The 72089-nt window shown below is 41.7% G+C and overlaps 1 protein-coding gene across 1 annotated transcript; it reads left to right on the top strand.

Moving 5' to 3' along the window:
- Nucleotides 1–37543: 37543 nt before the first annotated feature.
- Nucleotides 37544–62854, top strand: LOC142202530 (leucine zipper putative tumor suppressor 1-like). Its single transcript, XM_075272686.1, has 4 exons — nucleotides 37544–37655; nucleotides 58605–59080; nucleotides 59246–59869; nucleotides 60683–62854. The coding sequence occupies exons 2-4, from the start codon at nucleotides 58715–58717 to the stop codon at nucleotides 61187–61189; spliced, it is 1497 nt and encodes a 498-aa protein (XP_075128787.1). The 5' UTR covers nucleotides 37544–37655; nucleotides 58605–58714; the 3' UTR covers nucleotides 61190–62854.
- The last annotated feature ends 9235 nt before the right edge of the window (nucleotides 62855–72089 follow it).

Below are 72089 nucleotides of genomic sequence, written 5' to 3'. Positions count from 1 at the left end.
TTGTGTGTGAGAAAGAAGGGGGAATGGGGGTGCAGGCTGTGGGTGAGCAAGAGTGTGGTGGAATGGGGGTTCCCCCCTCCAGATCACCCTCTTGCTCGCACACAGCTTGCACCCCCATTTCCCCTCTTGCTTATACACACCCTGCACCCCACGGTACCCTCTTATTCACAAACAGCCTGCACGCCCATGTATCCCTCTTGGAGGGGGCCCCATGTTAAAAGTTCACCACTGGGCCCCGCCATTCCTAGTTACGCCACTGATGTTGAGGATTTCCATGTCAATGCCACTGTTATAAAGAACATCACAGATTTGAGATGTTTTGGTGGTCTCTTTTGATGTTTTTATGTATTTCAATGGATTTTTTACCATAATTCTATGTCTTTTTTTATCCCTATCAATAATGGGTGGAATGAATCAGCGGCACCAGGTTAGACATCAGGGCTCGGTGATTCATCCTTCATCTGGTGCATTGTGGAAATGTCAGCGGTAAAGTTACTGGATTATTATGTGGAGGGCTTTTTGACTTTAATATTTACTGGTATAATGCTACCCATATGAGTCATTATAGAAATATAAAGAGCGCAATACAAAGCTTATAGTATGTCAAGAACAATGGGAACGGCAGAACAGACATTACCGGGTAGGACAAACTAAATGCAAGTCTGGGTCACTAAGGAAGCTCATGTCAGAATCCCAGGTGGTCTAGGGCAGCGAGAGGGTTAGGGCTAGTTCACACGGAGTTTTGCGTGAACACATTCCATCGCGGCTGCTGCAATGGGATGTGACTTTTCGCTCTAGATTAGGCCCAAATGAATGGGCCTAGTCCGGAGGGTGATGTCGCGAGGCAGACGCCGTACCTGAATCAGCCACAGAATCCGCCTGAAGAAAGGGCAGCTTGCTTGTTTTTTTCGCTAGCGGGAAAAAACTGCTAGCAGAAAAAAAGAACACTAGCAGTTTACATAGACCTCTATGTGAGGGGGGGGGGGGGCGGATTTTGAGGTGGATTCCGCGTCAAAATCCGCCCCCTCTTGCCCTGTGTGAACTAGCCCTTAATGTAATGATTATTGGAGGTCTATGCCGCTGAAGGAGTTAATGTCAGAATCCCTGGTGGTCTAGGGCAGCAAGAGGGTTAATATAATGATTATTGGTGCTCTATACCGCTGAAGGGGTTAATGTCAGAATCCCTGGTGGTCTAGGGCAGCGAGAGGGTTAATGTAATGATTATTGGTGGTCTATGGTGCTGAAAGGGTTAATGTCAGAATCCCTGGTGGTCTAGGGCAGCAAGAGGGTTAATGTAATGATTATTGGTGGTCTATGGTGCTGAAGGGGTTAATGTCAGAATCCCTGGTGGTCTAGCGGTTAATGTATTGATTATTGGCGGTCTTTGGCACTGAATCCCTGGTGGTCTAGGGCAGTGAAAGGTTTATAATCAGAACCTGTAGTTTTGTAGGGGACAACCTTGTGATCACAACCTAGTGATTGTGTGACACCGTAGGGGTTAATGTCAGAATCCCTGGTGGTCTAGGCTGGTGAATGGATTTATATTAGGCACTTTTTTTTTTCAGGGTGTATGTAGCTTTTATTACTAGCATTATGGAGTACATACAACTTCTTGATATTATATTTAGTGGGAAGAGAGGTAGACCAGTCTATATGGGACACTAAACCTCCAATCCGTCTACATCAAAATAGAGTACATGAAGAATAGAGTAATGTAAATCCCATCAATATTTGTTGTGACCTTTGCCCTTTGCCTTCCACCAGTCCTTCTCGGTACCTACAGACAGTTTTGAAGGAACTCGGCAAGGAGGTCGTTCCCGCCATCTTGGAGAAGCAGAGACGATCTGTGGACATCGGCTCCTCCACTCCAGACAGACTGGATCAAGGCTCTATAGGGGTCATATTATCACTTCCAGGACTCCGCCTCCAAAGGGCAAAGGTCACACTATAATATTGATGGGATTTAGATTTCATTTTTTTTCCCATTCCCTTCATTTTTTCTATTGACAAAAATAATCTATTAACCCTTCTCTATCTGAAAGCGTTCTTAGGCTAGGTTCACATCTGCGTTGGAGACTCCTACAATAAAGAAACAAGTCCTGCATGGATAAAACCGGCGGAAATTCACCGGACCCCATTATAGTCTAAGCATTGTGTGCATTATATATCCGGGCACTATGTGGGAGTATTTATCTAGGGATAGTATGGCGCTATGTAAGTATATTCCTGTATAAACATAGGCCCTATTAAGGTGGAATAAAAACCGTTATACGACTCCGCACAGATGCCATAAAGTAGTTAACAGTAGATCAAGTAGGCAATGGTTGCCAGACCCTCAGAATGTGGTTAGTGTAACCGTAATAAAATATACTGTACGGGTTGTAATGACTCCTAATCGTCTTCATTTTCCTTTAACATTGTAACATTCGCTATGGCCGCAGGCCAGGATGTCATTATGATTCGGCTAGCCGCAAAGAAAAGAAAGGAAATAAGATTGAGATCTACCACGAGGATATCTGGGGATACTTATGAAGGACTACCTCCCACCGGGACTCGCCTCGCTGCTGGAATAAACTAGGCACTATGTGAATTTCCAAAGCTGACTCGTTTTTGGCTAGGACAACCACACCAGGCAACGGGCCTATAGCCCCTGGCCCTGGAAATGCTATCTGATCACTTGCTCATTCCTGTCCATAGCACTTACAATACCGGAATTGGGCTTAGAAGTGATCTGAGAAAAAAAAAAATTGCACAAAAATATCCTGTCAATTCCACCCTCATTTCTTTCTTTGTCTCCCGGGAGACCAGACATGTTCCCCTCCTGATCGCCAGTAACCTGTGCCCTATAAAACAATTTGGCTGCAGCAGGAGCCTCTCCCCCTCCCCATTGCTCTGTCTGCAGTAAATACATCTCCTTCATTAGCTCCTCAGCCAAAAATGGAAGAGATCAGTGGGAATTTAACCCTGTGTTCTTCCACGTTCTCCTGATTACTGGAGGACCCTGTGGTCAGACCCCCAAGTGACACTTATCACTTATCCTGTATTCTTAAAGGTGTTGTCCAGGAAATAAATTTTTTCGCAAGGAGGTCAGGGAAGATAACAAATAAAAGTAAACTATACTTACCAGTCCCTGGTGCTCTGGTGTCCTCCACCATTGTCCAGTCCATTGGTGCCCCAATGTTTCTTCCGGCAGAAGTATTAAGGCATAAGGAAAGGGATCTGTGACGTCCCGTGTCCTTTCTGAGGCCCCTGGCAGCGAGGATCAGCAGGATCGGACCACGCTGGGAGACACCAGAGGACAGGTAAGTATGAGGAGGTTTTTATTACATTTTTTTTTCATCTTCATCTTCCTTGCAAAAAACTGTATATCATGGACAACACCTTTGATGGCAAAGCCCCTTTAAGAATGTCTAATAACTTATATGACAACCCTAGATGCACTCAGTGGTGCATATTTAGAAAGAATGGGGTATTGAACGCCAGTCTTCATAACCCTGGCGGCGACAAAAAATCCAATGAAAAGGGGGGGCGGAGCTTGACTGCCGAGCGTAGCGGACGCATGAGCCTGTAGCTCCGCTACATTTAGGTGCTTTGCCGGTTCCCACTTCGCTGAACCACGGCCGAAATGGTGAAGATCGGGAGAGACAGAGGGGGTGACCCGCCCAGTACCCCCAAACTGGCCCGCCAGCAAACAGACCTTCAGAAATTCCTCCGAAAACGGAGTCCACATAGCCGCGGCCTGCTTTCCAAGATGGCGCCGGGAGGCGCGAACAAGACGATTCCCGCTCCAGACGCTGATGGGGGAGGTGAGAGTGGAGGGGAGGAGGAGGATAGCGGAGGTGCAGGAGTGTCGGCCACGGTGTCTGAACGATTATTGAGGAATGTCATCATGCAGGCCCTGGAACCGGTAAGGGCTGACTTAGCTGATATTAAGGCCAAGCTGACGTCCCTGGGCCAGAGAGTGGAGGTGGTAGAAGACACTTGTGTCGCATTAACTGATCATGCCACCATTGTGGCGGCCACGCTGGCGTCTCAGAAAGCCCAGATAGATAGAGCACTGATTCTCCTGGAGGACCAGGAGAACCGGTCCAGACGCAAAAACATAAGGATTAAGGGGATTAGTGAAGACTGTGCCCCGGGAGACCTGAAAGACAGAGCCTCTGCCATATTTGCTTCACTGCTGGGCCCTGATAGGGCTGCGTCTGTTGTGATTGAACGTGTGCACAGGGCCCTGAGGCCTAAACCTAGAGAGGGAGATCCACCTCGTGATGTCATTTGCGGCTTACTATCCTTCCTAGACACGCAAGATATTTTGTCGGCTGCTCGGGCTAAGAAGGACCTTACTTATGAATCTGACACCTTGTCCTTATACCAGGACCTCGCCCCTTCCACTCTTTTTAAACGGCGACAACTCAAACCTCTGCTAGAGACGCTTAGAGAACTAAATGTGGCCTACTCCTGGCTTTATCCATTTGGCCTCTCCATACAGCATAAAGGAAAACGTATTATTGTTCAGACCCCTGCTGATTTGCCTAACGTCTGGAACCAGCTTAACATTACTCCTCTGGACATACCTTCATGGCTACCAACACCGGATTTGGCATCTCTACCTGATTTATCCTCCTGCCCGGCAGGGTCCAGAATACACCGTGCTAAATCTCCTAAAGCCCGGCGTTCACTTCAACAATCTCGTTTGCTGACACCATGATTTTATGTTTCTAATGGTGGTATTGGGACTTTCTAGACCCCCTCCATTCTTGGGTCTCTCAATGTGCTTAACCCGCCAATTACTGGTTCATGTGATTATCGCCGGGGAGCGGATACAACTATCTGCAGTATATTTCTTCCATGTTTTCCTTGTAGGCTTACAACTGCTGGAGGGTTATTGTCATATGGGGGCTTACATTACATTACGTTATGTTATGTTGATTTCCTGTACCCAGCCTGCGGCATTCTCGCTTGTTCTGTGCTCTCATACTGGAAATCTTTAGCTTTCCTCCACTCTTCTCCCCCATTCCTGTTATATATGTATCAATGACTGTTTTTGACCGTTGGCACTTGGTTCTTTATTGCTGTTCATACTTATTCTACTGTGGGCCGGCAGGGTGCCGTTTGCACCAAGCTCTACATACTCCCTATACAGACTTTCCCGGAAGTCAGTGGCCTCCCGGAACGTCTGCACCTCCATAGAGTTGGGGGTAATTTCCTCATAACTGTGCTCTTCAGGCTAGAGCACCCTTAGCGATTAGCTGCTCATTATAAAAGAGTTTTTTCAGCTCACTTTTATAGTTTTCTTGTCTTATTGTCTGTGTTTGTCCACTGTCTACCCCTCTCCTCTTTATCTTTGTCTCTCCTTTTGGCTCTTCCTTTTGTTTTCCTCCTCTAGCCCACCCTTCCACCCCTTTCCTTTCCCTTAGTAGTGGTATTCCGGTGCTCCTTTTGATTGTCTTCCTACCAGGTCATGGCTCAGGTGACAGTCACGTCACTTAATGCGCATGGGTTGAATTCTCCGGCTAAGAGGCACGGGGTCCTGCTCCTTCTGCGGAAGTTGCAGACTAAGATTCTTTTCCTGCAGGAAACTCACTTCAGGAGGGGTAGGATACCTAAGCTTCCGATTAATTATTTTTCCCAATGGTTTCATAATGGTAACGACTCCGGGGCTTCGAGAGGGGTGTCTATAGCCGTGCATCACTCTGTTCCCTTCACGTGTCTTAAGCAATATACTGACCTAGATGGTAGAGCCCTCTTTGTGAAGGGGAAAATCGCATCGGACACCTACACACTGGTGAACCTATACGTCCCGACATCGGGTCAGGTAGATTGGCTGGTCAAAACGTTTGAAACACTCCACTTGTTTGCTGAAGGCGAGATTGTCTTGGGGGCTGATCTTAACTTGACGCTAAATCCTCTGTTAGATTCGTCCTCTGGTAGATCTCAGCTGTCGCAAAGGGCTTTGAGCAGGGTCTGTAAACTCTTCCAGGATTTGTCTTTGGTAGATATCTGGCGAACTCATCATCCCACCACCAAAGACTTCACCTTTTACTCTAATCCCCGCTCCTCCTATCAAAGGTTAGATTACCTATTACTTTCTAAGAATCTCTTGCACTGTTCCAGGAAGTCGCGTATTGGCCAGATCTCCATCTCAGATCACGCCCCGATTACCTGTGACATTAAACTGGTCCCTATCCCTAAACCAGAACTCACGTGGAAACTTAATGAGAGCCTGCTTGACTCCCCAGATACGGTGGAGCACGTTTCCAAGCACATTAAAGAGTTCTTTGAAATTAATACTACTCCTGACACGAGTCCCACTATTGTTTGGGAAACTCATAAGCATTATATCCGTGGGATATTGATCTCCCAGGGCGCTAGGTGGAAGAAGCTGCAACAACAGCAAATAGACTCCCTGCTTACCCGTATTTCCGCTCTGGAGAGAGCACATAAACTCTCACAGTCCATTTTGGATCTGGACAAGCTAAGTGCGCTCAGAACTGAGCTCAGAGATCTACTTTCTGCTAAAGCTACCAAGCATTTCCTCAATTACAAACAAAATTTGTATGCACACGGAAACAAAGGTGGTCGGATGATGAGTTCGTTGATTAAGAAGGCTCAGTCTAGGACCTACATCACCTCTATCAAACCTGACTTAGGCCCTCTTCTTACATCCACCCCTGATATAGCTGAAGCTTTTAGATGCTACTATTTAGATCTGTACAACTTGGAGACCCCTGACTCGCCCCCGGAGACTGACAGGACAGATGCGATCTCTGCTTTCTTCGCACCCCTCAATCTCCCTAGACTAAGTGAAGAACAGGCAGAGACTTTGCTGGATCCTATTTCTGAAGACGAGGTCCGCACAGTGGTAAATTCCTTCCCTGCCCATAAGAGTCCGGGCCCAGACGGATATTCTCTGATTTATTACAAAACTTTCCTGAATTTGTTGTTATCTCCTCTTACCAAGTCCCTAAATGCAGCTTTGTCTGGGACACGTTTACCCAGCCAGGCATTGGAGGCACATATTACACTAATTGCGAAGGAGGGCAGAGATCCGCAGTTGTGCTCTAATTATCGCCCCATATCTTTGCTAAATTTAGATCTCAAATTTTGGGCGAAACTATTGGCCTTGCGGCTTCGGCCGCTTCTCACACATTTACTTAGTGATGAGCAGGTTGGCTTCATTAAGAACCGGGAGGGGAGACTTAACACTCTCCGCCTTCTTCATGTCCTGAACCTGTCTAAGTCTTATCCAGATCCCCTTGTCCTTCTCGGTCTAGATGCCGAGAAGGCTTTCGATAGGGTCAGTTGGCTATTTATGCGTCTCTCCCTAGAGAAATTTGGCATTCCCCTGCCCTTCATTACAGCAGTTATGTCTCTATACAATGGTCCATCGGCTAGGCTAAAGGTGAATAGCACACTGTCCAAGTCGTTTCCTATAAGTAACGGGACGAGACAGGGGTGTCCATTATCCCCCTCCCTGTTTATTTTATCCCTGGAACCTTTCTTGCAGAAGGTTAGGGAGCACCCGGGTATTGGAGGGGTGAACTTTAATGGGGGCTCTCTCCAATCCTTGGCCTTTGCAGATGACGTCCTCTTTTTGGTGTCGAACCCCGACACTGGCTTACAGGCGCTTCTGGACACCATTGAGGAGTTTGGCAGGTTTTCAAACTATAAAATAAACTTAGATAAATGTGACGTCTTGAATATTTCACTACCCTCTTCTAGACAGGCGCTTTTGGCTAGATCTCTTCCCCTCCGGTGGGCGAGCTCCTCGATTAAATATTTAGGAGTGAGGATCCCCCGCTCTGTATCTGAGTTGTATAGCTTAAATTTTGCTACACTGTTACAGGATATCCAGTCCCAACTGAAGTGATATCCCTCTCATATCCTGGCTGGGTAGACGTAACTTGTTGCAAACATACATTACTCCTAAAATTTCATATGTTCTCAGAATGCTGCCTATTTCACTGCCCTCGTCCTTTTTTGCGACTTTACGCTCTTTGTTTACGAAATTCCTATGGAAAGGTAAAAGACCCCGGTTATCTTATTCTGCTCTATGTAGGCGCAAACAGGAAGGCGGCTTAAATGTCCCAGATTTACAACACACCTACGAAGCCATTCAATTGCACTTCTGGACTGAACTTGCTACAACCCCGCCTGAGTCCTCTCTGGGTAGACTCTTGACGACTATGTATGGTCCCTATTTTCTGGCAGACTTGTGGTCTTCGACTTCATCTAAGCGGAAAAGTAGAAATATTTCTGTGCGTGATGCTGTTTTGGGAGGTGCCCTACAGACGTGGGAAAAGTTTAGACAAAGGATTGCTCCAGCTCCTTCCCTTTGTCTCCCGGCAGCACTGATACCTGAATGCCTTCCGGAGATTGCTCGACCCTTGGAGGATTTTTGGATGCAGCTTCTTAAGGTTCCTCTGGCGTCCTTTTGTGAGCAGGGAGGCTTGCCTCCTCCGGAAGAACTCCCACAAGCGCCTGCTTTTGCTGACAGACGGAAAGTCCTCACCTTTCTTCATGTCTCCCATTACGCCACCTGCAAACGTCTCTTTGATTCAATTCCGGACTGGAAGAGAGGCCCCACGCCTTATGAGCAGATGTACTTTTTAGCGAGCACTAAGAAATTTAAGGTCGCTACCTTTTTCCACAAAATAATTAGGCCTCCGACTACTACTAAACCCTTCTTTATCAATAGCTGGGAATTGGACTTAGGTGTTACGCTTACTGATGACTTGGTGAAATTGGTTCTTGCCAGGTCTCACGGGATTTCCACATGTGTTAGGCTCCAAGAAAACCACTATAAATTGCTATCACGGTGGTATCGTTCTCCCTCCTGGTTGCACTCCCATGGCCTAGTAGACTCGGATCTCTGTTGGCGGTGTGGCGGGGCTAGTGGAACTTTGTTACATATCTGGTGGACTTGCCCATCCATTCGGCAGTATTGGTCTGCTGTGGAGTCGAAGATCAAGTCGCTTGGATTCGACAACTTTGAACTTACTCCTTCCATGCTTATTTTGTTTACGCCAGTGCCACGACTCCAGCCACACGCACAGACTCTGGTATACCACCTACTTTCAGCCGCAAAACTGCAAATCCCCTTACTATGGAAATCTTCACAAGTGCCCGTTTTTGCCCACTGGCTTGCAAAAGCCAATCAAATTGCGAGATTTGAGGAAATGATGAGTAGGACCAAGAGAAATCATAAGGTCTTTGTGAAGGTTTGGTCTCCCTGGTTAGAAAATCGTTAATACATCACAAGCAATAGAAGTAGCGGTCCTTCCTGTTTGTGCCTATTACAATCTGGGGTATTATATTATGGTCTGGTATAATGTAAAATGTGAAATTTTGGTTTATCGCTACGATTTCCATTCCCCCCCTCCCCTCCCTTCCCTCCCCTCTTCCTTTTGTCTCTCCCTCTTGTCTCTTTTCTCCCTCCTTTTCTCTTCTTTTCTTTCTTCTTGTCGATATGTGTCTGTTGTTGTTCAAAATTTTTTTTATAAATGTTTATTGAACTCCAGATTCCTTTGCTACTTGCTGCTCGGGATGTTGGTGTGAGCTGCGCCTCCACCTCTCCCCCAGTTTGACTTCAATATTATCTGTTGTTATCTTTGCTCTTGTTCAATAAACTTTGAATTAAAAAAAAAAAAAAAAATCCAATGAAAAGGCTCAGACCTCATCATAAATGTGGCAGCTCCTGCACTAGGCCTTGCACCTATGCTGGAATCTATGCCTGCTTATAGCTGGTGTCGGTGTCCATGATCATATGCACTGGTAAACTGGCGTTTATATCACTATAGACAGCCATATATCAGCTACTTTTGCTATTTGCACTGGGTGTTGCAAGTCAGAGTACTGACTTAGCAGGGTTATTTTGGAAGCTGTTTGAATAATAGTCCTTATCCTGTTTTATTCATGGGTGGAGCCTCTCTGCCTTGTTATATTCGTGGGTGGATTCTATCTGTCCTTTTTATTCATGGGTGGAGCCTCTCTGCCTTGTTATATTCGCGGGTGGAGTCTATCTGTGCTTTTTATTCATGGGTGGAGCCTCTCCGTCTTGTTACAATCGTGGGTGGAGTCTATCTGTCCTTTTTATTCATGGGTGGAACCTCCCAGCCTTGCTCTCTCTCATGTGAATTATTGTGCGTGACCACAATAATGAGGATCGAGGAGACTACGCTCTGTGGGCATTGAGACATCTTTTATAGGAATATGAAGTATCACATAGGAAAATGCCAACATTCATTTTACTTGGCAGGTTGTGGCTTTATATACGGTAGGTCACCTGGTGTTATGTTCAAAATCACTACTATATTTGCACCATACCAAAATAATGAATATGCAAATGAGTTGGTCAGTACACCCAGACAAGGTCACATCTGCCAGAACACCAGATTTTGCCCGTGGCTGTCACTCAGCGCCGGCAACTAGATTGACATATCCCAAGGACAGTTGACCACATGTAAAACCTTGTGTCAACAGCAGGTGTGAACATATTCTGGGTGCACCGAACTGCTGGTTTACATACAGATCAAAAGTTGATTTTTGTAGCATTGCACTTTGACACATATAAGGTAAGTTCACTATATCACTAACTGCCCTACAACAGCATATAAGAGGTTTAGAAGCGAATCTGGAGATGATAGGTTCCCTTTTAGGTTCTGCCAGACAGTATGCCCAGAGGCGAGGATTACAATCCTACTGAATTCTTTTTTAATCCTACTAATATTATAAATGTGAAAGTTTGTGTGTTTGGATGTTTGGATGTTTGTGAGTTTGGATGTTTGTTCCTCAATCACGCTAAAACACCTGGACGGATTTGCGTGCAATTTTCCACAAACATAGTTTTCCCTCAGGATTGAGCACAGGCTACTTTTGGTGCCACTAAACAACATGGCTTCCTAGCAGGAGACTCACAAAAGCAGGACTCCTAGCCCCAGCTATAGACTCACACACACTGCCTGGCATTTCCTGCCTCAACCTGCCTGCACACTCCTTACTGTCTCCTCAGGAGTAGCCCTCACTCTACTCACTTACATTTACATATAGATTTCCACTATACATACACAATACAACACATCACATTGTAATTACATGTATCTCCTATCACTGCTATATACAGTACCTGATACATATATACTCCTGTACACAGGCTGTATATACTATATAATTACATGTGTCTCCTATCACTGCTATATACAGTACCTGATACATATATACTCCTGTACACAGGCTGTATATACTATATAATTACATGTATCGCCTATCACTGTTATATACAGTACCTGATACATATATACTCCTGTACACAGGCTGTATATACTATATATTACATGTATTACCTATCACTGCTATATACAGTGCCTGATACATATATACTCCTGTACACAGACTGTATATACTATATATTACATGTATCTCCTATCACTGCTATATACAGTACCTGATACATATATACTCCTGTACACAGGCTGTATATACTATATAATTACATGTATCTCCTATCACTGCTATATACAGTACCTGATACATATATACTCCTGTACACAGACTGTATATACTATATAATTACATGTATCTTCTATCACTGCTATATACAGTGCCTGATACATATATACTCCTGTACACAGGCTGTATATACTATACTAGCTGGTACCCGCGACTTCGTCTGCGGTGATTGTAGCAGTGGGTATATACAGGCGCGGGTAAGGTTTTCGTAGTGTGTATAAGGTATGGGATATGAAATGTAACTTTGTATCTTGTTTTTGCTATAATTCAGAGAATACGTGAGACTTTTGTGTTGAAGTTACTTTGTATTTGAGCTGCTATATATACGGTGTTGTGAGAAACGTTACATAGTGACTTTGGGACAGAGGTATTTGAAGTTAACCCTTTCCCGTCGATGGCATTTTTTGATTTTGGTTTTTCATTTTTGACTCCCCTCCTAAAATCCATAACTTTTTTATTTCTCCGCTCCCAGAGTCATATGAGGTCTTAATTTTTCTTGGGACAAATTTTTCTTCATGATGCCACCATTAATTATTCTATATAATGTACTGGGAAGCAGGGAAAAAATTCTGAATGGGGTGGATTTGACAAAAAAATGCATTTCTGCGACTTTCTTAGGGGCTTTGGTTTTACGGCGTTCACTGTGCAACCAAAATGACATGTCCCCTGTATTCTGTGTTTCGTTACGATTCTGGAGATATCAAATTTCTATGGTTTTATTTACATTTTGACCCCTTAAAAACAAATCCAAAACTGTGTTAAAACATTTTTTTTTGAAAAGTCGTCATATTTCGACAGCTGTAACTTTTTTATACGTGCGTGTACGGGGCGTCTTTTTTTTGCGGGGTCAGGTGTACTTTTTAGTTCTACCATTTTCGGGAAATGTTATTGCTTTGATCACTTTTTATTCAAATTTTTATCAGAATCAAAAGAGTGAAAAAACGGCGGTTTGGCACTTTTGACCATTTTTCCCGCTACGGCGTTTACCAAACAGGAAAAATATTTGTATAGCTTTGAAGAGCGGGCGATTTTGGACGCGGGGATACCTAACATGTATGTGTTTCACAGTTTTTAACTACTTTTATATGTGTTCTAGGGAAAGGGGGGTGATTTGAATTTTTAATCCTTTTTATTTGTTTTTATATATTTTTTACTTTTTTTTAAACTTTTTTTTTGCATTTATTAGACTTCCTAGGGGTATTGACATGGGTGGGCGGTGTCGCGGATTGTCAGAGCGGTGGGGGTCGGCAAACATGGCTGCTCCGGAGCGTTAAAGAGCGCCTCCTAGAGAATCGTTAAGGGGAGGGGCAAAGTGGTAAAGTATATGTATATGAGATTGTGTGGGGTTAGGGGCGAGGCTGCAGAGGGCAATATGAATTTTGTGGCTTGCTATGGTCCAAAGTGTGTGAGATTGCAGAGATAGTGATGTGAGTTTGGGTTTTGTGGGGGTCCTGGCACAAACGTATGTGCGCTGTTGTGACGAAAAGTAGCCTATTGCGCAATCGAGTGTAGTGACTATGTTTGTGGAAAATTTCAGCCAAATCGGTCGAGCGGGTTTTGCGTGATTGAGGAACAAACATCCAAACATCCAAACACACAAACCCACAAACATCCAAACTCACAAACTTTCACATTTATAATATTAATAGGATATTACATGTATTACCTATCACTGCTATATACAGTGCCTGATACATATATACTCCTGTACACAGGCTGTATATACTATATAATTACATGTATCTCCTATCACTGCTATATACAGTACCTGATACATATATACTCCTGTACACAGGCTGTATATACTATATAATTACATGTATCTCCTATCACTGCTATATACAGTACCTGATACATATATACTCCTGTACACAGGCTGTATATACTATATATTACATGTATCTCCTATCACTGCTATATACAGTACCTGATACATATATACTCCTGTACACAGGCTGTATATACTATATATTACATGTATCTCCTATCACTGCTATATACAGTACCTGATACATATATACTCCTGTACACAGGCTGTATAACACATCACATTGTCTGTATCACAACATACACAATATAACACATCAAATCACATTTGCTAGCCCACCAAACTTTTTAAAGCACTTTTACAGTTTCACACGTCTGTGTCCGCCCAATACTCAACTCATCGCAGACGAAGTCGCGGGTAAAAGCTAGTCTGTTATATTTTTGAAAAGATGAAGGACTTATTCCTTGCTTGTCCAGTCGCCCCCTGCAGGTGGCAGCATACTACAAATAGAAGTTGTAGTGTATAAAGTAAGTGCACCTCTGCTGAGCAGAAAACAAGTCAGGTTCGTGTAAGGAATATCGCCTGTGGCGAAGAGCTAAAACGGGAATTCACAAGGCCAGAGGGCTCCCTCCTGGTTGAGGAACAGATAACGCTCATACATTTCGCTTCCAAACCTAAGCACAAACTTAAAAAAAAACTTAAGACTGAACTTTACCAAGTTGAGGAGCGCTGGAGGTGATGGAGAGCGGCCCACTCATACCTCAAGCGATCTGTACAAGTCCCTCAACATCCGCAACCCAATGGCGGGTAGTTATAAAGGATGACACCCTGTCAGCTAGGCCACGTCTACCCTTTGTACTTAGGCCTGCATCACATCTGCGTTCGGAATTCTGTTTGGGGACAAGCGGGGAGCAATGAAACCACACGGACCCCATAGACTATAATGCGGTCCGTGTGTGTTTTCCACACACCGCACAGAAAACACATGGACCCCACTATAGTCTATGGGGTCCGTGTGCTTTCATTGCTCACCGCTTATCATTGCGTTCAATATTCCGTTTCCCAAATGGAAACCTGAACGCAGATGTGAAGTGGGCCTTAGAGAAAACAAGGGACAAATGTAAGGGAGTATGAGTGAAATACTGTATCAGACTACAAAAGACTGAGTTGTAGTCTGTAACCATGGAAACATAATAGTCTACATAGGAGCTGCAGACACATAACGGTAGATTTTTCTATTTCTAGAATTGCTTTTACCTTAAACACATGACATCGATAAAATATGTACAACCCGGTCAGTTTAGCACCATCTAATCGATAGGTGTAATAGATGGGGCCAATTTAACCCTTAAAACACCTTCCTTTATTAGCACTTATTAAGAATTTCTGAATTTTAAACGTGTAAACATTGTTCTATCTGTGATCCTTAGCTTCCCAGTTGGTAAAGTTTACCGTCCTACTGTTTTGTGTCTACATGCGGGCCTATGTGTCTCCTTAAATACAGACCAGACTACACGCAAACCCGAATCAGGTTATGTCATCATTAGAGATGAGCGAGTAGTATTCAATCAAATACCTCGCCGCCATAGGAATGCGTGTAAGCGGCCGTACACTGAGGGGTTAAACGCATCGAATATTCGATACGCTTAACTGCTTAGTGTTCGGCCGCTTACATGCATTTCGATGGAAACCAGAAAGATAGAGTGAACGTAGTGATAGGCTATATTCACATGACGGTGAAAACTGGCATGGTGTCTGTTTTTTAACATCAGTGAATGGGGGCTATTCTCATGAATGTTATTTTGACAGTCCTTGGTCATGGGCTGTCAAAATATAGGTCATGTCCTATTTTCATCCTTTTTTTACGGATCCCTCCATACATTGAAATGTATAGGGGTTTCGTGAAATTGGGTGCCCCATGGGTACAAGACAACTGTAAAAAATGGATGTTCTTCATGGATGTTTGGCATCTCGGTCATGTACATCGAGCCTTAGGGTATATACAGTCCTATGAAAAAGTTTGGGCACCCCTATTAATCTTAATCATTTTTAGTTCTAAATATTTTGGTATTTGCAACAGCCATTTCAGTTTGATATATCTAATAACTGATGGACACAGTAATATTTCAGGATTGAAATGAGGTTTATTGTACTAACAGAAAATGTGCAATATGCATTAAAACAAAATTTGACTGGTGCAAAAGTATGGGCACCTCAACAGAAAAGTGACATTAATATTTAGTAGATCCTCCTTTTGCAAAGATAACAGCCTCTAGTCGCTTCCTGTAGCTTTTAATCAGTTCCTGGATCCTGGATAAAGGTATTTTGGACAAACAATTCAAGTTCAGTTAAGTTAGATGGTCGCCGAGCATGGACAGCCCGCTTCAAATCATACCACAGATGTTCAATGATATTCAGGTCTGGGGACTGGGATGGCCATTCCAGAACATTGTAATTGTTCCTCTGCATGAATACCTGAGGATTTGGAGCGGTGTTTTGGATCATTGTCTTGCTGAAATATCCATCCCCGGCATAACTTCAACTTCGTCACTGATTCTTGAACATTATTCTCAAGAATCTGCTGATACTGAGTGGAATCCATGCGACTCTCAACTTTAACAAGATTCCCGATGCCGGCATTGGCCACACAGCCCCAAAGCATGATGGAACCTCCACCAAATTTTACAGTGGGTAGCATGTGTTTTTCTTGGAATGCTGTTTCTTTTTGGACGCCATGCATAACGCCTTTTTTTATAACCAAACAACTCAATTTTTGTTTCCAAAATGAAGCTGCCTTGTCCAAATGTGCTTTTTCATACCTCAGGCAACTCTATTTGTGGCGTACGTGCAGAAACGGCTTCTTTCTCATCACTCTCCCATACAGCTTCTATATGTGCAAAGTGGGCTGTATAGTTGACCGATGCACAGTGACACCATCTGCAGCAAGATGATGCTGCAGCTCTTTGGAGGTGGTCTGTGGATTGTCCTTGACTGTTCTCACCATTCTTCTTCTCTGCCTTTCTGATATTTTTCTTGGCCTGCCACTTCTGGGCTTAACAAGAACTGTCCCTGTGGTCTTCCATTTCCTTACTATGTTCCTCACAGTGGAAACTGACAGGTTAAATCTCTGAGACAACGTTTTGTATCCTTCCCCTGAACAACTATGTTGAACAATCTTTGTTTTCAGATCATTTGAGAGCGGGCTGTCCATGTTCGGCGACCATCAAACTTAACTGAACTTGAATTGTTTTGTAGAAAGAAATGGTCCAAAATACCTTCATCCAGGATCCAGGAACTGATTAAAAGCTACAGGAAGCGACTAGAGGCTGTTATCTTTGCAAAAGGGGATGTACTAAATATTAATGTCACTTTTCTGTTGACGTGCCCATATTTTTGCACCGGTCAAATTTTGGTTTAATGCATATTGCGCATTTTCTGTTAGTACAATAAACCTCATTTCAATCCTGAAATATTACTGTGTCCATCAGTTATTAGATATATCAAACTGAAATGGCTGTTACAAACACCAAAATATTTAGAACTAAAAATGATTAAGATTAATAGGGGTGCCCAAACTTTTTAATAGGACTGTATATAGTTGTATACCCTAAGGATGGGTTCACCTAGGGTGGTGGAACCGCCTCAGAATCCGGTCCAAAAAAACGGCTAACCACGACTGGATGTTGGTGCAGTGTATCAGGATCCAGTCACAGCATTCTGCTCCAGATTAGGCCAAAATGAATGGGCCTAGTCGGGAGGGAGGTGTCGCACCGGAATCCGCAGCAAGATAGTGCAGGTTACTTCTTTACAAAACCACCAGCGGAAAAAAGAAATGAACGGCTCCCATTGAAGTCAACGGGAGGCGGGTTTTTTTGACCGGATTCTGAGGCGGATTCCGTGTCAAAATCCGGCCCAAAAAACCCCATGTGAACCCAGTCTAAGTAGTTCATCACCAGCTGAAGCACAGCTTGGATCAATGTAACCCTTAAAGGTGTTATCCACCATTGTAATATTGATGGCTATAGGTACAGTATAATTGATAACCCCTTTAAACCCCTTCCTTTAACACAGGAATATTTATTGAGCCTTATGTTTTAAGGGTTAAACTTTGAGATCTCCGGTGATCCTTGGCGTTGAAGTTGGCAGGGTTCATAGTCTGACATAGACCACCAAAGGCCTAAATAAAGCCCCCAGGCCTGACCGGTGATATCTCCTGCAGCTTTATCATGTCTAATGGTTTCTATATATCTGGAGATTGGCGTCAGGTTCAGGGATAAGCACATCCAGCTATATTTGTGTCCCTACAACATAGTCTGACATGATATATCCCCGCTGAGAGGCAACACAACCATATACAAGGTGACTCTTGTCGAATCCTCTGCGTGGATCACAACATTTTCCTGTTCTTAATTTCTTCGAGCGCCTTCGGCTCACGCCTACCACATACATTCAGGCAGGTATAATATGGCCTCCGCCACTGTATATAAGGTGGCTTGGTGCACGCTGAGTCACGCTTCACCTCGTGTTTGTTTTGTACTATACATCATGTATTCTATATTCGTAGGAATAACATAATGGCTCGTGTACTCGTAGCCTGTGAGATCTGAGCTGAGGAGCATTAGCAACCTTGTAAGCCATTTAATTGCAAAATAACCAATCACTGAACCTTGTTGGAAACCTCTAGTCGTCGCACAGCGGTGATCCTCTATACTCCGATACTATGGCAGCTGAAAGCAAGCAGCGCAGATCTTTCACACAGCGGAACAGTTATGCAACGCAGTCTAATGCACCATTGTCCCTGCCACAATGCCGAGGTTTTCACACAAGTTACCCACCTGCCGATCTGGTGTTTCAAAAGCGACGTCCCTAGAAATCTAAGGGCTTTGATATGTGAAGGTGGCGGCATTATTTATATGTACCGGTGGCGATTTTATTTGAAACTGAAGCTGGTCAATGCCTCATAAACGGTAGACCCGTGTGCGTATTTTTTTAACTGTAGTACTTCAAGCTATTGGTACGGAGGCAGAGGTGAAACTTGAAATCCAAAATTTGTAATTGGTGTTCTGTGTAATAACCATGTGCAATTTATAATATAGGGTCTTAGGTAGCTATGGGGCCTTTGGGTCCCCATAAACAACAACAGGGTCTACTCTCAACCCCTATACCTATACTAGCAGCAGTAAGAAATGGGGCCCCATACTTTAGGTTCAACATCACTCTATTACATGACAAAACCACATATTATATACATAGGATCTGTACATTGTAGTGTAACCACATATGCAGTACTTAGGATCTATGCAATGTAGCTTAACCACATACAGTGTTGGCCAAAAGTATTGCCCCCCCCCCCCCCTGCAATTCTGTCAGATAATACTCAGTTTCTTCCAGATAATGATTACAAGCACAAACTCTTTGGTAATATCTTCATTTATTTTGCTTGCAATGAAAAAAACACAAGAGAATGAAAAAAAAGTCAAATCATTTTACACAAAAATCCAACAATGGGCCGGACAGAAGTATTGGCCCCCTCAGCCTAATACTTGGTCGCACAACCTTTAGACACAATAACTGCGCACAACCGCTTCCGGTAACCAGCAATAAGTTTCTTACAAGGCTCTGCTGGAATCTTAGACCATTCTTCTTTGGCAAACTGCTCGCGGTCCCCCCTGAGATGTGAAGGGGGCCTTCTCCAAACTGCCATCAGGAGATCTCTCCCCCTCCCCCACAGGTGTTCTATGGGATTCAGGGCTGGACTCATTGCTGCCACTTTACAAGTCTCCAGGGCTTTCTCTCACCACCATTTTCTAGTGCTGACCTGAAGTGTGTTTTGGGTCATTGTCCTGCTGGGAGACCCCTGACCTCTGAGGGAGACCCAGCTTTCTCACACTGGGCCCTACATTATACTGCACAATGTGTTGGTCGTCTTCAGACTTCATGATGCCATGCACACGGTCAAGCAGTCCAGTGCCAGAGGCAGCAAAGCAACCCCAAAACATCAGGGAACCTCCGCCATGTCTGACTGTAGGGACCGTGTTCTTTTCTTTGAAGGCCTCTTTTTTTCCTGTAAACTCTATGTTGATGCCTTTTCCTACTTTTGTCTCATCTGACCAGAGAACATTCTTCCAAAACGTTTTTGGCTTTCTCAGGTAAGTTTTGGCAAACTCCAGCCTGGCTTTGTTATGTCTCTGGGTAAGAAGTGGGGTCTTCCTGGGTCTCCTACCATACAGTCCCTTTTCATTCAGACGCTGACGGATAGTACGGGGTGACACTGTTGTACCCTCGGACTGCAGGGCAGCTTGAACTTGTTTGGATGTTATTCGCGGTTCTTTATCCACCATCCGCACAATCTTGCGTTGAAATCTCTCGGCAATTTTTCTTTTCCATCCACATCTAGGGAGGTTAGCCACAGTGCCATGGGCTTTACACTTCTTGATGACACTGCGCACGGTAGACACAGGAACATTCAGGTCTTTGGAGATGGACTTGTAGCCTTGAGATTGCTCATGCTTCCTCACAATTTTGCTTCACAAGTCCTCAGACAGTTCTTTGGTCTTCTTTCTTTTCTCCATGCTCAATGTGGTACACACAAGGACACAGGACAGAGGTTGAGTCAACTTTAATCCATTTCAACTGGCTGCAAGTGTGATTTAGTTATTGCCACCACCTGTTGGGTGCCTCAGATAAGTAACAGGTGCTGTTAATTACACAAATTAGAGAAGCATCACATGATTTTTCAAACAGTGCCAATACTTTTGTCCACCCCCTTTTTTATGTTTCGTGTGGAATTATATCCAATTTGGCTTTTTGACAATTCTTTTTGTGGTTTTCCATTGAAGACAAAATAAATGAAGATATTAATACCAAAGAGTTTGTGCTTGCAATCATTTCTGGAAGAAAATGAGTATTATCTGACAGAATTGCAGGGGTGCCAATACTTTTGGCCAACACTGTATACTGCACATAGGATCTATGCAATGTAGTGTAATCACATGTGGCATATATAGGAACTATGCATTGTAGTGTAGCCACATATGGATTACATAGGATCTATCCAATGTAGTGTAACCACATATACTATACAGTACATAGCGTCTCTGCATTGTAATGTAACCACATGTGGCAGGTATAGGATCTATGCATTGTAGTATAGCCACATATGGCATACATAAATAGATGGCAAAATAGAAATAACTTGTCATGTTCCCCTGTGAATACTCCCGGCCGCATCAGCTTTCTCTGGCATGGAGCAGCACACATGATATAGTGATGCCACTACATCTTATCTGACTGCATCCAAGTTGAAGGCAGCAGTTCATGGGAGGTGAATGGCAGAGCAGGAAGCTGACATCTCCCTGCTTCACCATTTTATGCAACTCTACTCTGTTTCGGCCAGTGGGACAGCACCCAAAATCTAGTATTCTCCTGCTAAATCTGGGGAGGGGTGGGAGGTATGCATATAATGTGGGTACATATGGAGTATACAGATCTTATATGTCATAAAGTGTCCACGTATGGAGTATACAGATGTCGTACATTGCAAAGTGATCACATTTGGAGTCCCTACAATCCAAAAACACACACAATAGTGTGTAGAAATTTGCATGTGAGCCCATCTGAGTACATGGACTGATGGGCATGAGTATAATCTCTGTACAGCGCTGCAGAATACGCTGGCGATATATAAGTAACAGAAATAAATAAGCACAGATCCTATAATGATCTCAGTATAGGCCATCACTATATCAGTCCTGAAAACCCCTGTAAACCCCTTTTTCAGAGCTTCCAGCCATGCCTCTGGGCGACAGGAACGTCACCAACCCTGCAGATTATTATAGGGCCATCCATTATTTATGTGACCCTCTACAATATACTGCGGAGGGTCCCCAGAGGTAGAGCTGCTGTACAAGTAGTGTAAGTCACTGTCCTATGGAGAGCAATATGCAATTATAAAACTGTGGTTACACGTTGGTCAGACCTCACAATGTGGTGACAGGGCGTAGTAATGTAAGAGCAGACGTTGCGATACACGTGTAGCAGTCGTGTGCTGATAATGTCCTGCCATCTGGGGTACTGTGTTGTATTAAAGGAGTTTTCCCATTAAAATAAACATATTAAATTTGTACATTTTGTCAAATATAAATCAATTTTTTTCAGGTTTTTAGACTTTTTTTTCTAATCATTTTAGGAGTCATAGTCTGTTGTCTTGATTGGCTGCCATGATATACGACTACAAATGATGGAACTTTCTATGGCCAGAAACTCCTCAGCGTTGATCTCATTACTGTGGCCGGGTTGCCTTAACTTGCAGGAAGACACAGGCAGGGACAACGCATCATGGCGGGGCTGACAAGTGGATATATGGGTTACACAGCCGAGGCCTGGAACTAGCCTCTAGAGTCAGAAGATGCTCCTACTTCTGCGAATTAACCCCTGTGATCACATCTAAAGGGTCTAGGGACAAGATCGCTCCCTCCTGCCACTCCTTGGAACCCCCTGCAATCTTATCAAGGAGCAATGGCCTCCTAACCTAATTTTGCCTCAAAATCCTCCTCATTACAATAGTGGTCTATGTAGACCACTATTTATTTTTTTCTGCTAGCAGTTTTTCGCCTCTAGCAGAAAAAAGAAGCGACATGACCTGTCTTCAGATGTTTTCTGCCTGAAGAAAGCAATAGAAGTGAATGGGAGGCGAAAAAAACGTGACGCGTTTTTTGTGGCCCATTCACTTTACGGGAGTTTTTCACTTTGCGGCGTTTTTTGAAGCTGTAAAATCCGCTCCAAAAAAAGCTCCAATTAGCGCGGCAAGGTCCAAAAAACCGCTTCCTAATTAGGAAGCGTTTTTTTCAGGACCAAAATAAGCCACACGTAATTTACTGTGGTTAATACAACTACTTCTCTGTTATGCTATTATACTTCTCTATAATATTATATGTATCAGACTGTCTCTAGGGATATTGTCATGTTAATAAAGTTGTGTTAAAAAACCCCCACAAACCTCCCCACTCTCTGGGGGACAGGCTGTAGTCAGACAGACGTGTGTGCAGGGAGTGATGCAGGGCCCGGCTGCCATGTTGTCCTTATGTCTCCTTACTACTAGGAGTTCTGTTCCCTTCCCTGTTACAGGCCTGCTGTCCAGATATACAAAGAAGACAAAGAAAAAAACACAAGTTTCCCTAGATCACATATAAAAGTGAACACAAGCACATTCGGTCTCCCGGCGCTCCAAAATGCCCGAACTATTAAAATATGAAAATATTTATTCCATACGGTGAATGGCGTAGAGATGAAATGAATCAAAACAGCCAAATGGCGATATTTTCAACACTTTGCCTACTATGAAAAATGGAATCAAAAGTGATCAAACCATCAGATCTTTCCCTCAAACGGTATCAATAAAATCACCATCTTGTCCCGCATAAAAAGACACGGCACCCAGCTCCATACACGTCAATATGAAAAACTCACAGGAGTCACAATATGGCGACACAAATTATTTTTCTAGTTTGCAAAGTTTTTCATTTTTTAAAAGGTATCAAAACATTACAAATACTTTCTAAATTTGGTATCACCTTGTGCCGGGTGCCCGCATGCCGGGTGTTTAACTATGGCGGCCGCCCGGGAGTCGGGTGGCCGCTATAGCCGCCGGATGTCTACTGTTGTCTACTGGTTGTCTACTTACACAGTAGACAACCAGCGCTAATGTCTCCGGTCGGTTCCCGCACCGATCAAAGGCATTAACCCCTCCGGCTCCTCAGTCAAAGCTGACCGAGGTGCCATTTTCCCGGTGATCGCCGGCGCCTGGAGCATGATCCAGTGCCAATGTCACGTTGGCATGACAGCCGGGAGCCTTGTAAAGGCTCCTAGGCTTGTCTGCAGTGATATTCATTTGCAGGCTGCTCTATGGAGCCTGCAAAAGAAATGACGATTTTTTGCAATGTATTGCAATGCATTAACATTGTAATGCACTGCATTAGTGATCAGACCCCCTGGGGTTCAAGACCTCTAGGGGGTCTAATAAATGAAAAAAAGAAAATACAAAAAAAGTAAAAATAAATAAATAATTTTTTTTTTTAAAGTTTTAAAAATTCAAATAACTCCCTTTCCCTAAACTGAACGTCACTTGTGTGGCCCGTAATAAGATCCATGTGACGTAGAGATAAGTAACTATACAGGTATAGAAATATTCTGAACTAAGAGTCTGAGTCTCATCATAGCAACCTCAGTCTATATGTCCTATTATAATATATGGACATCACTGAGACGATTCTCCCTGCTTGAGACTGCATGTCCAGGAGAACACTAACCCTTTATCAAGGGGAACCCGGACGAGACAAGCCTCCAATAAACACAATACAACTCTTTACTTGGATAATATGGGGGTAGGCCACAGTTTTATTAACTCTTAACATGTAATAATATTAAATCCTTGACAGCTTAGAGTCGACCACTTTGCTCCTCGTTGTTACCCCGACTGCCGAACGCTTCGAGGCATCGTGCACGTGAGACCTTCTTGTTGAGCACCAGCATGGAACACCGCCAACTGCTGTGACATCTGAAGAAGAAAGAAAACAGAGGCCGAAACACTCCTCAAAGCGAAACACCATTAACAAATATAACCACTGAAGGGCAGGTTGGGCGGGACATTCCTCTAACCGTGCTTCCCCAATGGTAGAAGGTGAACCCCCCCCTACTCCGCCCGTCAACAAACATTATTAACCATGACCAAATTTCCCCCCATTCAAATGATGCCAACTGAAAATCAAGCCTGGTCCTGTCTCTAAGGGCTTCAGGGCCAGTCCAGACGTCTTCCATGAGCCAGAGTGGTGAGCTGCTTTTTGGATGAGTGGCAGATCCTAGCCATACGTATATTACATGGACAGCTATTCATGGACAAATATTCCTAAATATGGAGAGAAATAATAGTGAATACACAATCATGATAATAGGATTTTATTTTACATTATTGCATCAGATGGAAAATATAATCTATTACATGACGTTCAGTGATCACTAGTAGATCAGTGTCTGCGGCCTCCAGAGGATTTTCTGAGAATTGATCTTCTGGAGCTGTCACTACAGTCTACATCTCCTGGTGGAATAGTTCCTGGGTACATTGGGCAGATGTCTGGTCCTGTCATGGTGCTGTATACTTCATGATCACTTCATGAAGTACAGGCTTCTCCTCTCTCCATTATCGGACTGCACCACTATAAGGGCTTTATAGTCCAGGTCAGGATGGGGGGTGACATACAGTAGATGACCCCTACACCTTCCAGCGGGGCTCGGTATAATATGGCCGCTCTACACAATGGACAGGTGTTGCTCTCCTGTGTCCACCTAGTGATGCACAAATAATAGAAGTAATGGGAGCATCTTAGATGGGATACGTGTTCCTCTGGTACATACTCCATCAGGCAGATACTGCAGGCCGATGGTTCTTCATCCTGGCTGGTGAATGAGGGGGCCAAATTTGGAGAGAGTCCGCTGTCTGTGGTAGAAGGAGTGACGTCTGCTGGAACCTCCGGGACAGGTGAATGGCTCCTGCGCTCTGATGTTACTGGCGAGCGGCTTCTGTAGGTAGCGCGTCTTCTCCTCCTCCTTCAGCCCTTATATATAGCAGTCATCCCTTAGTAGGACGTTTGATTCGTTTCTCCTCAGAAAGTGGCGTCCAACCCGGAATTGGAGTTTATCCTAGGACCAAGATAGAGACAATAAATATGGTAAGGTATTTATATCAAAATATACAAAGTGTCAGAAATATACAACAATCCGATAATACATGGCTTGTCCTATAGTTCGAAAATGCCAAGTAGATGACAGGCGAGAGGTAAAGGCGGTGACATTATCCATAAGACCATAGCTTTACATGTACATGAGATATAAATATATGATATCACTATCATACCAAAATACACCTTGTAAGGATACATGAATATCCGCCAATGGTATAGAAGTGAAGCTTTTACATCCCTCCGGGTAATCCATTTGGTAACATAGAGTTGTAGTCTGATCCAGTGAGGCGGTGAGTAAACTATCCTAAATATAAAGAGAAAGAATATTATACAACAAAAGAAGAAAAAAAATAAATGTGATATGACTGTGAAAATAAAACCTGCGCTACCGATTATACCATGAATCATCCAAACATGAGCAAAGGAAAAACAGTGTATACATCTTTATAATAAATAAGTAGAAGGTGTGAATAAAAATTACATTTTAAATGAAAAATTAAAACACTCTCATACCTGAATCCGTCTCTCTCCTAGAAATGGATTATCTGTTCCAAAAACCTGTAAATAACAAATTCTCATTAAAAGCAAAAAAAGAGTCAAAATGATCAATTAAAAATGTGCCCTGCTGTTATTGGGGGGCGGCTCCTGTAGATGGTAAGACTTCTCCTCCTCCTTGGGCCCTCATATATAGGAGTCCTCCTACGATGGGAAGTCCGACTGCGTGTCCGATGGGCGACGGACAAATCATCCGAAGCCAGTTCCTTTGGCTCCATGGGATGTTGCGTCAGTTGTTCCGGGACACGTCTGTGGGAACGTCCATGCCCATGCTGCCTCAGCATGGTGTCACTAGTGGCCAGAAATGTGGACTTAAGGACACTGAGGTGTCAAAAAAACAGACAAACAAAAATCTAACAAAAAACTGACAACCAAAAAAACCCTGAGTTTTTGAGTGAGATCCTGCCACAGAGACGCTACAAGTTTCGCTTCTTCTCAGCAACTGGCGGCCAATACAGAATCGGAACATTAGATCCGGAGCTCACAGGGGTCATTATGGTCTATTACCTGGCCCTGTATATCCTGCACTGTGTTACTAGATGTGAATACTGTCCTGTACATTACTGGCCGCCATCTTTATTACCACATCATCTTCTCTGGTCACAACTGTCAGAATCACCGCTAATGTTTTCTTAAAGAGATTCTATCATTAAAAAAGCAATTTTTTGTGACTAACACGTAGGAATAAAAAAAGGCTAATCTTCTCCTACCTTTAGATGTCTTCTCCACACCGCCAATCGGTAGAAATCTTGATTTTTGTCGGTATGCAAATGAGTTCTCTCATAAAGTTAGCCTGAAATGGCATCATATTGTGGGGGGTAATGTGGGAGCGGGGACAGAGGAGGGTTCATTTTAGGAATTCTAATTACAGTACGGAAGGGTTTACACTAGGAATTGTGATAGGCCTGTCTGAAAAGATGTGTCTTTAGTTTGTGCTTGAAGCTAAGTTTTGAATTCACTCCGGTGCCTTATGTGCATTTTAACCCTTTAGCGATCTAACATATTTTAGCCTTAAACCAATAAATCTCTACATTCCCACTTTAAGAACTTCTTACATTTTATTTCACTGCTTTGCTAGATTTTTGGGGTACATTTTGATCTTTTCGATCAGTTTTTGTTTTTCAGAGGTGATCAGAAAACATCAATTCTGACATCTGAAGATTTATGGTGTTTACTATTGTGGAATAAATAATATACTAATGTTATTTTAGGGGTTGTTACGGATGTGGAGATACCATTTTAAAACAAGACCAAGATCACAGATCTAGCCCCCGCACCTTTGGAGTTACAGTTGTTTAAGGTGACTGCCATCTCTGCAGTCTCCCTGGACATATCCTGCATGGGGTGTATCTGTATTGCGTGTTACTCAAACCCTGAGCAAGGTTCACCCAGAAATGTACTGCAGATTAGCCACCATTCACATGAAAGGGAGCTAAACTGCAGTGACCCAATTCAGCCACTACATGGAGAACGGAGCTGTCTGTCTCCTGCTATATTTTCTCAGTATCAGCCTAGGAGACGATCTGATGTCTGTACATTCACCTACTGAATTGAGAAGTGCTGCAGAATATAGTGGCGCTATGGAAAGATGATTATTATTATTATTCTTTTGCTTGGTTGGAAGAAGTTGGAACCTTCTACATCATCATCAGCTTCGATATGCAACCAGGTTCACTTACAGTATGAAGATACGTGGACTATATCACCATAACATGTAAAGGGATCATCAAAAACCTTCAACTCATGGAAAGGTCTTACCAGAAGAAGGAATAGATCTACCCAAAGGAGATGCCCCTGTATTACCACATCCATCAAGATGTGACCTCTACCATTGAAGATGAAGTTCCTCCAACATCTCCAGTTGACTTAATAAAATAGAAGCTCGATAAAATCCTATTATTCATCCCTGAAACTATGTTCACATTAGTTATAAGCCGTCTAATATTTAGGGAATCAGTTGTCCCATCAGGAAATAAATGCAACTCCTAAACACTGTACAGGAAAGAGAAGGCAAGAACCAACACAGTAGTCATTCCCCTCTCAGATCGGAACACTGGAGCCATCCCTGGTCACCAGAAGTCCTCAGATTAGTGACAATGAACTGAATAAAGATATGGTCTGCATCCTGCTCTATTTGTTTAGTGGACTATGCGCCAGGCGACCAAATCACCGATTTATCCTGCTTATATAAAGAGGATTTCTCAAGATGGTTGCAAGATGGTTACATGATGCCAGTCCATTTTGTAAAAGACAACAACTAGTATAACCAAAAAACCAACAGAGATACCTCCAATAAAGTCAGATGGAAATAAACCACCAGAATAGATCAAGGGATCAGTATTGTGTCCAGTGGGACATTAACATCTCCAAGCATCTCCGGCACAGGAAAGGCTCCAGAATCAAGTAGGACAATATATAGAACATTACAGCCATACAATGGACGCACTACAGTCATGGTCTCCTCCATCACCAAAGAGGACTCCGAGGAGCCTCCATCCTACTCTATTTATTTAGGGGACTATTCACCAGAGAAGTAAGCATCCAGTTTAGCCTAGTCACACATTTTTCGCACAAGGTAACATCACAAGATGGATGCAAGAAAGAGTCACCTGTCTTCTATATAGTACAACCGTTACACCAGTGGTTCTTAACCAGGGTTCGATGGAACCCTAGGCCATATGCACGGTTCATGTTGTGTACCAGTAAAAAAACATATACCTATGTCTTGAATTTGGAAAAAAATCATATTTGATTTATCACTAAAGAAGGGTTTGGTGAATGTGCATATGAAACTGGTGGGTTCGGTACCTCAAACAAGGTTAAGAACCACTGTGTTACGCAATTACTTTTGGCCTGGCTGGCAGAAGTTGGGACCATCCACATTAGCACTAGTTCTTTGTTACACCATCTAGTCCCCTTACTGGTGGATCCACAATTATTTTTAATCCCTGACCTTGTAGAATGCCAGAATGCTAGTTTTAGGCTAATTCAGGGTTTAGGCCTAGCTAGAAAGAGTTGGGACCATCTACATCCAGACTAGTTCCGTGATGGACCATCAAGTCCTCCTACTGGTGGATTCATAATATAAGTGGAGAAATCTCCTCTTCCTCTGAAGACAAATGAAATCGACCTTCTCAATGTCAATGGATCAAGAAGAACCTCCAGAAACTAGCACGAAATACATACAATCAGTGAAATTTCTTGATGATCTCTTCTGACATGGAAACCGCCAGTGGCAATGAATTCCAATTCCTGTGGCCATCACCTCCACCGATAATAAACTGGACACCATGGATTTCACTGAAATTGTTGTGGTATGATGTAGTTAAATAGTGGATATACTGTATATATGAGCAGTAATCCAGTGAAAGACCTACCCCTTCTCCAAACAACCATGGCTTGGGGTTCTCTTGTACCCATCTTAGACTCAGGGTACCACTTGCACTTGACAACTATTATACTAAGATTTGATTCTTAAAATATCTCTATAAAACTTATTTAGAGACAGATTCAGTAGTCAACATGTGACACAGAACTGGCACCCACGCCTCCATTTATGACACTTTTTTTTTTCATATCTGACAAGGTGTAATGACTTGTAGTAAACAAATTTGCTGGTGTCGATCAGAATAGAACCAAAATTTTGGCAAAGAATGTTGGTGCTAAGTAAGTGAGTTACTATGGCCGGATTTACTAATACTGTGTAAAAGCTAGACAGTATATACTACACCAGATTTATTAAAGTGTCTGATGCTGTTTTCTAAATCTAGTTTATTCTTAGACTGTCTAATCTATATTTACACCACCTATTACTAGATTTAAAAGTTCTTGGTGCGTTTTTGTCGCAAATTAGGCCACTCCTATCTCCAGTGAGGCCACACCCCTTCTTTGGTTAAGTCAGAAAGTGTCTAAAACACTTGATAAATGTGGCAAACAACATGCTAGATAATTTTCTGGTGCATAATATGCCAGAATTCTGGAACTCTTTTTTTTTTTTTTAAATAAATCCCCCCCATGTGTATGAATCTGGACTAGACAGTCTAAAGATGCACCAAATTTATCCTCCATCTTCACACTAAGACACCATGTAGAAAAACACTGTGAAATGTATTTTTTGTGTGTGGTCTTTTTCACTTTTGGATGCTTTTTTCTGTGCATTTTTTCCTTCCCCTATTAAATCTATAGGGGAAATGCGATTCCACAGTAAAATTAAAATGCTGCAATTTTTTAAAAACAAATATGTTTTTGAAAAGTTTTTCAGCAGTTATTTTTATTATGTGGATGAGATGAAAGTTATCCATTAATTTAATGGTGCTTTACATTTAAAGAGGATTTATAGACCGTACATAGCACAAAAACAAATACAATAGAATAAGTGACCAACTAGGAGAGAGGCTCCTGCCTGCAAGGACTCACAGGAGGAGGAGGAAGACAGTAGGTGAGAGCGCGTTACATAATATGGTGTTATACAGTACAGCCAAATAGTGATATACATAATAGTGTTATTCAGTACAACGAAATAGTAATATACAATAATAGAGTGTGATAGTGATATAAAAGAGTGTTTTATAGTATAGTGATATAGTCAGTGGTGGAACTAAAGTCATGAGGGCCCTGGTGCAATCTTTTGTCAGGGCCCCCTACCTCATTCTCACAGTGAATTCTTGATAGCGATAGTAATGGAAGTTAAAGGGGCTCTATCAGCAAAATCCTGCTGATAGAGCCCCACATACAGTATGCATGAATAGCCTTTAAAAATGCTATTCAGGCACCGTAAAAGTTATATTAAACTACCCCCCCCCCCCCCCCGTTCTAAAATAAAACCCTAAAAAAGAATGTGATCTACTTACGCATCGTGCACGGTGGGCGGGCATTCAGGGTGTGTCTTCTTCATCCACGCCTCCTCTTCCAGCGATGTCCTCGGGTCCCACCCTCCTCCGGCGCTCGCGAACTGACACTGATATAAAAAAAAATGGCCTGGGCGCATGCGCAGTAGCACGCTGCTTCTACTACGGCTACTGCTCATGCGCCCAGGCCATTTTTTGTATATCAATGTCAGTTCGCGAGCCCTGGAGGAGGATGGGACCCGAGGACATCAGAGGAAGAAGAGGCGTGGATGAAGAAGAAGACACACCCTGAATGCCCGCCCTCAGTGCACGTTCGGTAAGTAAATCACATTCTTTTTTAGGGTTTTATTTTAAAACTGGGGGTAGTTTAATATAACATTTACGGTGCCTGAATAACCTTTTTAAAGGCTATTCATGCATATGTGGGGCTCTATCAGCATGATTTTGCTGATAGAGCCCCTTTAAGGAGTTTACCCTAACCACACTAATGTGAGGCTGTTCTTGGCTTATGGGCCAGATGGAAACTGCAATCTCAATACTGATGCCAGTGCTTATGGGCCCTCTAAGGCTCCTGGGACCGGTGCGACTGCACCCTCTGCAGCCCCTCAAGTTACGCCCCTTGATATAGTGATATAATAGGATGTTATAGAGTATATTTTTTAGGGATGAGCAAACCGGTATGTAACCAGCCAGGTACATTAAAAATTTTCCAAAAATTTTGAGTTCACCACCAACAAACCCCCATTATACTATGGATTCTCTTCAAACCCCAGAGTATAATAAGCTGAGGCCCAGGGAAGATGCGTAAACATAACAGTCATACTTCTCCTAGGCTCCATTGTGGTGTTTTGTGCAGGCCCCCCGTCCTCTTCAGGCCTTTTCAGAGTTTCCTGGAGGTTCCTGTGACTGGGCCTCAGCAATCGCATGTGGTGCGGCAACTTAAAGGGGTTGTCCCATCACAAGGATCCTATCTATACTGCTTGTTAATGTGGATGTAAGACTTTTCCTAAATACATTGCTTCAGCAAAACTGCTTTGTCTGTCCACTATCTTACTTTATTCAATTCTTTGTGGCCACAGCCCTGACTTAGCTGCTCATGAGTCAAGTGATGTATCTGCTGCTCTCAGGGGGGAGGGAGGAGGGGCTAAGTGCAGGGAGCGAGCCTGTGTATCTAGCTATTCCTGTGTCTACACCACGTGACCTAGGTTCCTGTTAGCAGATAGAGGAGAGGAGCTGCTTTCATTTCTTCTGTTCTCCCAGTTATCAGGCTAGTTAATTTAATTGTGTTCATTATGGTAGAGACAGGCAGTCTCTGTATGTAACACAGAATGGAGTTACTGCTGCCTGTACTTCATAGTCCAATATGGGTGGGCGGAGCTACACGTGAATTTGGGGGCGGAGCTAAACGGCAGGTTGCATGTGAAACCCCGCCCACCAAATGATGCCAGAAACCAGGAAGAAATAAGATTTTACAGCAGTGAAGACTGATGAGTATGCGATGTGGGAATACCCCTTTAACCCCTTAGCGACCCTTGACGTAACTGTACGTCATGGGTCGCATGGGGATGTATGGAGCGAGCTCACACGCTGAGCTCGCTCCATACACGGCAGATGCCGGCTGTATAATGGCTACAGCCAGGACCTGCCACTAACAGCAGCGGTCGGTGCCCGAGCCGATCGCTGCTGTTAACCCTTTACACACTGCGGTCAAACGTGACCGCAGTGTGTAAACGGCGCCGGCGGCATGGGCGCCGCCATGTTTTGCCGATCGCCGCCCTCCTGAACGTCACATGAGGGCGGTGATCGGTTGCTATGACAGCCGGAAGCCTATTGAAGGCTTCCAGGCTTGTCTCTGCCCGAGATCTATTAGACGATGCCAGAGGCCAGAGGCATCGTCTAATAGAAGTGCTGGGATTCTGCTATTCACTGCAGTACTGTAGTATTACAGTGAATAGTATGAGCGATCAGACTCCCTAGGTTTCAAGGTACCTAAGGGGTCTGATCATAAATGTAACAGAAGAAAAAAAAAAGTTTTTAAAAGTATTAAAAAAATAAAAAAAATATAAAAGTTCAAATCACCCCCCTTTCCCTAGATCAGCTATAAAAGTAATTAAAGAACATTAAACATAAACATATTAGGTATCCCTGCACTCCAAAATGCCCGAACTATTAGAATATTAAAACATTTATCCCGTACTGCGAACGGCGTAGCGGCAAAAAAAATAAAAACAGCCAAAAAAGCGTTTTTTTCAACACTTTGCCTCCTATAAAAAATTGAATAAAAAGTGATCAAACCATCGGATCTTTCCCCAAATGGTATCAATAGAAACGTCATCTTGTCCCGCATAAAAAGACACCACAACCAGCTCCATACATGGAAATATGAAAAAGTTACAGGTGTTAGAACATGATGACACAAATTTTTTTTTCTATTTTGCAAAGTTTATCATTTTTTTAAAAGTATCAAAAAATTTCAAATACTATATAAATTTGGTATCACCGCGTTTGTACTGACACGTAGAACACAGGTAACATGTCATTTGTACCAAACAGTGAATGCTGTAAAAATTAAACCCATAAGAAAATGGCGCAAATGCATTTTTTCTCCAATTGCGCCTCATTCTGAATTTTTTTCCAGCTTCCCAGTACATTGCACAGCATATTGAATGATGCCATTACAAAGTACAATTTGTCCCGCAAACAATAAGCCATCATGTGACTCTGTGAACTGAAAAATGAAAAAGTTATGGCTCTTGAAATGTGAGGAGGGAAAAACGAAAATGCGAAACCAAAAAATGGCCTGGTCCTTAAGGGGTTAATGTTATAGTGATATAATTGAGTGTTAAATATAATTGATATATATATATATATATATATATATATATATATATATATATATATATTTGAGTGTTATAGTGTTAAAGTGATATAATATATAGTTATATAGTATAATATTATAGTGACATATAATAATTTTTGGTAAAATTACCTGTCACCATGGAAGTCAAAGGGTGGCTAAGAAGATATGTCCCCATCCTGGACCCCCTTACCCTGTATATGTCTGGGTATTGGTAACTGCCAGGTTTTGTGCCTTTAAGAGACTCTGTAACGGTCAAGCTTTCTACCCATTTGTGGACATGACAGCCAAGACTGCCCCCTGTTGGAGTGCAGTTAAACTTAGTCACGGCTACATGCTTGCCTCTTTATTGTGATCCTCAAATAGACCTGCCATAGGGTGAAGGGCCGCACACAGAACTGACTGGGTATTAAACCCCATGATTCTTATACCCTACTCTTGTACCCATGGCTTCTCCTCCTGCACCTGGGGCACATTTGAAGGGTCTGTCCATGTTCGGAAGCTTGTTTTCCCTTCGACCATTTGCCTTCTAGAACAGTGTTGTTTTTGTGTGTGTAACGGGAATAGTAGATGAGGCTGTTTGTGTATATTTATATATGTGGGGGAGGGGGTGGTTATATAACAGTAATTACGAGTAATTATTATTTCTAATGAATCATCGTCACATCTAATTGTGCAGAAGATGAAGCAGAGCTCGCACCGTGGGAGCAGCGTGACATGTAGCCATGTTCTACGGGTGACAAATAATTCATCTTCTCCATCGGTTATGACAGGAGATGTGTGAGGTCTTCATTGACGGCTGCCTGAGACTCTCTATCCAGCAACCACCATGTCTGATGGAGGGCAGGAAGAAACTGAGATACTACTTCATGGTTATAGCAGAGCTGAATTTGTCATTGGCATGTGAATGAATAGCGTTGCCTCCCAACCATTCTTCAGCTTGTGGGGCAGGAATCGGAGGACCCCAGCTCTGCAGATAAACACGTGTTTCGTCCAAGTATCAGCTTGCTAAAATGTACATACCGCGTCTCGACTTCTAGAACCCTTCCCAATACAATGGTTCATTGATCACTGTGTTGGAAATCAAAATTAATCAGGCTCAGATGCAATACCAAACATGACCAGCGGACAAGTGTGGTGCTGTTTTTGGAAGAATTGCAAATTTGAAAACAATTTGTTAAGCTAGGCCATTAATTTTAGGTTTGCGGGTAGTCCAAGTGTTGACAAACCCAACAATGAGCTGTTTATATGGGATGGCTATATGAAACAGATCAAAATGTACGACATGTTGAGGACTACAAGGTTTTACCCAAAGTATTAAATAGGCCACGGCTCTCTCATGGGGCCTCTTCAAACCTCCGATCAGACTGATCACTGTCGATCAAAAATTGACAACCTAAGCTATCATTTTTTAAAAGCTGATGATCCCTTTAAGGCAAAAGTAATGTTAATGTTTGATAAACGCAGGTGAAGGAAAGAAACTTTTCAATATACTTCACTAAAAGAAAGTTCTTGTGTCTTTAAGAATAACTCCTGTCTCTACTTCTTCACAAACAGCATCAGTTTACAATAACGTCTATGGAGAGGGGAGGAGGAGAAGGAGTGATATGAGACCGTCTGCAGCATTAAATGAGTCATTTCTGTCGGGAGAAGGCTGGATAGTCATTCTGATAACCCAGCTGTGTTGTGAAAGAGAACTGTCTCGCTACGTGAAGATGTCGCTCCGCTGAGGACTTCTTCGATTCCTTCCCCTCCCCTCTCCATAGACTTCTATTGTACGGATTTTGCATTTTTCTTTTAATATACTATATAACATAGTTTTTTCTCTTCACCTACTCTAAGAATTTATATAAAATATGAAAATAAGATTAGTTACGACTTAAGTAAAGTTGTTTGTGCGCCGCTCTAAAACCAGTATGTGTCAGCAAGGTGTGAGCGTCTCGCTGACAGATAATTGTATGTCTGCGTAGGACTAGCTTAGTAACACAAGTGTCTCAGCGATTGTCTATCTGCTGTTTTTATCTTGCTTGGTAGTAACTGGTGGACAATATTGAACATGGGCAATTTATGGAACTGGGTTACCCAGACCCTGGTGCCCAAGTGCCCCTCGGCCACATAGGAGGACACTAGGACTATAAATGGCACATGGCAAGTGGCCAGATTGTGCATTGGAGTCCAAGAACCTGTAAACTAGGCCTCCTCTTTGGTTGATAACACTGAAGAGAATTTCCTTTGCATGGTTACAATTTTTTTTACTAAGCTGGACACCTCTAGGGTGGGAAAACTCTCAGTGACCATCTAGGACACACACCCCAGTCAGGCCCCTCCATTCTGAGGGGTGTAAGGCCGGCCATACATCTTTACAACATGTAGGCAAACCGATTGTTAGTTTGACAACCATTCCTTTTGACTTGCCCCTTGGCAGGCATGTGTTTACAATGTGGAGAACAAAATTAACTGCTGCCCCCTACCTGTGGTGATGGGTTATTTCCTTTGAGAAGTTTTTGTGGACCTTTGGACTTGTGGGGTGCAACTCATGTATGTTCCTCTAAACATCTGAAATTGGGTCATTTCTGCTGTGGTACACTTGGTAAAATTGCAGTATAATCCCTATGTAGCATTATGGTACCCTTATTATACCCCCGCAATGTTTAATAGACCCCTGATGCCCCCTCATTGTAAAATAGGCTCCTTATACCCCCACAGTATAATGGGCTCCTTATGACTCGAAACAGTATAATGGTCCTCTTATGCCCTCACACAGTATAATGGACCGTTATGAAGCTATACAGTATTAGCCCCCCTATGACCTCACACAGTATAATGGCCCTTTATGATCCTATACAGTATAATAGCCCCTATGACTTCACACAGTATAATGGCCCGTTATGACCCTATACAGTATAACAGCCCCCCTATGACCTCACACAGTATAATGGCCTGTTATGACCCCACAGTATAATGGTCCCCTTATGCCCTCACACAGTATAATGGCCCGTTATGACCCCATGCAGTATAACAGCCCCCCTATGACCTCACACAGTATAATGGCCTGTTATGACCCCACAGTATAATGGTCCCCTTATGCCCTCACACAGTATAATGGCCCGTTATGACCCCATGCAGTATAACAGCCCCCCTATGACCTCACACAGTATAATGGCCTGTTATGACCCCACAGTATAATGGTCCCCTTATGCCCTCACACAGTATAATGGCCCGTTATGACCCCATGCAGTATAATAGCCCCCTATGCCCTCACACAGTATACTAGCCCCATTATGCCTCTTTTCCCCCTCATTTTCCTGTGGGCTGGGCCCTAGGGCCTTATCGTGAGTACAGATTTCATAACTACTCACCTCTCCTAGCTCCCGAACTACCTATGGCCCACCACTTCTCTATAGTCTAGCATTTATCCAAGAAACCAAGAAAGAGCAGGAGACCTGGAGAACCAACAGCTGTGAGTAATATGGAAGTCCATTCATGCCCCTTACTCCCTGGGCAGCTACCAAGGCAATGAGCACTTCCATCTGTATTGATGAATGTGACTACTAAATCCTCAGTGCGCCCCCCAAGGTCTGTGGCCAACAACAGTTTCCTAGGTGTGACGGGAGCTGCCGCCAGCTCTTCCTTTGAGAACAAATGATTGGGCATGTTGAAATTCAACATGTCCAATCCTTTTTTAACCCCAACATGAATTACCCTAAACAACTAATACACATTAGATGGTCCGGCGGGCAGTGAGTTCCACCAATGTCCATACACATTAGACTATCTAAGAAATCGTCAATTCCCCCATTTATGTTGCCCTTCTCTGTTCCTCTGAATGTCGATAAGCTTGTCCTCCACCACTTCGAAATGAAAAGGCGATTTGGAAAAATAGCGCCACCCTGGTCCATGGCTCAGTCTGGCATTACAGCTCAGCACTATTCACTTCAACAGGAAGAAACTGCAATACCAGACATAGCCATGGCCAAGAGTGGCGCTGTTTCTAGATGAAATATACTATCTTTTAATGGAACATTATACCATATCTGGTGCCCGTTCTCCATACTCTAGATGGCCGTGCATATGTTCCTGTCACTTTATGAACTAATATGGAGGAATCTTTTCTGGTGCTTTCTTGAGTACATATATAAATGGGGGGAAAATAAGGATCTTGCAGCGAGTGTGTGAGGGAGGATAGGAAAATCAAAGTGTGTGGGAGTCAGATGGAGTTCTATGTAAATGCTGCCTTTTTCTGGAGCCAATGGGAGAGAAGACTGGATCTTGTCCCAGCCCCTCGCTGCTTGCCAATTTGGCTACCAGGCTATTCTGTCAGTGGATAATCGACTGCTGTAAGCTACAGGTCTGGCCTTTGACTGTTGGACTATAAATGAGTGCAGGTGAGTGGAGAGGGTAAGGGGGCAGAATTCCAGGGAAGGGGCAATAGTCGTCTTAATGGATGGGTTCGGCTATTGAGGAGCGATAGTCTGCAGGCTACAAAGTATTCGTATAGAGGGTCTGGGGCAGGTACAGGTGAGACGTCTGTTCACCTGGGAACGGTGTGAGCGAGACTGCGCATTCTTATGGAGAGTAATATTAGAGAAAATATGAAGTAAACGAAATATCAAAGGAGCCGATACTCTGCATAAGTGAGGGGGTGTAATGATCTGCGAGCACGATGAAGGATTGGGGGCATACTATTTAAGGAAGAAGGTGGAGACAGGAGTTTTACAGCATCGAAAGAGAACGGAGCAATGTTCTGCAGGTAGGAAGCAGAGGCTTTATAAATGGAGCGATGCTCTGCATGCCGGGGGGGAAAGGATTTGGCAACTTCACTGGCAAGGTGAATGCTATATCAGGTTGTATGACCCTCTCTGTGTTTGGGGGCTAGGGACCAATGCTTAGTGAAATGGTGTGACAGTCTGCAAGCATGATTGTAATGGAGTCTTTCTAGAAGAGCGATGCTCTGCAAATGAGTTATAGGATCTGTAGGATCTGTCCTTGACATCTCTATTCGATGAATGATGGTGTAGAAGAGTGAAGCTCCATTATAAAAGGCATGAATAGGGCGATAGTCTGCAGTCATATAAATAGGGTGATAGTCTGCAGTCACGTCAACAGGGTGATAATTTGCAGTCGTGTAAACAGCATGATACTCTGCAATCACATCAATAGGATAATTCATAGGACGCTTACGCAGAGCGTTCCCACTAATCACAATGAAGAAAACGACTTGTACATACAGATGTAGCAGAGCTGAGTTGGTTCTATCACTTTGTTATAGGTGCTTTGGTATAGGACTACGTTCAGCTCTGCTACGACTCCAGTTATCGCCTGTGCTGTGCTCTGATATAATACGGTAGGGGGAGAAGGGTTAATAGGAGGATGGTCTGTAGGTTACAGGTAGGGAGGGATTAATAGTGTGATGTATTGTGGAGGCTCGGAGCGAGGAACCAGGAATCCTTGTGTGGATTTGGAGAGGTGAGACGTTACCCTGTGCGAGTTCAGCGTGTCTCTGTGTATGTTTGTGTTTGTCCCTGGCATGTGAGGGGTTAATGGAGCCAAATCCCCTGCTGGTCCTATAGAGAGTGATTCTATTTAGCAGAATTGGCGTATTGAGGGTGACGCTCTTGGGGCAGTGTTTTGTATCATTTGGGAAAGTCCGCTCTGGGATACTAGAGATTGTAATACTTCTAAGTACGGTATCAGTTCTGAGTCCTCGGATGTAGCAGAGAGGGGTTTGTCATTAGACACTATGGATCTGCCTTTAGCTTAGATCAATGTGTGCTTATAAACAACCTCAGCTCTGCTACATCCATACACAAGACATTAGGATTCTAAGGTTCGCCTTGCACCCCGTATGGCTGCCTCGCTTGCTTGTTCCCATGTTTGCTATGGTTAATTTATTGGGTTGGACGCAGCGAGCAGATGAGGGTGTTCTTGTAAATGTTGGGATTTTTTTTTTTTTAATGTGTGGGTCTGTTGCCATAGGATGCTGTCAGAATTTGACATGATCTGGTAAAGAGGCTGTTGTCCCTGACGGTTGCTCCAGCCTGACTCATGCAGCACAGAGTGTGCGTGGGAGGCGCTGCTACCTCTAAGACTATACAGTCGAAAAATCAGGGACTAGGCGACTTTCTTAAAGGGGGGGGGGGACTTCTTCCAAGTGTTTACTTAATATGGATGAAAATGTTTAGGCGGAACTGCAACTGCCAGCGTGCCCTGACTGCCATGAGCTGAATGTTGTCGTGTTACAACAGCCGGAGAACCATAGCCTAACTAATGACAATGGCGCCACCAACTAACTTATCTCTAGGATGCAAATGTGCACCCTTTTGTTTTTGGGGTGCAGAGGTAACAATCCCTACCAGGCCCAAACCCCAATATGATAGATAGTACTTGGGGCCCCCTTACTATATTTTGCATTGGGGCCCAGGAGCTTCAAGTTACCACTCTGTTTTTTGATTAATGGTTAATTAATGGTGCCAATATTTGGTCTGGAGGTGAAGCCACAACCCCTTGGGCCTGGCCATACCCCTCTTTTTGGACATGACAGGCAAATAAAGTGGCCAAGTCTCCCACACAAGTGATTGCTTTCCTGCCTACCAGTTTCTGGGCCCCTCCTGTAGCTTCTTGCTCCCAACTTGCCACCTCTATATAGGTAGGTAGATAGGCCACTGGTGGTTCCCTCATTGGAGCTCCCACTGGTCACCAGAATGAGAGTCCTATGTTCGTTCACTGTTTCAATGAAGCAATGGTCATGCATTCACGCCGCTGTACTTGCTTTTCTCCTTCAGTCCCAAGGAGTCAGACTGTAACTCCATTCAAGTGAAGGACACTGACTGATCAGTGCAATGTCCAGTTGTTGAGTGAAGGCTGGGACTGGACACAGCAGGACTCCTGATAAAGTTATAGGTACAGACCTGCAGTACCCAATACCACCACTAAACAGTGGAGACAGCCTACATCTCTACTAGAATAGCAGCTGCTTCTGACTCTGTCCCTCTTTATAACTTCCAGTGCTGATCGGTGTGGGGTCCAGGTGTCAGATTCCCACTAATCAGGTATTGTTGAGTTATGTTGTGGATAGGTCATCAGTATGAGAAAACAATGTGTATGGGGGCTAGAAAACCCCAGCAACATACTGCTTCGTTGGTATTGCTCTTGCTTCAGTATGGCATGACCATCCTCTATGCTCATTGACATGTAACATACATGTGTGCTGTCACTAGTGGGCGCTCACATATACTTTCCAAGTTCTACACCTAGATCTACAGACATATAATGATAATACTGTATTTTCTATACTAGTAGTGCATATATTCACCATTATCTTATCTTATCTTATCTCATAGTTGGGTTAGGGCTCTAATTTTTCACAAGACAATTTCGATTTAATATGCTAATGAAACCTTTGACGGAACGCAATCCACAACACAACCACTGGGTGACCAAAGACACAAATAGGACACCTCACGACTGAATATCTTGAAATCAGTTTTTTTGTTTTCCAAAGCTGCTCATCTTACGCTACATATTGTGGGATATGTTGAGATAAAAGGAAATGTAAGGAAGGACACAACTGTGTATTTCTAAACCATCAGAACACAGACAAAGATGTCTGGCCCTGAAGGTTGGGGGCTGCACAGAATGGCTATGCAGGCTGCATGGGGCTCCAGGTTGTGGGTCTCTGAAGTAAATAGTCACCAAGCAGTAAGTAAGTTTACCTAATACCCACTTGGGAAATTTTCACAATTTTAACAAAATTATTCTGGTGGAAATTGCCAATTCAGCCAATAATCCCCTCTGCAGAATCCATTTATCCAGTTCTGAAGAGGTCAGAGACTAGATGCTATGTTGTTCCAATACACAGAGCACATAGAAGAGAAGAATACAACACTGGAGTGAGATAAAACACTTGCTAGAAGTAGCAGCAGCGTGGAGGACATTGCAGAGAGTATTGCAGTAGTGAGCAGTGCTGCTATGAATTCAGCACTGGGGTGAGATAAGACACTTACTAGATGCAGAAGCAGCATGGAGGACAGAATATCACAATAGAGAGCAGTGCTGTTATGAATACAGCACTGGGGTGAGGTAAGACACTTACTAGAAGCAGCAGCAGAATATCACAGTAGAGAGCAGTGGTGCTATGAATACTGCACTGGGGTGAGGTAAGACACTTACTAGAAGCAGCAGCAGAATATCACAGTAGAGAGCAGTGCAGCTATGAATACAGCACTGCGGTGAGATAAGACACTTACTAGAAGCAGCAGCAGAATATCACAGTAGAGAGCAGTGCTGCTATGAGTACAGCACTGGGGTGAGGTAAGACACTTACTAGAAGCAGCAGCAGAATATCACAGTAGAGAGCAGTGCAGCTATGAATACAGCACTGCGGTGAGATAAGACACTTACTAGAAGCTTCATCAGCATCTGTGTATATTTGTATCTCACTTGTAGTACTATGGGGAAAAATTAAGGATAGTCACTCTTTCAGTACAGAAGTGGACATTCTACACTAATGTAGTCACTGACAAACTGGCCCTGGAAGCCACATCCAGGCACAAGGGGCCCTTTATGGAACTACGAGTCTTTGCAAGGTATACGAAAATTTGTAGTTGATCGGTTGTACATCTATGGTGACCATCTCCAACCTGCTATTGTCAGCAATGGTGGAAACTCCAGCAAACTCCTGCACTTTAACCCTTTCCATACATGTCAGCAGAACCTTTTGTCCTGCTCTTTTCAGAAGGCGTCAGACTTCCTGTTGCCACAGAAACAGAGTGTGCAGCTTAGAACACGGTGTACAGTGTGTGTGTATTTTTACTGTGGCCTTTATGATTGACAAACTATTGCATTGTGCTAGATCACAGGATATTATTAATAGATGACACAAATGACTGCCGGTTCTTGGTGTTAGCTGCACATTACCAAATCAGGATATATAGCGGCTTGTAAATATAGGATGTATCCCCTACCATTACATCGGGATGAGCCATGGTATATAGGCTATAGGATACCTTACGTGGTTGTATAGGCAGAGGCGCACCTTGAAACTCCTGGGCTCCAATGCAAAACCTGTAAGGGTTCCCCTACCCACCTTGTGCCATTCAGAATAGTGATATATTATGTAGTAGAGGGACTTCTCAGGTCCCCCTCAGGCTCCAGGTTCTGGGAGCCATTGATATCTCTGCACCCCTTATAGCTAGGTCTCTATGTACAGTATATGTCTTCTTTTGTCCTATAGATGAGGACAGTGAGACAGTCACATAAGAGTACGCTAAGCACAGGAATTTTCAGGGACAGCATAACAGCCATAGATGCCCCCATAACAGTGTGTCAGAGATAGATACCCCATAATGGCGTACAATATATACTGTAGATGCCTCGTAATGGTGTGCCAAATATAGATACCCCATAATATTGTACCATATATAGATACCCCATAATAATGTGCATGATATAGATACTCCACAACAGTGTGCCCGATATAGATATCCCACAACAATCATGTGCCAGATACAGATATCCCATAATAGTGCTCCAGATATAGATACCTCATAACAGTGTGCCAGATATAGATACCCCATAACAGTGTGCCAGATATAGATATCCCATAACAGTGTGCCATATATAGATACCCCATAACAGTGTGCCAGATATAGATACCCCATAACAGTGTGCCGGATATAGATATCCCATAACAGTGTGCCATATATAGATATCCCATTACAGTGTGCCAGATATAGATACCCCATAACAGTGTGCCAGATATAGATACCCCGTAACAGTGTGCCATATATAGATATCCCATAACAGTGTGCCAGATATAGATACCCCATAACAGTGTGCCATATATAGATATCCAATAACAGTGTGCCAGATATAAATACCCCATAACAGTGTGCCAGATATACTGTATATACCCCATAATAGTGTATATTATTCCATGGTGCTGTACATAATTATACTAATTCCATGGTGCTGTACATTATCATATTAATTCCATGGTGCTGTACATTATTATATTTATTCCAGGATGCTATATATTATCATATTAATTCCATGGTGCTGTACATTATTATATTCATTCCATGGTGTTGCGCATTATTATATTAATTCCAGGACGCTATATATTATTATATTCATTCCATGGTGCTGTACATTATTATATTCATTCCATGGTGCTGTACATTATTATATTCATTCCATGGTGCTGTGCATTATTATATTAATTCCAGGATGCTATATATTATTATATTAACTCCATGGTGCTGTACATTATTATACTAACTCTATGGTGCTGTACAGTATTATATTCATTCCATGGTGCTGTACATTATTATATTAACTCCATGGTGCTGTATATTATTATATTAACTCCATGGTGCTGTACATTATTATATTAATTCCATGGTGCTGTACATTATTATACTAACTCCATGGTGCTGTCCATTATTATATTCATTCCATGGTACTGTACATTATTATATTAACTCCATGGTGCTGTACATTATTATATTCAATCCATGGTGCTGTACATTATTATATTGCTTCCATGGTGCTGTACATTATTATATTCATTCTATGGTGCTGTACATTACTATATTAACTCCATGGTGCTGTATATTATTATATTAACTCCATGGTGCTGTACATTATTATATTCATTCCATGGTGCTGTACATTATTATATTAATTCCATGGTGCTGTACATTAATATACTAACTCCATGGTGCTGTCCATTATTATATTCATTCTATGGTGCTGTACATTATTATATTAATTCCATGGTGCTGTACATTATTATACTAACTCCATGGTGCTGTCCATTATTATATTCATTCCATGGTGCTGTACATTATTATATTAACTCCATGGTGCTGTACATTATTATACTAATTCCATGGTGCTGTACATTATTATACTAATTCCATGGTGCTGTACATTATTATATTAACTCCATGGTGCTGTACATTATTATACTAATTCCATGGTGCTGTACATTATTATATTAACTCCATGGTGCTGTATATTATTATATTAACTCAATGGTGCTGTATATTATTATATTAACTCCATGGTGCTGTATATTATTATATTAACTCCATGGTGCTGTACATTATTATATTCATTCTATGGTGCTGTACATTATTATATTAACTCCATGGTGCTGTATATTATTATATTAACTCCATGGTGCTGTACATTATTATATTCATTCCATGGTGCTGTACATTATTATACTAATTCCATGCTGCTGTACATTATTATATTAATTCCATGGTGCTGTACATTATTATATTAATTCCATGGTGCTGTACATTATTATACTAATTCCATGGTGCTGTACATTATTATACTAATTCCATGGTGCTGTACATTATTATATTAATTCCATGGTGCTGTACATTATTATATTAACTCCATGGTGCTGTACATTATTATACTAATTCCATGGTGCTGTACATTATTATACTAATTCCATGGTGCTGTACATTATTATTCTAATTCCATGGTGCTGTACATTATTATATTAATTCCATGGTGCTGTACATTATTATATTAATTCCATGGTGCTCTGTACATTATTATATTAATTCCATGGTGCTGTACATTATTATATTAATTCCATGGTGCTCTGTACATTATTATATTAACTCCATGGTGCTGTACATTATTATACTAATTCCATGGTGCTGTACATTATTATAGTAACTCCATGGTGCTGTACATTATTATATTAATTCCATGGTGCTGTACATTATTATTCTAATTCCATGGTGCTGTACATTATTATATTAATTCCATGGTGCTGTACATTATTATATTAATTGCATGATGCTGTACATTATTATATTTATGCCATGGTGCTGTACATTATTATACTAATTCCATGGTGCTGTACATTGTTATATTAATTCCATGGTGCTGTACATTATTATACTAATTCCATGGTGTTGTACATTATTATATTAATTCCATGGTGCTGTAAATTATTATATTCATTCCATGGTGCTGTACATTATTATATTAATTCCATGGTGCTGTACATTATTATATTAATTCCATGGTGCTGTACATTATTATATTAATTCCATGGTGCTGTACATTATTATATTAATTCCATGGTGCTGTACATTATTATACTAATTACATGGTGCTGTACATTATTATACTAATTCCATGGTGCTGTACATTATTATATTAATTCCATGGTGCTGTACATTATTATATTAACTCCATGGTGCTGTACATTATTATACTAATTCCATGGTGCTGTACATTATTATACTAATTCCATGGTGCTGTACATTATTATTCTAATTCCATGGTGCTGTACATTATTATATGAATTCCATGGTGCTGTACATTATTATATTAACTCCATGGTGCTGTACATTATTATACTAATTCCATGGTGCTGTACATTATTATACTAATTCCATGATGCTGTACATTATTATATTAATTCCATGGTGCTGTACATTATTATATTAATTCCATGGTGCTCTGTACATTATTATATTAATTCCATGGTGCTGTACATTATTATATTAATTCCATGGTGCTCTGTACATTATTATACTAATTTCATGGTGCTGTACATTATTATATTAATTCCATGGTGCTGTACATTATTATATTAACTCCGTGGTGCTGTACATTATTATACTAATTCCATGGTGCTGTACATTATTATACTAATTCCATGGTGCTGTACATTATTATTCTAATTCCATGGTGCTGTACATTATTATATGAATTCCATGGTGCTGTACATTATTATATTAACTCCATGGTGCTGTACATTATTATACTAATTCCATGGTGCTGTACATTATTATACTAATTCCATGATGCTGTACATTATTATATTAATTCCATGGTGCTGTACATTATTACATTAATTCCATGGTGCTCTGTACATTATTATATTAATTCCGTGGTGCTGTACATTATTATATTAATTCCATGGTGCTCTGTACATTATTATATTAACTCCATGGTGCTGTACATTATTATACTAATTCCATGGTGCTGTACATTATTATAGTAACTCCATGGTGCTGTACATTATTATATTAATTCCATGGTGCTGTACATTATTATTCTAATTCCATGGTGCTGTACATTATTATATTAATTCCATGGTGCTGTACATTATTATATTAATTGCATGATGCTGTACATTATTATATTTATGCCATGGTGCTGTACATTATTATACTAATTCCATGGTGCTGTACATTGTTATATTAATTCCATGGTGCTGTACATTATTATACTAATTCCATGGTGTTGTACATTATTATATTAATTCCATGGTGCTGTACATTATTATACTAATTCCATGGTGTTGTACATTATTATATTAATTCCATGGTGCTGTACATTATTATATTCATTCCATGGTGCTGTACATTATTATATTCATTCCATGGTGCTGTACATTATTATATTAATTCCATGGTGCTGTACATTATTATATTAATTCCATGGTGCTGTACATTATTATATTAATTCCATGGTGCTGTACATTATTATACTAATTCCATGGTGCTGTACATTATTATACTAATTCCATGGTGCTGTACATTATTATATTAATTCCATGGTTCTGTACATTATTATATTAACTCCATGGTGCTGTACATTATTATACTAATTCCATGGTGCTGTACATTATTATACTAATTCCATGGTGCTGTACATTATTATTCTAATTCCATGGTGCTGTACATTATTATATGAATTCCATGGTGCTGTACATTATTATATTAACTCCATGGTGCTGTACATTATTATACTAATTCCATGGTGCTGTACATTATTATACTAATTCCATGATGCTGTACATTATTATATTAATTCCATGGTGCTGTACATTATTATATTAATTCCATGGTGCTGTACATTATTATACTAATTCCATGGTGCTGTACATTATTATACTAATTCCATGATGCTGTACATTATTATATTAATTCCATGGTGCTGTACATTATTATATTAATTCCATGGTGCTCTGTACATTATTATATTAATTCCATGGTGCTGTACATTATTATATTAATTCCATGGTGCTCTGTACATTATTATACTAATTCCATGGTGCTGTACATTATTATAGTAACTCCATGGTGCTGTACATTATTATATTAATTCCATGGTGCTGTACATTATTATTCTAATTCCATGGTGCTGTACATTATTATATTAATTCCATGGTGCTGTACATTATTATATTAATTGCATGATGCTGTACATTATTATATTTATGCCATGGTGCTGTACATTATTATACTAATTCCATGGTGTTGTACATTATTATATTAATTCCATGGTGCTGTACATTATTATACTAATTCCATGGTGCTGTACATTATTATACTAATTCCATGGTGCTGTACATTATTATACTAATTCCATGGTGCTGTACATTATTATACTAATTCCATGGTGTTGTACATTGTTATATTAATTCCATGGTGCTGTACATTATTATACTAATTCCATGGTGCTGTACATTATTATATTCATTCCATGGTGCTGTACATTATTATATTAATTCCATGGTGCTGTACATTATTATACTAATTCCATGGTGCTGTACATTATTATACTAATTCCATGGTGCTGTACATTATTATACTAATTCCATGGTGCTGTACATTATTATACTAATTCCATGGTGCTGTACATTATTATACTAATTCCATGGTGCTGTACATTATTATATTAATTCCATGGTTCTGTACATTATTATATTAACTCCATGGTGCTGTACATTATTATACTAATTCCATGGTGCTGTACATTATTATACTAATTCCATGGTGCTGTACATTATTATTCTAATTCCATGGTGCTGTACATTATTATATGAATTCCATGGTGCTGTACATTATTATATTAACTCCATGGTGCTGTACATTATTATACTAATTCCATGGTGCTGTACATTATTATACTAATTCCATGATGCTGTACATTATTATATTAATTCCATGGTGCTGTACATTATTATATTAATTCCATGGTGCTGTACATTATTATACTAATTCCATGGTGCTGTACATTATTATACTAATTCCATGATGCTGTACATTATTATATTAATTCCATGGTGCTGTACATTATTATATTAATTCCATGGTGCTCTGTACATTATTATATTAATTCCATGGTGCTGTACATTATTATATTAATTCCATGGTGCTCTGTACATTATTATACTAATTCCATGGTGCTGTACATTATTATAGTAACTCCATGGTGCTGTACATTATTATATTAATTCCATGGTGCTGTACATTATTATTCTAATTCCATGGTGCTGTACATTATTATATTAATTCCATGGTGCTGTACATTATTATATTAATTGCATGATGCTGTACATTATTATATTTATGCCATGGTGCTGTACATTATTATACTAATTCCATGGTGTTGTACATTATTATATTAATTCCATGGTGCTGTACATTATTATACTAATTCCATGGTGCTGTACATTATTATATTCATTCTATGGTGCTGTACATTATTATATTAATTCCATGGTGCTGTACATTATTATACTAACTCCATGGTGCTGTCCATTATTATATTCATTCCATGGTGCTGTACATTATTATATTAACTCCATGGTGCTGTACATTATTATACTAATTCCATGGTGCTGTACATTATTATACTAATTCCATGGTGCTGTACATTATTATATTAACTCCATGGTGCTGTACATTATTATACTAATTCCATGGTGCTGTACATTATTATATTAACTCCATGGTGCTGTATATTATTATATTAACTCAATGGTGCTGTATATTATTATATTAACTCCATGGTGCTGTATATTATTATATTAACTCCATGGTGCTGTACATTATTATATTCATTCTATGGTGCTGTACATTATTATATTAACTCCATGGTGCTGTATATTATTATATTAACTCCATGGTGCTGTACATTATTATATTCATTCCATGGTGCTGTACATTATTATACTAATTCCATGCTGCTGTACATTATTATATTAATTCCATGGTGCTGTACATTATTATATTAATTCCATGGTGCTGTACATTATTATACTAATTCCATGGTGCTGTACATTATTATACTAATTCCATGGTGCTGTACATTATTATATTAATTCCATGGTGCTGTACATTATTATATTAACTCCATGGTGCTGTACATTATTATACTAATTCCATGGTGCTGTACATTATTATACTAATTCCATGGTGCTGTACATTATTATTCTAATTCCATGGTGCTGTACATTATTATATTAATTCCATGGTGCTGTACATTATTATATTAATTCCATGGTGCTCTGTACATTATTATATTAATTCCATGGTGCTGTACATTATTATATTAATTCCATGGTGCTCTGTACATTATTATATTAACTCCATGGTGCTGTACATTATTATACTAATTCCATGGTGCTGTACATTATTATAGTAACTCCATGGTGCTGTACATTATTATATTAATTCCATGGTGCTGTACATTATTATTCTAATTCCATGGTGCTGTACATTATTATATTAATTCCATGGTGCTGTACATTATTATATTAATTGCATGATGCTGTACATTATTATATTTATGCCATGGTGCTGTACATTATTATACTAATTCCATGGTGCTGTACATTGTTATATTAATTCCATGGTGCTGTACATTATTATACTAATTCCATGGTGTTGTACATTATTATATTAATTCCATGGTGCTGTAAATTATTATATTCATTCCATGGTGCTGTACATTATTATATTAATTCCATGGTGCTGTACATTATTATATTAATTCCATGGTGCTGTACATTATTATATTAATTCCATGGTGCTGTACATTATTATATTAATTCCATGGTGCTGTACATTATTATACTAATTACATGGTGCTGTACATTATTATACTAATTCCATGGTGCTGTACATTATTATATTAATTCCATGGTGCTGTACATTATTATATTAACTCCATGGTGCTGTACATTATTATACTAATTCCATGGTGCTGTACATTATTATACTAATTCCATGGTGCTGTACATTATTATTCTAATTCCATGGTGCTGTACATTATTATATGAATTCCATGGTGCTGTACATTATTATATTAACTCCATGGTGCTGTACATTATTATACTAATTCCATGGTGCTGTACATTATTATACTAATTCCATGATGCTGTACATTATTATATTAATTCCATGGTGCTGTACATTATTATATTAATTCCATGGTGCTCTGTACATTATTATATTAATTCCATGGTGCTGTACATTATTATATTAATTCCATGGTGCTCTGTACATTATTATACTAATTTCATGGTGCTGTACATTATTATATTAATTCCATGGTGCTGTACATTATTATATTAACTCCGTGGTGCTGTACATTATTATACTAATTCCATGGTGCTGTACATTATTATACTAATTCCATGGTGCTGTACATTATTATTCTAATTCCATGGTGCTGTACATTATTATATGAATTCCATGGTGCTGTACATTATTATATTAACTCCATGGTGCTGTACATTATTATACTAATTCCATGGTGCTGTACATTATTATACTAATTCCATGATGCTGTACATTATTATATTAATTCCATGGTGCTGTACATTATTACATTAATTCCATGGTGCTCTGTACATTATTATATTAATTCCGTGGTGCTGTACATTATTATATTAATTCCATGGTGCTCTGTACATTATTATATTAACTCCATGGTGCTGTACATTATTATACTAATTCCATGGTGCTGTACATTATTATAGTAACTCCATGGTGCTGTACATTATTATATTAATTCCATGGTGCTGTACATTATTATTCTAATTCCATGGTGCTGTACATTATTATATTAATTCCATGGTGCTGTACATTATTATATTAATTGCATGATGCTGTACATTATTATATTTATGCCATGGTGCTGTACATTATTATACTAATTCCATGGTGCTGTACATTGTTATATTAATTCCATGGTGCTGTACATTATTATACTAATTCCATGGTGTTGTACATTATTATATTAATTCCATGGTGCTGTACATTATTATACTAATTCCATGGTGTTGTACATTATTATATTAATTCCATGGTGCTGTACATTATTATATTCATTCCATGGTGCTGTACATTATTATATTCATTCCATGGTGCTGTACATTATTATATTAATTCCATGGTGCTGTACATTATTATATTAATTCCATGGTGCTGTACATTATTATATTAATTCCATGGTGCTGTACATTATTATACTAATTCCATGGTGCTGTACATTATTATACTAATTCCATGGTGCTGTACATTATTATATTAATTCCATGGTTCTGTACATTATTATATTAACTCCATGGTGCTGTACATTATTATACTAATTCCATGGTGCTGTACATTATTATACTAATTCCATGGTGCTGTACATTATTATTCTAATTCCATGGTGCTGTACATTATTATATGAATTCCATGGTGCTGTACATTATTATATTAACTCCATGGTGCTGTACATTATTATACTAATTCCATGGTGCTGTACATTATTATACTAATTCCATGATGCTGTACATTATTATATTAATTCCATGGTGCTGTACATTATTATATTAATTCCATGGTGCTGTACATTATTATACTAATTCCATGGTGCTGTACATTATTATACTAATTCCATGATGCTGTACATTATTATATTAATTCCATGGTGCTGTACATTATTATATTAATTCCATGGTGCTCTGTACATTATTATATTAATTCCATGGTGCTGTACATTATTATATTAATTCCATGGTGCTCTGTACATTATTATACTAATTCCATGGTGCTGTACATTATTATAGTAACTCCATGGTGCTGTACATTATTATATTAATTCCATGGTGCTGTACATTATTATTCTAATTCCATGGTGCTGTACATTATTATATTAATTCCATGGTGCTGTACATTATTATATTAATTGCATGATGCTGTACATTATTATATTTATGCCATGGTGCTGTACATTATTATACTAATTCCATGGTGTTGTACATTATTATATTAATTCCATGGTGCTGTACATTATTATACTAATTCCATGGTGCTGTACATTATTATACTAATTCCATGGTGCTGTACATTATTATACTAATTCCATGGTGCTGTACATTATTATACTAATTCCATGGTGTTGTACATTGTTATATTAATTCCATGGTGCTGTACATTATTATACTAATTCCATGGTGCTGTACATTATTATATTCATTCCATGGTGCTGTACATTATTATATTAATTCCATGGTGCTGTACATTATTATACTAATTCCATGGTGCTGTACATTATTATACTAATTCCATGGTGCTGTACATTATTATACTAATTCCATGGTGCTGTACATTATTATACTAATTCCATGGTGCTGTACATTATTATACTAATTCCATGGTGCTGTACATTATTATATTAATTCCATGGTTCTGTACATTATTATATTAACTCCATGGTGCTGTACATTATTATACTAATTCCATGGTGCTGTACATTATTATACTAATTCCATGGTGCTGTACATTATTATTCTAATTCCATGGTGCTGTACATTATTATATGAATTCCATGGTGCTGTACATTATTATATTAACTCCATGGTGCTGTACATTATTATACTAATTCCATGGTGCTGTACATTATTATACTAATTCCATGATGCTGTACATTATTATATTAATTCCATGGTGCTGTACATTATTATATTAATTCCATGGTGCTGTACATTATTATACTAATTCCATGGTGCTGTACATTATTATACTAATTCCATGATGCTGTACATTATTATATTAATTCCATGGTGCTGTACATTATTATATTAATTCCATGGTGCTCTGTACATTATTATATTAATTCCATGGTGCTGTACATTATTATATTAATTCCATGGTGCTCTGTACATTATTATACTAATTCCATGGTGCTGTACATTATTATAGTAACTCCATGGTGCTGTACATTATTATATTAATTCCATGGTGCTGTACATTATTATTCTAATTCCATGGTGCTGTACATTATTATATTAATTCCATGGTGCTGTACATTATTATATTAATTGCATGATGCTGTACATTATTATATTTATGCCATGGTGCTGTACATTATTATACTAATTCCATGGTGTTGTACATTATTATATTAATTCCATGGTGCTGTACATTATTATACTAATTCCATGGTGCTGTACATTATTATACTAATTCCATGGTGCTGTACATTATTATACTAATTCCATGGTGCTGTACATTATTATACTAATTCCATGGTGTTGTACATTGTTATATTAATTCCATGGTGCTGTACATTATTATACTAATTCCATGGTGCTGTACATTATTATATTCATTCCATGGTGCTGTACATTATTATAATAATTCCATGGTGCTGTACATTATTATACTAATTCCATGGTGCTGTACATTATTATACTAATTCCATGGTGCTGTACATTATTATACTAATTCCATGGTGCTGTACATTATTATACTAATTCCATGGTGTTGTACATTGTTATATTAATTCCATGGTGCTGTACATTATTATACTAATTCCATGGTGCTGTACATTATTATATTCATTCCATGGTGCTGTACATTATTATATTCATTCCATGGTGCTGTACATTATTATATTCATTCCATGGTGCTGTACATTATTATATTCATTCCATGGTGCTGTACATTATTATACTAATTCCATGGTGCTGTACATTATTATATTCATTCCATGGTGCTGTACATTATTATATTCATTCCATGGTGCTGTACATTATTATATTCATTCCATGGTGCTGTACATTATTATATTCATTCCATGGTGCTGTACATTATTATACTAATTCCATGGTGCTGTACATTATTATATTCATTCCATGGTGCTGTACATTATTATATTCATTCCATGGTGCTGTACATTATTATATTCATTCCATGTTGCTGTACATTATTATATTATATGGTGCTGTACATTATTATATTCATTCCATGGTGCTGTACATTATTATATTCATTCCATGGTGCTGTACATTATTATATTATATGGTGCTGTACATTATTATATTCATTCCATGGTGCTGTACATTTGAGGGTTCACATACGTTACACAAAGTATACCAAATGCTTCAGACAGTGAACAAGCCATATTTGCCCCATAACAATGAGTACAACATGGACACTACATAACAATATGCCTGACACGTCCCATTACAGCCTTTAGACACCGTCATGGTTTGGCAGCCATATTTGCCCCACAAGAATAGGCCGGCCATAGATACCCCATAACTACGTGTAAGCCCCTGCTGTCATTCTATTCATATTGCTGTCATTGTGTCAAATCAATATGAGCCATAACTGTGAATACACCGCAGATTCCTTCATAGCTGACACTGACAGCACAATGTCTGCCTGCCACAGAGAACCATAGCTCTGACCTAGCTGTCTATAGCATCCAATCACAGCGCAGCTTTCATTTCAAAGCTGCAATGTGATTGGCTGCTATGACTAACTAAGACACTGATGGTTTCTGTAGTCAGAAATCTCCATATTAGGCCTCACTTGTCAAAACAGTGGCCATAGCAACCAATCATAGTGTAGCTTGAAGAAATGAAAGTTGTGCCGCGATTGGTTGCTATGGGTAGATAGAGTCTTATTAGGCTCCATTCACACTGAGTAATGCTGGCGTTTTTTGTGCTTATTATGGCACATAGCGCCACGTAAACGCCGCGTTTGCGCCGTACAACACGACCGCAAAATAGCGTGACGCAAACGCGGCGTTTATGCGGCGCTATGTGCCAAAATAAGCAAAAAAACGCCAGCGTTACTCAATGTGAATGGAGCTTAAGACAGTTTTAATACATTAATAGGGACTGTAAATGTCAGACTTACCCTAGGTTCACACTAGCGTTCAGGTTTCTGTTTTTCAGGTCCCCATTGGGACCCGAAAGACGCAGACCCTGTCTGTTTAAAAAACCGTTACATGTGGACCCCTTAGACTATAATGGGATCTGCCGGGTTTCCACCCAATTTCCTTGTCAATTTTAAGAGTATCCTATGGAGACTCCAACGCAAATGTGAATCCAGCCATAGAAAATGTGACTGTTCTGCAAAGACTAAATGCATTTGCAAGTGATGTGCAGTGAAAGCATGTGGACCCCATAGACTATAATGGGGTCCGTGTGCTTTCCGCATGCTGCCCGCAAGAGTTATGCGGACATGAAAGTAGATCACAATCTACTTTTCTGTCCGCATGTACCGTACAAGCAGCGCGCAGAGAACGGATTACCAACGCATATGTGAACGAGGCCTTAATCTGATATTTTACAGCCAGAATTGGAATATATGGAAGGTCTGTGTATGTTGTATACTAGGTGAACATAGCCTTATATATGACATTTCCTTAAATACCCCTTTTCATTCAGTTATTACATTGCCAGAATTGGCCAAAATGGGTTTTACTCTAAATGGCATCACCCATTATGGGGCTCATTTAGAAAGGTAGCAGGTATTGCTCAAAGCCTCTCATCGGATCAGAATTTACTAATAATTTACTAAGGGTTAACGAAACCAGAAATAAACGTATTTATGTACCGGAAGGATTTTAGTCAATTAAGCTATAGGCTTTAGTGGCAACACATGTCGTCCGTCCAAAGATCGCAGTGCTGCCATCATTGCGGCTCGCAAATTGTCACGACGAGAAGACGACTGCCACAAGTCACCCAGTCTGATGAATTTATTGCGACCAACGTACTACCGTTGCAGCAACCTGTGAATCACTCTGTGACTGCACTCACTCTGATCTTTGGCTGCTTGACATCAGTCGCCATGTTGCCCTTGCCATAAGGAGCTGGAACCTTTAGGGTACATGCACACAGTCAGAATTTACCAACTGGTGCAGATCTTGGTGTGAATTTTGAAGCCAAGAAAAAATAAAAAAAATTGACATTTGGGTTTTAAAATTTTCGTCATAGGTCAATTTCCATGCAGAAAAAAAAATCTGCATATTCATGAGAAATTTCTCACGGACCTTAATTCTAATAGATTACCAGTGTGGATTTTCCGCATTGATTGTGCGCTGAAATCTGCACGTAATACTGATCATGTGAATGTACCCTTATTCTACCTTGACTAATTTAGGCTAAAGCCTCTCACCTCTACCAGATCAGTCCTCTCTGCGCCAAGCTGATGAGATGCAAATACATCGAAACGGCTGTCCTTGGCTGAGAAGACTGTATCTGGTATAATCCCAACATCATGGCAAACAAAGGCCTCTGAAAAGGTTGGCATGATGTTAAAGGGAGCGCCCTCTATAGGTGTGTTTGACTGAGACTCTGTCTTCCTAATTACATCATGGAAGACAGACTTGCACATTCTCAGTCAGCGCCCTCTATTGGTGTGCATACTTGAGGCACTGACATCCTAATTACACCATGGAAGTCAGATTTGCATATTCTTCCCATAATTTAGGCTAGGTTCACCTCTGTGTTCAGGTTTTGGTTTTGGGGCCCGCTCGACGGAAACCTAGTCCTCTTAAAAAAGTGGTTACCTTCAGAAAACGGCGGACCCATAGACGCGGAGAGAAAAGCGGAATCCTCAAATGGAGAGCCAACACTGGTGTGAAATGAGCCTTAGTTGGTTGCCATGGACAAGGCAAATCCGTCACATTTTATGGCAGGAATATTGGCGCATGCAGGGCTATTCTTACAGGAAAAAGTGGGCGCCATCAGGCACTATTAGATACAGCACAGCGTTGTCTTGTGCATTATGAACGTTCACATCTTGGTTACAACCTACACCCATTGTATATGTCGGAGAGATCTCCTGATGTATACCTCCAATGGGCTCTGCCATATCCCGCTCTATACCCATATAGGCTCCAATTGTAAAGAAAGCGTATACCACATCCATCCATCTCTATGTACCGTACATCTTGACTGTAAATGTTTTCAGAAGGATAAATAAAGGACACCACCCCCTCCTTCATTTCTTCATGCTCATTTATATAATCTCTGTGCAGAATAAAATGACCAGCCGCCTACGTTATTAGCAGGTGGAAAATGTTATTACCGTTCCCATTTGCCCTGGAAATCAATGCACATACATAAAAGAGAGAGTACAGCACCATCGGTGCTATTAAGAGGAGCCGTACGGCAGAAACCTGCCTTGTAAATTACCCTAGCGGTTTGCCAATTATACACAGATGCATAGTGGGTCAAACTGCGCATTTATTACTATGGGATGTAAGTTTTAAGAAATTGGTTATGTATTATATCATTTTAGTATATAGTATACCTAGAATATACCTATATACCTTGGATGGTACTATGTCATTCCATAAGTATAAATTGTACGAAAACATCAGGACCAGAAGTGTAATGGGCGCCAGTACATAATCTGCAATAGGGCTACCCCATCATATACCATGAAGAATCCTAGGATGGCAGAAGGGCTTGTGGGCCATCTGGGCTCCAAAGTCATCCAATAGAACTTTCTTCTATTGGACCCAAGACATCGGGGCTCCAAAGTCATCTCCTAATAGAACTGTCTTCCATTACACCCCAGATATCGGGGCTCCAAAGTCATCTCCTAATAGAATTGTCTTCCATTAGACCCCAGATATCTGGGCTCCAAAGTCATCTCCTAATAGAATTGTCTTCCATTACACCCCAGATATCTGGGCTCCAAAGTCATCTCCTAATAGAATTGTCTTCCATTACACCCCAGATATCGGGGCTCCAAAGTCATCTCCTAATAGAATTGTCTTCCATTAGACCCCAGATATCTGGGCTCCAAAGTCATCTCCTAATAGAATTGTCTTCCATTACACCCCAGATATTGGCGGCTCCAAAGTCATCTCCTAATAGAATTGTCTCCCATTAAACCCTAGATATCGGGGCTCCAAAGTCATCTCCTAATAGAATTGTCTTCTATTGGACCCCAGACATTGGGGCTCCAAAGTAGAATTGTCTTCTATTGGACCCCAGACATCAGGGCTCCAAAGTCATCTCCTAATAGAATTGTCTTCTATTGGACCTTTGGGGTCCATTATTGCATCACAGCCTGGACCCACCAACAGATTTTCCAGTGCACAGACATGAGTGCCTAGACCTATGTTAGGTATCTACAGTATGTCTAAGTTTTATCTTATGCTTGTTGGTTAAGTATTGGTGTTTGTACAAAGACAAATCATGAAGGACATGTCAACTGTATCCACCGTATAATGCTGTATATTCTTTGATCCCTTAGGTTCTTTATATGAAAAGATGGCTGATCCTGGGATATGACCTTTGCCTGCTCCATATTCGCTCTAGCTCCTTGCATAAGTAGCCCCCTTATCTGTCCATACTGGAGGCAAAATGGGCAGCGTGGGTAGCCTCCTCTCTGGACATGGCTTCAACAGCAAGCAAGGAAGGGGTTCTCAGCATCGTGGCCGAAAACCACCCCATCTCAAGAAATTAAGTCGTTGCTCGGATGGGATCCTCCGATTTGGTTTTTCACAGGAATCAGGACATGCCAAGGGAGGAGGTTCTAAGATGGGTCGAAGTGAAGACTTCTTCTACATTAAAGTAAGCCAGAAATCGCATGTGGGTCCAAGGCAGGAATACCATGAAAGAGTGACCAACAGTGAACCAGAACCTCAGCCAGTCCAGGAGTATCCTGTTCCAACAAGCAAACCTTGTAACCAACCCAGCATGATCCACTTTCCCAATCGGCTAGAACTGGTAAGTCTTTATGGATGGATAGTCCATATAGCATCTTGAATTTGGAGAGGGATTTTTGCAAATTTTACTTCTGAGCTCTGGCTATGGATATAATTGTAAATACTGGTTACAAATTTTCATTTTTGTGACTATATAAGGTGTCTCATAATTGCCATTTTCTTCTAGGAAATGAATGCCCTGCGTCCATCACCTCTTAAGCCTGGAATGCGAAGAAACTCAGCAGTCACATGTTACCCTGCTGCAGAGAGTGGGCCTCAACTTTCTCTATATTATCGACCAGATCGCGTGCGAGAAGCAGAAAGTCGGGGTGGTCACTGCATAGGTGGTATGTCAGAATCTGGTAGAAACTCCATGTCCAGCCTTCCAACACATCCCAGCAAGCTGGGAACTGTATGCCAACTGGATGCATTACTAATGCCAACTGGTCGTTTTGGAGGGAGTGCCCACAATATCACCCAGAGTTCCCGAAGCAACATGTTGAGCCTTCGAGCAATGTCTTTGTCTGATGGTGGAAACGCTAATAAAATTCTTAGTGTACCCCCAAAGCCAGGTTTAAGGTCTCCTCCATCTTGTGAAGACTTGGCAAGATCAGAACCTGGTGAGAACACAGATGAAGGTCACAGAGGTCCTTCCAGGTCCAGACAAAGTTCACAAAGGGGCCAGAGAAGCCAACATATGCTACAGATTCAAGTGGCACAGGAACGAGAATCTAAGGAAAGCAAGGTCCGAGCATACGAAAAGGAGAAGAAGCTTTCCATTAGTCCATCCATGGATGAAACACAATGGGAGGTGAGACTATAAAGATTTTTAGAAAACAGAGGGAGTTAATGGGAAGAGTAAAAACTTCCTGCTACTGTCCCTTTAGCCATCTCCAATTCCAGATGGAAGCCTAAAATGTTTTAATATAGTATAGAAGATACCTCTGTACCTACCCAGTCTTGGTGCCATGTTTGACATGTTCTATGCATGCCCCCCATATGTGTACCATATAGTGCCCAAATAATACTGCCCAATCTAGAAAATGTAGCTAAATGCCTTTCAATAGGCTTGGGCACCAATCGATAGGTGACAAATGAAATTGTTTGGAGATTTTCCGTCACATACACCAAATATGCACCACCTTTATTTTTCAGATGTGATTGAACAAGTTTATTTTGAGCTTTTACAAATCACCGTGTAATGCTAATTTTCCCCAGTGGTGGTGCTGTAGGGAAATTGAGCACTTCCTGTCAGATTACAGCTGATCGCTGATGGTTCCAGCAACCAGATACTTTGTGATCATCTTATCTCTAACTTAAAAGCATCATACAAAGCAGATAACCCTTTAATATTTCATATGGATTGCGATTAATAATATTCTAATAATATAATTAATAATAATAGTGTTGAAAATATTCCCTTTAAATTTAAGGATAAAGAGATTATATGGCTGAACCGGTTCTCAGCCATCTTGTTCTTGGACCTATGTTAGATCTGTTTTATCACCTCAATGGGTAAATTGCATGTACTACTTTATCAGGGATCATGGATGGCACAAGGCCGAGCACCTTGGTGAATATAGTCTAAAGTTTCTTTTACCTAATGCCTCACTACTTTCTGCAGGTATGTCAGAAATCCTCAGAAATCGCATCTCTCCGTCAGCAGCTACGGGAAACTCAAGAGGAGTCTTCCCTTCGAGCCAGTGAAATTCTCAGTTTGAAAGCCCAACTGCGGGAGACTAAAGGCCGAGCCGAGGCCCAAGAGCAACGGGCAAGGGATGCAGAGGAAAGACTACGTGTCGCAGAAGCAGAAAGGGAAGAGAGAGAAGAGACAGCATCATCAGAGGCCGAGATGGAGACACTCCGCACAGAGCTTGAGGCAGAGCGACAGAACAACGAGCAGATGACAGACGTCTTCCAGAGAGAGAGGAAGACATGGCGAGATGAGAAGGAGAAGGTCATCCGTTATCAGCGCCAGCTGCAGCAAAACTACCTTCATATGTGCCAACGATGTCAGGCCCTAGAGCAAAGGCTTCGGGCTTTGAGTGGAGAGGACCTGGATGATGGGCCCATCATGACCCTTCCCGATATGGAGCTCTCCTTCCAGGACATATTAGCCACAGAGATATGATTGCAGTATTGGTGTGAGAGAACAGATAAGAGTCAATGCGAGAGTGATTGAGTGTTAGGTGTATGGATTAGGGGAACTAGTTATGAGGTAGCAGATGTCAATCTATATACTGTAGCGTATGCAGGGGCCTAGCTAGAGTCTTAGGTGGTAGATGGTAGGGGTTATCAACAAGCCCCACTGCCTTGGTCAAGGTATTTAGATACAGGGCTAGGACAGCAAACCAGAAGGTGCCCATACACATTAGTCTTAAATTGACTGAAACAGATTATTTCAACCAAAATTATAGCTTGATGGGTGAAATTTGACAATGAATGATAAATTTAGACGACCAGTGAAAGACCATCATCACCTGGAAAGAAGTCTGATGTGTTTCAAAGTTCTCAGAAAATTGGTTGGGCCTTCAACTGGTGCCAATGAACATATATTACTAGTCTGAATGACTATAACGGCCAATATGGACTAAAATGTGCCCAAAACAATCATTCCCTAGACAATCATCCTTTGTTGGTTGCTCAACCATCAACCTACTTCAATCTAATGTGTAAGGCCACCTCAGATCTTGGCCTTAGATCAAGGAAAGCCTAGTTTCGCCTCTGAGCGTTTGTATAAATGAGAAGCGAGGATGTTAGGCATAAGAACATGGTTTATGAGAGAGCAAACATGAGTCTGAAGATCATGTATGACCACATTTGGGTAACGTGAGTATGAGTGAAAACATGAGTGCATTTTGTGTACTTTGGTTGTATGTAGCTATGCGTGCTCACAAAGTATATTTTGTGTGTATAAAGAGCCCTTCCTATAACAACCTAATGGTTCTCTTTGTTCCTTGATCATTTTGTGCAAATCACCACAATAACACAGATGGTCGATGTGTTGTAGAGTTTGTGCCGCACGCAGTCGATGTGCGTTCTGTGCACTGGTGGTATTCGAAAGGACAGATACTATATGACCACTGGAGAAGGTACCGAAATGCCGTAAACCTATGTAGGTGGCCAGCAATGGGACAACCACTAGAATAGTCCGCTGCGCGAAGAAGAATCCAACATTGACCATTGACCTCTAAAGGAAAGTGGTGCTAATGGAAAAACACTGTGCCGGTCTTTGGCAGAGGGTCTTAGAAGAAAGTGGAACAAAAAAAACTGAAGTACTATGCTGAAGATTTTGGTTAGGACTGCAGAACTAGTAGGGCTAGTGGAACGTTGCTGCTCCAATAATACTTTCATAGGCCAGTCAAGCCGAACAATGCACTGCTGGTCATTTGCAGGCCAGACAATCAGATGACGTCTGTACATGCCATAGAGTGATGCACTTTGAGGGACTTAAATGACCATTGTGATGCTAAGCCTTTGTGAATGTATGGGTGGTGGGGATATTACACCAACCTCCTTTTGCTAATATATGGGGTGGGAATATAGGGTCAGGATACTTGGGTTGGGGAAGCCATATTTCTTTGTGTCTGGTGCAGCCTGGACGCTGCTCACTGGGTGACAAAATCTCAAATTTGATGTTTACATTATTTCAATAAAGAAATCTACGAGATGCCGTGCTGCTGTATTCTGATGCCATGTAGTGTTACGTATCTCCTTTCATCGATGGTTGCTTTGGTTTTTTCTTTCTTTTTCTATTAAGTATTGTATTGCCAGCTATTCTTTCAGAGTTTATTGTAGAGATGGGCCTCAGGATGCTCTATTAAAACATTATATTTTTTATTTAAAAACTGCATGTCCCACTATATTTTATAGTCACGTTCTGACTTCTTATTCGATTGAAACGAAAGGAAACCCACATTTGCTAGGTTGGATGGTCCAGTACAAAGGGAAACATGGCTGCTTCCTTCTCAGGAAGTGACATCACGTCTGTTGGTCACATGGCCATGCCACATATCCGTCCCATTAAAATGAATAGGATTGAGCTGTAGCGTGATCAACGGACATGATGTCACTTGCCAGGAAAATACCTACTGTTTAAAGAGGACTTTTCATGTCCTCAGAGATGTGCGGTATTATATACTGCTGATAAGGTCAAAGCGTGTTTATGACTAATCCTACTAATATTATAAAGGTGAAAGTATGTGCGTTTGGATGTTTGTATATTTGGATGTTTGTTCTTCAATCACACCTACATGGGCGAACGGATTTGTCTGAAAATGCGCACATACATACCTTGGGTCCCGGATTGAACGATAGGCTACATGGAATTCCCGTACACCACCACAATTCACTCCCGTGCCCGGTGCTTCCCACGGTTCGATTCGCTGCAGGACCTGGGATGACGTTATCCCAGCCCTTTCAGCAGCTCACCTGATTGGGTGCCACTTCTCTATGTGGGCGGAGTTATCGTCCGGCCACCGTCCACACCAACATGGCGTCTCTGAGAGGTCCGGAGCGTTCTGCACAAGGGCCTCTACTCTGGGGCAGCGACAAGTCCATACGATGCCCCACCTGTGTGGCCTCACCACGGGACCGCAGTACTCTGCCGCGGCCAGACAGGGGGTCGCCTGCGCTGCGCTCTGGAACGCCGGTTTGGCCAGCTGTCCCGCAGCGTCTGCCGTCTCTGGACACTAAAAGTCGGAAGATCGGTGCACGGGAAGCCCATGGGGGGGGTGAGGACGGGGCCACAGGTCGGTAGGGGGAAAGGGGACACACGGTCGTCGCGGTCTGGTGGGGGGAAAAGGGGGCACGGGGTAGGTAAGACGGGGGAAGGGGGCAAGGGGTAGGAGAAAGGAGTGACCACATGGGGAAGCGGGTAGGGACAAAGGGGGGTGGTGGGTGCCAGGAGGGAGACGAGGTAAAGAGTTCCAGTAGGCCGCAGGGTGGGGAGCACGGGGTAGGTAAGACGGGGGCATGGGTTAGGGGGAAAAAAGGGGCACGGAGTAGGTAACACGGGAGAAGGGGGCATGGGGTTAGGGGGGAAGGGGCCCCGTTCCTGGGGGGCAAAGGGGCACGAGGTAGGAGGAAGGAGTAACCACATGGGGAAGCGGGTAGGGAGAAAGGGGGGTGGCGGGCGCCAGGAGGGAGAGGAGGTAAACAGTTCCAGAGGGCCACAGGGTGGGCCCCAAGGGTCTATGGACCCACAGGTGTAGGAAGGGCCCGATGCGGATACAAGGCAAAGGAATAAGCCTGCGCACCGCTCCAGGTGGGTCCCGCAGGGGGTCGGGGTTCCGCGGACGAACTCGAGGGTAAAAGCTAGTTGACCAATAATGCTGGGTAACTGTCGTCACCCTAATTAATTAGGCTGAGTGCCAGCAGTAAAGAAATGACACCAGACACACAATGCTGGTATTAGTTCCTCTCTCAACCAAGGAGGAAATACTGATGCACTTTTATTAAAACAACGTGGGGTTAAATAGTAGCAGAGAAAGGAAGAAATATAAGAACAACGTTAAGTTTTCATATTCATTCCTGATTGGCATAATACATCTAAATCTAACAGAAAAAGTTTAAGCAGTTCCATATATAGCCAGCTACTCCCGGTCCTGCGTGGTAACCTTGGGGAGCTGTCTTCTGGCAGCAATCCAATCATTTGTTTTTCTTGCACCCATCTTAGATACAGGCGCCATCTTATCATATACCTGTATCATACCAGTTTCAAGCATAAGCAACTATATCTAGCATTCAGCTTTTAAGGATAACAATGTTTTTCATGCATTATATGATTATAACCTGCACACTGCTAGAAAGCTGAATTCAATGCACTGTCAGCTTTGCCAGTAGGTGCCCCGGTGTCGGAGATATCAGCACCGATATCTCTCCACTGTCATAAAGGCTTGTCTTACAACCTGGAGACATCACTGGGCTGTGAGGAGCACAGACTCTTTCATATACTTGTACTGACGTGGGGGCTATCCTCACAGTCCAGCAATGACACTAGGCTCTAAGGCACTGATACCTCTGGGATCCGAGCTCAATTCAGCGCACTGTTGGCTTTCTAGTGGTATATAATACCGAACATCTCCAGGGACATGAAAGGTCCTCTTTAAATTTTCGTTTTTATATTAAGCATATTTTTAAAGAATTTTTTGTGATGTTTTTAATTTTCCATGTTATCCAACTAATATTATAAAAGTGAAAGTATGTGTGTTTGGATGTTTGTCTGCTTGGATGTTTGTTCCTCAATCACACCTACACGGGCAAATTGATTTGTCTGAAAATGCGCACATACCTTGGGTCCCGGATTGAACAATAGGCTACATGGAATTCCCATACACCACCGCAATTCACTCCCGTGCCCGGTGCTTCTCACGGTTCAATTCGCTACAGGACCTGAGACGCTGTAGGACCTGGGATGTCGTCATCCCAGCCCTTTCAGCAGCTCACCTGATTGGGTGCCGTTTCTGTATGTGGGCGGAGTTATCATTCGGCCGCCGTCCACACCAACATGGCGTCCCTGAGAAGTCCGTCCTGCACAAGGGCCTCTACTCTGGGGCAGCGACAAGTCTATACGCTGCCCCACCTGTGTGGTCTCACCACGGGACCGCAGTGCTCTGCCGCGACCAGACAGGGGGTCGCCTGCGCCGCGCTCTGGAACGCCGGTTCGGCCAGCTGTCCTGCAGCATCTGCCGTCTCTGGACAGTACAAGTCAGAACATCAGTGCACGGGAAGCCCAGGGTGTGGTGAGGACGGGGCCACAGGTTGGTAGGGGGAAAGGGGACACATGGTCGGCAGGGTCTGGTGGGGGGGAAAAGGGGGCACGTTCCTGGGGGGCAAATGGGCATGAGGTAGGAGGAAGGAGTGATCACATGGGGAAGCGGGTAGGGAGTAAGGGGGGTGGCGGGCGCCAGGAGGGAGAGGAGGTAAACAGTTCCAGTGGGCCACAGGGTGGGCCCCGAGAGTCCATGGACCCACAGGTGTAGGAAGGGCCCGCTGCAGACACAAGGCAAAGGAACAAGCCTGCGCACCGCTTCAGGTGGGTCCCGCAGGTGGTCGGGGTTCCGCGGACGAAGTTGCGGGTAAAAGCTAGTCATCTATATTAAAAAAAAATCCTAAACATCTTGCAATCCAAGTCTTGTCCTAAGCCTAAAATAATAGATTGTGGCTTCCTGTCTTCTATAGAATGACCATGGACCTTAGGCAATATGGTCTGGAGAAGACCCTATTCACTTGTATTGGAGAGATTTTTAATTTTTGAAATTTTCCAGTAGCTGCTGCATTTCCCCCCTAGGCTTATACTCGAGTCAATAAGTTTTCACAGTTTTTTGTGGTAAAATTAGGGGCCTCGGCTTATATTCGGGTCGGCTTATACTCGAGTATATACGGTAGGTAATTTTCAGGCAACACATTCTCCTTAAGCCTTGCAATGAGGTCTGGACTTTCCATCAGGGTGTTCAGGTTGTACTTCCACGAATAATCTCCAGTTGGTGGCAAGAAACAACCATAGTTGGAGGTGAGACAGAAGACAGCCATCAATCATCAACCTGTTCAGGTATTGTTATGGAACACAACCAAGAATATAACCAAGGTCACATAAGAAGGTCCAAAGGAGGAGCCAGAGATAAGGTCAAGAACTGAAGACCAGATGAGGAAGACCATAACTAAACTGGTCCAGATAAAGAGTCATCAAAGCCACAACCGGCTATGGACTACCATGGTTATTAGCATTGGATTGAAGGGAAGGTAAATAGCATAACATCTGGGTAGAGAGACCCCGTACAGAGAAATTTACATAAATTATTAATATTCACCAATGGATGACCTTTAACAGGTTCAAGACATTCACGCCAGCACACATCTGTAGGGTGTTCGGTAATAACATACCGTATAATCTTCATAAATATTTCAACATCTTTCCAAAGTATGTGGGTTGCCATTGGAAACAGACTACACTTTGTTCTCAGTCTGCTGTCAGACATGTCACAGCTAAAGGACAACTTCTGAGTTGTAGGTAACCATAATAGGGAAACCATAGGCTGCAATAGGGATCCCACTGTATATATTCTACAGCTGGGGTATATTGAGTCAGGCCTGGATTATAGGGAGCCTACACTAGCCACATCACCTATTATGGGGAGCAGCATACTGTATATATGGCAATATATTGAGGCAATTATGTGAATCGCTCCTAACTGAGGAGTTTTGGTAGACAATAGCGTTGAGCCGATCTTGAGATTTCAGGATTGATTTTAAAATCCGATTTCCAATCATTTTCCAGCCGATCAGGATCGTGAAATTTGCTTGATCGATGATTGGGATCTGATCTTTCCTGATCGCTCAACCCTAGTCAATGCTTCTCTATCAGAAAAGTCACTTTTAGGGCTGAGTCGATCTTGAGATTTCAAAATTCGATTTCCGATCATTTTCCAAACGATCACGATCGTGAAATTTGCTCGATCCCCGATCGAGATCCAATCTTTTCCGATCCCGATCGCTCAACCCTAGTAGACAACACAGAGATCTGTTATTCCTTGTGTCAGGGAACCATCTTGGAAGCCATGATGATTTGTAGTGTATGTGCTGCTCAACATTCAGGACAATAGTGATGCTCTGAAGGCCATCGAACAATCCAATAAAGCAGAGAAGTAGTCCCTCTAAGTGTATACAAATAGGTATCGTGTGCACCAAGAGAGATCAAGTCATGTTAACTCAGAGGTGGATTCCATCTTACTCCACCATAGACGTCCAATATACAAGAAGGGTCCAAGGCACTACTAAATATATTTTTCAATCCTGTGATGTTACTTTATAGAGCATTTAGTGGTCCCTTGGACCCTTCCTGCACATTGACGTCTAATAAACTCACTGGCTTGGCTCTAAAACCCATAATGTTGGCATATGCCATATAAATTCTAGGTCACCACTCCTATATATGGTTGTGGGGCCTGGGTCTCAGAAGTGGGACAGGGGCCACAACCAATATTTTTCCATCGGATTTGTATGGAACATTGATATGTTTCATTGTCATCCATGTTATAGAGGTATTCTTCCCTAGAAGTCCAGACTCCCGCAGTGACTGTACAGACACAGTCTCCATGTCTTTATGATCACTATGACATACATGACGTCTGTGTCCTAGCCCATTGATGTTCTCTTCCATCATAAAAGTTAAAAACATGACAGAAGAAAGTTTCCACACCTAACCGAGCAGCCGGCATGTGTCATTTAATATCCATTGCTTTCATAATGTGACGGATGAGAGCAAAGGACATTAAATAGCAGTGGTGTGATCCCACCCATACTACATCTCCCAGCAGGCATCACCACCACCTTGCCTTTGATACATACAGTCCATTTCTTGCCTCTTTCTTCTGTTGTCCTGACTGTGCTATTCCTTCCTGATACTTAAAGGCACTGCTTTTGTCAGTAAATCTTCCCTCAGTTAACCTTTGACAGTGGTGTATATACAAAGCTCTGCCACACCCTGCCTGAGCAAGGTTCTTGTTTTCTTTTGTCCTGCACCTGTGCTGCCAGCCTTGACCTAGGACAGTATTCACACTGTACTTTTGGCCTGATACTTTCCACCATAGTCCCTGACCTGTCTGATCAGCTGCTACCAACACCAGAGAGCACCTCAGTAGGTAACAACTTGGCAGACTCCCCCCAGCAGAATCCAGATCCCCATATGGAGTTAAAGGGTAAAAACTGGAGTTGGGTTCATAGTCTGCTTAGGCAGCGCTCTTAGAAGTGGCCCTAAGTCAAACCAGGCTCTACAACTCCAAGTACAATGTATACTCCTCTATGCAGCGGCCATATACCCTGGGCCTCGCATTGGAGATAAGGGAAGAGAGCAGCACCCTGTCTACCTGGATGGCTTCAGACTTCTTTGGGCAGTAGAACCCAGTGGTAAGAAGAAAGGAGGAGAGCTTGTGATGAAGGACATTTTGGGCATTTTTTGTGGTTAATGGACAATAGTGCTGATGTAAGATACCGAACTATCAGCTGTAAGCAGGAGATCTCACCACCTACCAAAGGAACTGCCACATGTTATCATGATAGCTGCCTATGTCCCCCACCTCTGCAAAAAAAAAACCCATTTCTGCCTGTTATATCTACATGCTGTGCCCCCTCCTCATGTCCTCCAACCGCGGTCGGGCTGTATTATTAACTCCGCACAGAGAACTAAATGATCCTGCAGTGTGTCTGTGTTTCTTTCTTTTTAGTTGCTATGATTCCTAGGATTTCTCTGCCATGAGCTTATATGTGTTTCTGTCTTGTTATATACTACTGTACCATCTATGAAACTGTATCACTGAAATTTCCCCATTGTGGGACTATTAAAGGATTATCTTATCTTATTATACACACACATTGCACAGATGAATAAGAGCCTTGTACATAGGGGACATGTTTGGTATTGCAGCTCGGCCCATTCACTAGACACTTCACAGTTGTTGCTGAACTACGTGGCAGATGAATGTGACGTCATCGGAACTGATTCTCACACAGTTGGAATTTTTTCCTGAGCAATCACTGCCGTTAGTTATGGTGCCTGATATACTATTTAGACTCTGGACTGTCAGGAGAGCGGTGTCAGGCAGGAGCAGACAAGGGGGTGGGATTCTCAGCTCTGGCACTGGCTGCGTCTGATTGGAGCTCTGAATCACACCCCCTGCCTGACACCGCCCAAATGTCATTACAGAGCTTAAATAGCACATCAGGCACCAAAACTACCTGCACTTGTTGCTCAGGAATGATGGGGGGTAGAGAGAAAATTCCAATTTTGCTGGAGTCAGTGGAGCGGCGTCTATAAAAAGATCCTAAAAACTAGAACTGATGGAAGTGGTGAAAGGCCCTCTTTAAGTTTAGATCAGTCCCCTGTCCTCTTGATCACTGGGGAACTCGCGATTTGGCCCCCAGCGATTGGACACTTATCCCCTGTCCTGTTGATAGGGAATAAATATTTCTACAGGACAACCCCTACAAGACGGCCATTGAAACCAATGGGCTGTCCAAATAAAAGATGGACATGTTGGGTTCTCCAGAATAAGACATTCTCTTGGTATGCAAATATCTGATATTTAGGGATACCGATAAGTCGTGGAAGGAACTGATCACACCTTGCACTCTAGAATTCTGGCACATAAAAAAATTTACAATTATTTTAGCTTATTTTCGCCAAAATTCTCTGACATTTGTCATTTATACACCATTTGTTGCACTTTTCAAAAGCGGATGTGTGGTTAACCTATCTAACTTTTCGTACGCCTGATTTATCAAATGTGACTTTTCAAAAAGTCACCATTTTTCTCCAATGATGGGATGGAGTAACAAGCCAGGACAGAAGTGTTACTCCTTATTCACCCAACTAAGAACATCAGCCAAGTAGTACCCAAGATCCATGAAAAACTCCTCAGAGGGTAGTTTGTTTTTGGATCCAATTAACCCCTTTAACTCACTTCGATAATAACATTATAACAGGACATTGCTTTTTGCATCTCGAGTGAAAGATCCTGAATTTAAAGGGGTTGTCCAAAAATTATGGAAAACTCAGGGGGGCCAAGATAGGTATAAAACAACCAAAAAAATCATACTCTATTATCCCTGTTGCTCCATTGTCCAGTCCCAGTCCTTTCTCTCCTGTGCTGAAACTTGCCGAGCTGGAAGCGCAGAGGCTTACATGACCACGGAGACCCATCAATGGCTTCAGCAGTTGCTGGTAAGGAACTGGTGACGTATCTGAGTGATTATGGGTAAATATACAAATCTGTTTCCCAAGATGTAAATAGGGAAGCAGTGCCTCTGTTTGCTGCCCTCTATGGGTAGCTCCCTTGAACATCATGCCCGACTTTCCAACAAGCCTTTACCGATATCCTGCATCATAGCAGTAAAGGCTTGTTGGAAAGTTGGGCATGATGTTCAAGGGAGCTACCCATAGAGGGCAGCAAATAGAGGCACTGTTTCCCTATTTACATCTTGGGAAATAGATTTGCATATTTTTCCCATAATCCCCCCCCGTGGAGCTAAAATGGCTTTTTGTAAGACTCCATATGCCAGAACCGTATCTGAGTGATGTCACTGGTCTTTCTGCAGTGACCACTAAGGCCAGTGACTGGTTATAGTGGTTACATGAGCCTCTCCACTTCGGCACAAGATGGAAAGAGGACCGAGCCTAAACAATCGAGCACTGGGGCTGTGTGAGTATGATATTTTTCAGGTTTTACATGCACACGTCGCCCCTAAGTTTCTTAGAATTCTTGGACCTCTAACCCTCTAACCTCTAACCTTGCTTTAACCCTCTTGATGATGAAATCTATATTAGCCTGAGTTTATAAAGTGCATGTATGAAGATACAGCGGCATTGATGCATATACTTGTATTGAAGCGTGGATAAGACTCATGGCGGAGTGCAATGCTGGCTGGGTGCTCTGCTTCTTGCAGCCCACACACAGCAGATGAAGATGCTAATGAGCTATAATTGTTCTTCTCAGAGAACCGATTACATAAAGAAAAGAGGGGGTTACAGATCACAGTCTGATACAACACCCTGATAAGCAAACATACCTAACCCCCCGCACCCTAATGCTGAGCTAACCAGAGCAGCGACCCCCGGGGATCACTACCCGCTGCCAAACCTGATCAGGAATAACCGTGACCCATTTGTCATCTTGACGTACATTGTTATTCCTGGTACTCCGGATAAAATATTGCAATGGCCCCTGGCATGAATCACAAAATACCGAGTCCATTCTATGACCCCCTTACCCGCCTACTCTATACCTTCTGCTCAACGGCGCTCTACATTTTGATGACAGCCACTATAAGACGTAAAGTATGTGAACCCCTGTTCAGACCTATATGAGCTTGTTGAACATCCCAGCCTCATATCTCTGTCTCTCCCCTTCTCTTTCTCCACCATTCCCCTGGGACAGCCACAATGCCCCAATAATAGCCCCAATATCCCATCAAAGCCACCGTCTGCCCTATGCCACCCCCATTCGCAAGCAGAAATCGCCTCTCAGGGCTTCTAG

The sequence above is a fragment of the Leptodactylus fuscus genome, chromosome 5, assembly GCF_031893055.1.
Source record: "Leptodactylus fuscus isolate aLepFus1 chromosome 5, aLepFus1.hap2, whole genome shotgun sequence".
NCBI lineage: Eukaryota > Metazoa > Chordata > Amphibia > Anura > Leptodactylidae > Leptodactylus > Leptodactylus fuscus.
This window is presented reverse-complemented; position numbering and strand designations above follow the sequence as displayed.

Bases quoted from the DNA above. Each gene is read 5' to 3' on its own strand.
- LOC142202530 (XM_075272686.1), top strand. From the start codon at position 58,715: ATGGGCAGCGTGGGTAGCCTCCTCTCTGGACATGGCTTCAACAGCAAG. The intron at 59,081-59,245 runs GTAAGTCTTTAT...ATTTTCTTCTAG, and splicing joins TTCCCAATCGGCTAGAACTG to GAAATGAATGCCCTGCGTCC. The intron at 59,870-60,682 runs GTGAGACTATAA...TACTTTCTGCAG, and splicing joins TGGATGAAACACAATGGGAG to GTATGTCAGAAATCCTCAGA.